General features: G+C 44.2%; 2 protein-coding genes across 2 annotated transcripts; both read right to left on the reverse strand.

Annotated features, from left to right (window-relative positions):
• Positions 1–7728: 7728 nt before the first annotated feature.
• On the reverse strand, positions 7729–15534 carry npas4l (neuronal PAS domain protein 4 like). Its single transcript, XM_061040663.1, has 8 exons — positions 14024–15534; positions 12591–12739; positions 12153–12252; positions 11766–12036; positions 11555–11664; positions 10655–10790; positions 9339–10537; positions 7729–9232 (listed from the first exon to the last, which is right to left on the reverse strand). The coding sequence occupies exons 1-8, from the start codon at positions 14199–14201 to the stop codon at positions 9204–9206; spliced, it is 2172 nt and encodes a 723-aa protein (XP_060896646.1). The 5' UTR covers positions 14202–15534; the 3' UTR covers positions 7729–9203.
• Positions 15535–21311: 5777 nt separating this feature from the next.
• Positions 21312–60723, reverse strand: klhdc3 (kelch domain containing 3). The gene is made up of 11 exons (XM_061040674.1): positions 60614–60723; positions 55683–55924; positions 52935–53111; positions 52604–52719; positions 52447–52518; positions 49960–50173; positions 48629–48715; positions 47189–47297; positions 31337–31410; positions 29090–29168; positions 21312–26418 (listed from the first exon to the last, which is right to left on the reverse strand). Exons 2-11 carry the CDS (start codon positions 55834–55836, stop codon positions 26352–26354), a joined length of 1149 nt encoding a protein of 382 aa, XP_060896657.1. The 5' UTR covers positions 55837–55924; positions 60614–60723; the 3' UTR covers positions 21312–26351.
• Positions 60724–60948: the final 225 nt, after the last annotated feature.

A 60948-nucleotide genomic window follows, 5' to 3' on the forward strand; every position in this document is an offset into this window, starting at 1 on the left:
AGTGTCACCAACAGACTTAATGAGCTAATGTTAGCTTAGAGAGTCTGCTGCAGAGTCATCCCTGTGTTCTCATGCTCTTATATTCACTAATGAATCAATGTTTCAACCCGAAGATTTAGCCCCCGGAGCTTCTTATCAGGAGACTAGCAGCTAGAAGGTTCCTGCAGCACGTTGTTGTCTGAAGCCACTTTCACACATGCACTCCTCAAAACTCCTTGAATATATCAGGACAGCCTGCCCCTGATATCTTCCTGAGTTTACACACGTCCCTCACAGAGTGAAGTTTCCCTGTAAATAGCTCGGAAACCCCAACGGACTGGGGGTCGCCACAGATTAGATTGAGATGTTTTTCAATTTGGATCTTGACACAAACAGTCACGCATGACTCTGTGGGGGTTTTTGCACTGCAAGTAGACTATGAGACATTTTGCCTTAGTCATAGTTCAGGAAACATGGATTTGAAGACGGGTGGGAGTGCAGGGTCAGTGTATCACATCAGGTATCACTGTCACTGCCACCGGAGGATTCTGTTCATCTTTATTGTTCTGCACTTCACTGAGCTCTGGCAACGTGGAATATGTCTGCCCAACCCTGGTGACTTTTTTAAATATTATTTCTAAATCATTTTCTCTCAGAAATCTCTTCAGAGGGCTGCATGGCGGTGCAGTGGTTAGCGCTGTCCCCTCACAGTGAGGAGGTTCCTGGTTTGAATCCCTGGTTTGAATCCCACAGGAGTCTCTCTGTGTGGAGTCTACATGTTCTCCCCGTGCATGTGTGGGTTCTCTGCGGGTGCTCCGGCTTCCTCCCACAGGGAGCAAGACATGCTCAAAATTTCTAAATAATCGGGAGGATATCAAGCTTTGTAAATAATAATAATATAACAGAGTATGGTCTTTCTGTAAAGTGTAACATTTGTTATGAATTGTCATTCAGACAAAAAAACTCTGCAGTGTGGAAACAAAAACGCTCGCTACAGCCGATGAAATCTGCCGCTGACAGACGTGTATCTGCGTTCGTCTTCGACTTTAAGCTTTTATCATTTCAAACACAATAAAACATTTTAAGTAGTTAATCTCTTATTGTTGTTTAAATATATGAACATTATGCATGAGACAGCTTCAGCTGACGGCAGCTCCAGCTGCTTAAAGAGCGGCTCATTACACTGATTCGCACATTCAACGCTTTAATGAGGTGTTACATACATTAATTAGTCATGTCTAAATCTTTGTATTTGATTCTTCTTATTGATGAACTCATTCCCTTATATTAAAGTCATGACTGCATCTTTTTTAATTGATCGGTTTTAATTATATTGAAGCCTTTAAGTCTGATCAGATCTTTATGTTGTCCTCTGGGATTCTGCAGCAGCACAGAGATAAACATGTTTACGAGGCAGACCTGTATATATAAATATGTTCTGTATATTTAAATGTATATTCACATGAGGGAGGCCTGCAGCAATCACTGACATTTACATCAATAACTCTAAACACCAGCTTCACTGCAGCGGCAACAGAAACACTTACAGATCAGAGAGACGCTGCTGTGCGCTGCCGTGTGTTGGATTCCTGCAAAGATGAACGATTTTTTGGAGCGCTGCAGCTGGAGTTTAGGGAGGGGAGACACACATTGTTCTTACAGAGATAAAAGCAGGGCCCAGGTATTAAACAATAATCAGATCCTATGAAAGAGACGAGATGAAGTTACTTTGAAACAAGCAGGTAGAAGCGATGTGGGAAAGGCCGAGCTGCAGAGCAAAGTTAAAAACAATGAGACAATAATGAGCCCTGGGCGAGTCGGACATGCAAAGAAGTTCATGAGAGTCGAGAGCGACGCCATGGGCTGTTTGTGAGACATGTAGCTTCATTTTCAAACACAGCAGAGACTTGATGATCTTAATAGTATTGACTGCGGTCAGTGGAGATCCTGAAGTCTGTTGGGGTCCTAGGTCCCAAAAGTCATCAGGGGCCCCTCCTCTCAGCGTTGATCACATTATGTCTGACAGTGTCCCGATGCTTCCTCATCTTCCACTTCCTCCCCTTCTGTTTTCACTCCCAGACGAGACGTAGGGCAGCGAGAGGGAGTGCTGTCAGATGGGGGCTCCTGAGGGAGGTTTCCTACTGTCATTGCAACATTTTAACATTTTGAGCCACTGCTGTGGTTTAAAGTCTGTCAGCCCCTCGAGGGCCCCTACCAGCCAGGGGCCCCGAGCAGTCACCTGCTTTGCCTATTGACAAACAGCGCCTCTAAAAACACAGCATTGCTACCTTCAACAGACCCAGGATCTGTGCGTGCATGCTCTAGATAGTGACAGCACTGATACTACCTTTCCCCACCACATGGCCCCTTCTGTTGAAACAGAGAGTATTACATTGGAGCTGATAAATATTGAGTATTGCAAAAATGCGTCCGGTGGTATTTCTTGCTGCAATACCAGAAATGTTGTAAATGCAGGAAATATGGTGGTCTGCATCCTTTACGCTGTGAGATTACATTTTTGAGGAGGTGCAAGTCAAATTACTCACTACTGGACTTCTGCACAGGTACAGAGCTACACAAACGGCGTATGCTACAGTGTGGATGAAATGCAGAGGTATAATTCAGGTTTTTGGTATTAGAAGCGTCCTGTACTCAGAGGACAACGTTCAAGAGATCTGAACAAAGGTTTAAACACATCAAAATCTGTTTCTGATGCTGTGCTGAATTACTTCCTGCCATGTTTTGGCAGGATGGAGCCTCTAATGTAAAATCTTCAATGGGCAGATGATTCTTTTCATTCAACAACGGATCAAATTTTAATCAAATCTCTCCATGGTGTGATCTCTCTGCTTCCCCTTTAGCAGCAAACTCCTCCCTGAGAGAAAATAAGTCAAACATTCATGTGCATGTAGGCTGCGTTGTTTGTATTCCCCTCCCCGGTTGGCCTGCCTTTCTCCGGTGGATATCAACAGGATGTGTTGACTCAGATCCACAGCTGAATCTAAGCTCTGGTTTCAGGCTCAGTAACAGGACGAGCAGCAGGAGCCTGGAGGAGCAGGCTGCAGTCTATTTTGGGTCTTTTTGTTTAACCCAATTACGGCGTGGTGTTGTGCTGACTGAAGCAGCAGCAGTCAGGTGAGGAGGGTCCGTTGAAAAGTGGGACAGCAGCGTTACAGAGATGGAAAAGTGAGGCACTGAAAACAATAAGAGGCTGCTATTCACTGACACAAGGAGAAAAATGATTTACACACAGAGTGCAGGATGAAAAGGCAGAGTCAGGTTAACACGCTCAGGTCTCCTTCATGACAGCGAGCGACGCCTCTCTGTGACCTTGGCGTCTATCATCTGTGTTACCGTTTCAATCTGCCAAAAACAGACGCCTCGGCTGGACGGCTTTCCACATCTGCCTCAAAATAAATGTAAACCCTGAGATAAGGCCGGCTGCAGAGACAATAAAAGCACAAAGCCGGTAAATAAACGAAGGCACAGCAGAGCCACCTGAGGCCCCGTCGCCGGAAATCAGCCAGCTTCAATCTACAGAGTTTTTTCTCTGCAGGTAAATGAGGTAATCATCTGTGAGCGTCCACAGAGAGAGGTGGGAGATAAAGAGCCGGCTGCTTGTGGGAGGCTCGGCTTTGAAAAAGAATCCATCCATGAGCCGCTGAGTTTAACGGCACTGATGCTCTTCTTCTCCCTCGGCATCCGCCCTCCAGACATCCACCTGAGACACTCTGCAGAGCTGCTGATGGAGGAGACATGACAGTCTGTTCTCTGTCTCTCTTTTGTCAGTCTGACTCTGTGCGATCATCTTCAGTATCTCTGCTTCTCTCACATCTCAGATAAAAATCATCTACATGCTTTTCTTCATCACTTCTCCCGCTGAACATCACACCGCTCCTGTGGGAGACTGAGCCTGATCATTTAATCTCCGTGATCTTAATTTAATCTCAGAGAGGCAGGAGAGCCGGCGTGTAATGAAGTGACACATTAACCCAACTTACAGCGACTCAATGAGTGTGCATGAGTGTTCAGGTTTATATACGTCTCTGGAAGGATCCTCCTTTTATTCAAACCTCCTTGAAATTAAAAGTATTTATTGTTTTGTTTTCAGCATCGTCCTTCCTCACAGCCACTGATCAACATCTTCCACCAACACAAGTCATGATGTCACATTATTTGGACTGATTCCTACATGACAAACGAGACGTTGGCACAGTGATCCTCAACTCTTAGAAACCGCAAGGGATCGTGCATGCTCCCTGAGATGGTTTAATAATAATAACAAGTTTATAGAAAATGTTAAAATAGGTCTAATAAACCTCAATTAAAAGGAAATATTCCCTGTTTTCTAAAAGTTTTTTGTTTGGCACAGGACCGTGGATAGAGCCAGACACCAGAGAGAGAGAGAGAGAGAGAGAGAGAGAGAGAGAGAGAGAGAGCGGCCGCCCGCTCGGAGGACTATAGCCTCCGTTCATGGGACATGTGCACCAACCACTAGCCTCCCTACGCCCTCAATTGTACTTTTTTTAATGTCACGGCTAACTTCTTGATGTAAAGGCCGAATTATAAAAAAGAATTTAAAAAGTTATAAACTCTCTGTGCAATGCATCAGTTTCATGCTCTGTTTTGGATTCATGTTAAAATTGCATTACTGCTTAAAAAAATATTAGAACTGTCAAAAACTGCAAGCAGAGCACATTTGATTTTCATATTTTTAAAGCTGCACAGGCCAGGTGTCGTAATAAATAACAGATGGAGATCAAGAACATGGATTATTAGGAGAAACGTTGCAGCAGTAAAACCTGAAAAGAAAAAAAACTGAAGGGAACAACAAACCAAAACAGAGCTCCCAGAACCAAGATCTGTACCAGGAAGACCATGTTTACTACTCGTTTGAATCCCTCTCGAGGGCTTTGAGCTGGGGAGGGTTCAAATGAAACATTTCGGTCTAATAAAGTTCTCTGACCTCGTCAAGACTTTCTCCATGCAGCTTGGAAGTTGGTGAAGTTATGCTAGAAAGCCTCTGCTCTGCTTCTTTTGTGAGGTTTAAAGAAGATCACTTTCTCAGTCAGCTGTGTTCTCTGTGTAATCTTCTTGGATTTTTTTTCTCCAGTGTGGACTTTATTCAGTTGAGTGGAGTCACAGAAAGTTCAAAGAAGGAATTGTCTCCTGCGGTAAAAAGAATGACGCGGGAGTGTTGGACGAAGCAGCAGAGTCCTCTACACGACGCTATAATGAGAATATCTGTCTTCATATCAATGCTGTGTAGTTGAAGAGAATCTCAATGTGAACTAAAGAGTGGAGAAGAACATACTGGAGAACAGGAAACATAATGCAGCAGGTTCATTAGAGCACAGAGATGTAGAGGTGGCGTGCAGACAGTCTATGGTCGTGCAGCGATCACAGGGAATAAACGTCACCACCCCCTCCCACTCCTCCAGGTGAATTCTCCTGATTATATCCTGCTGTGTTCTCACATCAGATCACTCTGACTTTCTACAGAATAAATACGAGGAGGCTGGAGGAGAAACTCCGGGTGAAGAGAGAAACATTCAGCGGTTTGTGTTCACACATGATGCTCCTCCTGGATATATCAGAAGTTTTTCAGGAGTTTTCTGCAGGTGTGAATGCAGTACTGTTTAAGTTTGATATTTGCGTTCAATATTTTTATTTCAATGCAAATATGAAGTATTTCAGTATCAAATACTGTCACCTTCAGTAACTTTAAGTTGTAATGCTCGTGTTGAACCCTGCTCAGGCTGTTTTGTTTAGCCAACAGTGTCCTGAAAGCGGTTCACATTATGAGGGATGTTTCAGTTCCCATGTTGTTGTTTTACAGGCTGTTATTGTCGCCCCTAAATATTTTGCTCCAGATAAGGCTGACTGGCCTGACAAATGATTTGAAAGTGGAAACATCATTCAAACAAAGAAGCTTCATGCCTGATCCTGTGATAGTAATGTAACAGAAAAGAGACAAACTGTAGTAATTGCATGATTCTTTAGAGACATGGGATCTTTCAGAGCGTCCTCAGTGTGAGTCTGGGAGGATTTCTCCTCGGTGTGGACGAATGCGCCGGTGTCACGGGGCCTCTGGGAAATCATTAATGTTCCAGGTGACGCTGAGCGCTGCAGGCGGCAGATGTGGGGACTTGTTAGGAACTTTATCTGCCATTGTACCCTTCAACAGACTTCACTCTTAATTAGGTCTCCATGGATACGATGAGGCATCTGGACTCTTTGCTGATGAATGAACTGAATCATGTCCTTTTGTGCACCAGTGTCTCACACACACACACACACACACACACGCACACACACACACACACACAGAAACACGCCTCTTTATCTCCACCTTGTTTAAGTAGTCTCACACTAATGGCATGCAGATATCTGTGTCACTCGCAGCCTGTTGGAGCTATAACTCCATCTAGTGGTCGTTTTTATACTGCATGAGAAAAAACCCCATGCTTCTGCATTGCACACACTGCAGCAGCATGACTGTCGAGCTCCCCTGTGAGCTTTTTGTTCCACATTCATGCTGCACACAACACAAGTCCTTTCTGCCTCGGCTCATCCATCACTCCACCTCTTTGTCTAACTGCTCTCCTCCGTGCATGGACTCTGCATCTTCCTGCAGACGTGTCATTGATTGCTCAGTGTACAGTTTATAAGCTCTCGTTGGTCCGACCGGCCACAAGATGTAAAAATCAATGGAGCCGTGAGGAGCTCAGTGGACGATGAGCTGGGGGAGTTTATCCAACCACAATCTGATCAGATACGGAGAGACTGCACATAAAAAATACTCAGTGGAGCCATTAGTTATAAATGTTAAATGTTCTCATAAAAGGAGATTTTAAAGCTGCATTAATCAATGTTTTTATATAAATAATGGCTCACTTTATGAGGTGCAAAATGTTTCTCATGGTGAAAAAGGAGGAGAGTTGACTCCGCTCTGCACTTTCTTCAGCTCTTGTTGGTTTTAAAAATAACTGCTTTCAGATCTTTTTTGGCTGCTGTGCTCGGGTAAGGAACACCACAGTGTTTGGCAATTTCTCTCAACTCAATTTTTCGGTAGTTTTGGAACTGGGTCAGCGCGGGATTAGACTCAATCTCATCCACATTCAAAGTTGCGAAACTCATCGAGAAACAGTGCTGCGAGGCCCGAAGCTGGCGGCACTGAGTCTGTTTGGTGAGGCTTCTGCTACGACAATTTACACACCTGTACCAGTTACCTGATGTTGGATGGAGCACACAGAACCCAGAGGAAAATATGAGCCAAACTTCAAGATACAACTTGAGCAAAACTTTACCTTCTGCAGGAGTTTTACAGACTGACTTGCAAAAATCAGTACCCCCCTTTAGGGAAATATACCCCCCCCCCCAAGTGATAACCCTGATTATAAGTAAGGCAAGATAAAGATAAAGGAAGGACTGACTAATCCTGAACATGGATATCACCGTCTGAATCAAGGAAGTCATTTAAACATTTTACAAAACATCAGGAAATCTGATGGGAACTCCACACAGAAAGGACCGGTCTGATGGGGATCGGACCAGGATCCTTCTAACCACAGCACCACCATGTAGCCTTCAGATCCTCCCTGATGGTGTTGAATGCTTTTGACATGCTATTGATGTATTTAAAGGGTCCTAATAAGTCAGCTGATCTCAGTATTTACCCTGAAGGGAAGATGTGTGGAGGGCGATCCGCTGCATTTCCTGACACTTCATCAAACAGACTCCATGTGCTTTAAAAAAATCAGTTTTATTCACATTTTAAAGCTGATTGAAGGTGAAACATAAAAAAAACATTTACAGTTCCAGTACCATGAGAGACAAACACAAACATGAGGAATGATTGAAAACACAATTTCAGGACATTTTAAAGACTATTAAGTGAGTCGTCTAAAAATAAATACAATAAGAATCACACTGGAATGAAGTTCAGACGTGGAATGTGTTTTAGTGAACCACTGAGGTAGATGTCGAGGTTACAATCATTATTATCTCCCTGTGTGGTGTTAGCTTCATCGACACATTTAGAAAAAACAAAATAAAAGGATCAAATGAATCCTGCAGACTGATAAAAGTCTTACCGACATGTTTTAAAGGCACAAAAACAAGTAAGAAGGAATGATTTATGTCTTAAAGGAGCAGTATGTAACTCTGACCCCTAGTGTTTAAAATGGGTACTGCAGCCCAACTCAACACATTATAGAGATCTGTCTCCCCCCCTCCTCTCTAGAGTCGATGCTCACACAGGTTGTCATGTGGTGGACACTGAAGCTTCAGTGTTTATCCAGCTCTGCATCGGTCTGTAAACCTTTCTGTGTTCTAACCTCTCTCCATTTTTCAAAAACATCTCCAATATTGATCCTAGTTTGAGCACGTTTCTGCTCGTGGAGCTTATTAGAAACATGCAGAGGCTTTTTAGGTCGGGTACAATCACTTCTATCTGAACCACTTCTCTTGCCCGCTTCCATCGCTGCAACACCTGTTGACCTGATAACTGCTCTCATATCTGGCAAACTGAGGGGCGTCCAAAACGGCCGTGTGGGGGTGTCTTAAAACCGCCTACCTTCTCTGGTCCAAACAAATCCAGAGCATTCAGGAGCAGAATCTAAAGTTAGAAGGAGGACATACTGGATGCTGCATTGTTGTCAGAGAAGCCAGCACTTCAACATAGCATGTTTCCTTAATGTCTGATCATATAGTAAGGTCACTTTATCATTATAGTAAATATCTTACACATTGCTCCTTGAAAGCATCTTCAGGTCGCTCTGTTTTCAGACAGTTTCACTTTAAACAACACAACTTTTCATTTCAACAATCCTTTGGGCAGTGACATTGATAAAGTGCTCAGAAGTGAACTGTGGTCATTTAGTATCAAAGAAAAATAAACTCCTATTCCAGCGGTGGCACACAGTTTTTAAAAAAAGTACCCTTTTCATAAAAAAATAAGACATCAGCACAAACTAAAAGCAGCTGACAGCAGTTTGGAGAGATGGAGACAAAGCTGCAGCCTGAAGCAGAAGAAGAAGAAGAAGAGAACATAATCTACTTTCGATTCTTTTCTACCCTCTGAGAGAACTCTTTAGGGGAAACATTGAGTCAGTATAAATGTCCTTTAAATGTCTTTTCTCTTCTTCTTTAAATCCAGTGAAGGCAGATTTTCTCTGACAATATGTCATACAAGAGGAGGTACAGTAAGTCACAGACTTATTTCAGTACAGGTTTTCTTCAGCGAGGGCGTCTGAAAGAAGACAGAGAATACGATCAGTGACACGTAGCTTCAGATTATTAGTAACCTACAGAGGATCACGATGAGGTCAGAGGAGGTTTTTCTCCAGGAGGATTACCTTGCTGAAGGACTCTCTGCATGTAGTGGTTGAGTTGATGCAACTCAGTGTTTGCGTCATGGCGTCCCAGCTGCAAACTGAAGGGATCCATGAACGTCTCAGCAGGCAGCAGCTCCTCTCGGAGGGTCGGGGGGACATCGAGGAGCTGCTCCTCCAGCTGATTGGACTCTCTCCTGCTGCACAACAGACCCGGCTGGTAGCTGGGGGAAATGAAACCTGGGTTGGCCATGTTCAGGTCTTTGAGGATGCTTTCGAACAAGCAATCGTCGAGGACCTGCTCGTGCTTCAGAGGAAGGGGAGCGGCGGGAGGAGGTGGAGGAGGAGGCCAGTCGCAGGCGGTTGTAGGTTTGGCCGTGTTTTGAAGCGGGTTCAGCGAGTGAGACGCTGCAAAGCTGCTCGCCAGAGAGGAGATCTGCTGGGCCAGGATGCTGATCTCCACCTGCTCCCTCTCACTGAAGTCACACTCTGAAGAGGAGGGAGACTGGTTGGGGGTGAGAAGACTGGAGTGTAACGGCAGCACAGGTCGGGGAACATGCTGCATGTGCACGTGGCTGCCCCCTTGTGGCTGCTGGAGGAGGTCCTCTTGATGCAGAGCACAGTCCACTGAGCTCTCACACATGTCAGACAGAGACAGGCAGTCTGGGACTAAGCGAACATCTGATGCACAAGTTTGGAAATCAAATGTCGGCGATGATGAGGAGGAGAGAGGAGCGAGGGCGACGAAGGCTGCCTGCTCGAAGGTTTGTTCAGCGGCTGAAGGCGGGGGGGCCGAGGGTGAGTGGTGACAGGTGAACGCTGCCGCCTCTGGGAAGGAGCACTCAGGGGAGGACAGCAGCTGATCTGTGTACCCGTGCACGTCCATCAGGAGGTCACGGCTGAGCTCCTCCTGCTGCAGAGAGGAGCAGGAGGAGGAGGCGGGGCTGTAGGGAGGGGTGAAGAGTGCGAGGCTGTCACCTGAGAGAGCAGGTGAGCTGTCGCCTTGGGAGGAGGCGCACGCCACAAAGTAAACGTCTCTGTCCGACTCCCTTGCGGCTCTGGCACTTTGCTCCTCACTTTGGCTGTCAGACGTCCTCCGCCTTTTAAAACATTTAGCGCTGCTGTGACTCTGAGGTGCGTGTTGAGCTGCAAAGTGGCAGGACACGGATGGTTTGAAGGCTTCGCTGCTTATCTTCTTCTGCAGAAATCTGGCCTCTGTTTCACTGCAAAAAAAAACAAACAAACAAAAAAAAACAAAGTTAGTGTTTGCAACTTGGAGAAGTTTTCTTACGCTGTCATCTCCGCTCTCCTGGAAAAGTTAGGTTTTTTTTTTTTTGTACCTGATCATGAAGTTTGTGCAGCTCATGCCCTGAAACTCGGAGAGCTTGTTAGCCTGAATGTAGATCCAGGTCCATGACAGATCTTTGCACTGCAGCCTGAGCACCATCTCTACCTGGAAGCCTTCGTCTGCATGCACTGGACGGGACAGAGGAAGAAACACTCAGGGTTATTTTAATGCATACGCAAATAATGACAAGAAAGACATCAGGCCTGTGTCTCTGCATGCAGAGGTGACAAGAGTTCATACTCAAGTAGAAGTACAGATACTGTACAGTGTGAGAGTCTAAGTCTCAGGTAAAAGTTGAGGTATGTCTTTGTCTGCTGCTGTAAAAGTTTTGATCAGGGTCGGCTCTGAAATGTCCTCAGTGTCTAAATAAAGAGTTTCTCTGAAGGACATTTCTACCTGTTTGATTGAAAAGCTAACTGATGCTCAGCTCATATTTGAGAAACCGAAATCATTGAAACTTCAAATCAAAGATCAACAGAGTGAAAATAATCGATGTTTCTTCGTCATGGGGATGGAGAATGTCTCTTTACTCTGCGTCTCTCTTCTTGTCTGTTTCATCTTCCTACATATTTCATGTCATTATTTAAATCCTGCGTCTGTCCTATATGATTTTCCCTGACAGACACCAGACAGTGATCTTTTCTTATGTGTTATTGTTCATCCATCGAGGCTGAAATCAGTCTGGGTGTTATGGAGGCCGCATGCAAAGATGCTTTAAAGCTGAAGTAAGGAGCCTGTTTAATAAACATAAGGTGAAGAGGGTTCAGAGATTTTGTTTTGGGTGTGTTACGTGGGTGGTAAAAATTGGTGTTTTGTTCATTCCCATTCCCACCTAAACAAACTGAGCTGATGTGTGAGTGTTGGGTTCTCCTGCAGGTCATGGCACACTTACTCAGACTTCTGTGAGACTCTGCACTCAGCGACAGATCTTCAGGGTGGACCAGGCTGTACCACGAGCGGCCGCACAGATCTTCAGACGAATACCCCAAAACATACCAAACACTGGAAAAAAAAGGGAGACATGGAAATGTTTGTCAGCAAACAGAAGAAAGGACATTTTATTGGCAGCTGTTTAAAAGAGGGGGTGGGGCTTGTGGGTTTACCTGTCTGACAGCTGGGTGAAGGTCATGTCTGCTCTGTGGACGCTGCTGAAGCAGAGAGAGAAGCTGGAGTCTGAGCTCTGCAGGCGGTTCAGCGTGGGGGTGCACAGGGCCACAAACAGAGGCTGTGTGGAGGGCGGGGGGGCCGCTGAGGAGGGGGACGGGCGAGGGTGAGGAAAAGAGCGGAATCTTCCTCTGACCAGCACGGAGCAGCAGCCGCCGCGCTGCAGCTTGAAGGCTTTGGAGGTTTGCATACGACACACAAAGCTCCTCTCTGAGGGGAAACGACGGGCATGTTTACATCTCACACACTCAGAATGAAAGGATTTAAACGTGTTTTAAAATGTTGCATAACGACGTTTAAGAGAGAGAAGAATCCTTTAAACCGACCTGGTGATGAGTTGTTTTCAACGTCCAGATTTGATCGGACAATATCGACATCGTCGTGTTCCACCATGTCGTAGAAAGTGTCTCCTTGAAGCACATCGAGCTGCAGAGAGAAACCGTTCCACTGTTAGATTCAAGCTGAACGTGCAGTAAACTGCTCATATGTACATTTATCTTGTGATTTATTTCAGTTTTTATCTCTTTAAATTCATCAAGAATAACAATAAAATATTTTCTTCCTCTTTCTTAATATGAGCATCATCAATCTGATCTCATTTATAATCCTGATTTATCTTCATATTTATCACATTCAAACGTTCAGTATCCTGAGCGTGCTCTGAAAGCTGGAGCGGGGGCGACCTTTGACCTCACACAGCTCAGACGTGGACAGTGACGCCCACAGACACTCAGATTAATGTGATATAATGTAAACATGCTCACCATGGAAAAGCCCAGATATTCAGACACGTTTTCGGACACGTAGACCAGCCTGCCCTGCGCCGTGGTGACCAGGATGAAGCCGTGCAGCGCCGGGAGAAAGGCCTCGTACGGAGGAGAGCGGTCTGATGGGTCAGCAGCAGCAGAGAGTCCTGAGAGAGGAGCAAACAGAGAGGTCAGAGGAGGAGAGGAAACCAGGTGGAGACTAAAGTTTAAGAGTCACAAACGATGTGAACTCCTGCAGCAGCAGCAGCTTTAAGGTCTTGTTCTCTTCTCCTCTCAAGATGTGGATCCTTCAGTCCAGCAATACGAGCTGTTTGTTTGAGTGTTTAATTAGTGCGACAAGAGTCCTACTGTGGAGGTAGACACATTCCCCAAGGGAACAATAACATTTAGCGTATCGTATGAAGTCCTGTCGTATCGTTATCTTTGCACCTTAATTCATTTTAGGGCTCCTAAATCTGCGCCATCAGAACTGTACTCACATTTGCTTTAAAATGAAAAGTTACAGTTTGATCTTGATGCTCTCTGGTGGATTATTTTATGGGGACAAAACTCTGAATTTGTCAGTAGAAGTCAAACTTAAACATCCCTGCCCTCGCTTTTCTTTGATTAACTCTTAAATGATTCCAACAAATTCTCAAACGTATTCACAACTCATAGACAGACAAGTATCCTCAGAGGATTTACCGCCTAAAAGAAAATCAATAAATAACAACCCCAGCGTATTAACGATCCTGACATCCATCCAAGTGTTACAAAATAAATAGAAAACCTCCTCTCCCCGTCCAAATACCTGCAGGAAACTTCTGCTTTTACACTGATTTATATTTGTGCTTTGTTTCCACTTCAAATCCTGAAATACTCTCATGATGTGTTAATTATGAAACTGTAAACTATCCTGACCAGGAGAAGGAGCGTTAGGACGCTAAACATGACAACATATTTCACCTCTTGAACTCGTCGTACTCCGTGAACATGCCGTAGAAACGATCCCCAGGAGATGCATCAACCATCGATATCCATTATTATCATTATTCATCATTTTAAAGACGTACTTTAAGAAGTCAGCTGGTTAACCCCGGCCTGCACTCAGGACTCTCGCTCAGCTCAAACCAAAGCTGACGGTCTGATTGCATCTTTATAACAACAATACAAAAAACAATAACTCCATTTAAATAGAAACAGCTGATTACAAAGTGCAAAGCAAAGGCTCGTCTCTTTCTGCAGGAACATCAGGTGTTTGTTAGAGTATCACCTGAGAACAAGTCAGCACTTTAAAGTATGCATGTGGACTCTTCTGTGAAACAGTTTGTATCACATCAAACAGACTAGATGTTTCTCTTTGGTAGTCAGATAAACTTCTTCTTCTTAGTCAGCAGATTTCAACTTTCTGAGTAACTTTCCCGCCTCTGATCCGAGGCATGCAGACTCACCGGGCAGGAACACAGACTTCCTGATGAAGGTGCAGATGGCGGCCATGGAGTGCAGGTAGGACAGTCGCTCCTGGTCGTCCTGGCCGATGGGCAGCAGAGTGCGCATGATCCTGATCTCGTGGTTGATGTGGTCCCGCCGGGCTTTGGAGGCCCCTTTGGTGGATCTGTGAGACACCATGGTCACGGAGGTCAAGAGGGTTGAGTGAAATCTGAGGGAACTTCCTAGTTCTTCCTACTGCCGAGGTTCAAAAGATCTGCCTGCAGTCATCCTCTCCAAGTGTTAGAAAAAGAAACACAGAAAAAGGAGATTGGTTGGAGCTTCTTTCTCGGGCTGCAGCAGAGTTTGAATATCAAAGGTTCCTATGGAAACTGCTGATATGAGCGTGAGTGTGTGTGTGTGTGAGCAGCAGAGATGAGGCTCTCTCTCAGCAGACTGTGTGTGTGTGATCAGTATCTGTCCTGGTTTTTATAGCTGTCAGAGCTTCAGCGTGGGCGGCTCACTCAGAGGGAGGCCGGCCTTCTGCTGCTGCCTCATTACCTTATAAAGTGGGAGTCCTCTGAGCGGGCCGCTCACGTCACCACACACACCACAGAAGGAGAGATTTACCCGTTTGCATCCCTGCAGCTCATCAATAAAGACCCGTTCATATTTTTATAATTACAGACTAAAATAGACTCCCAGCAGTTATATGAGTAGAGTATTTATATTGTTTCTGCTGACCTGGTTTGTTGAAAATTAATTTTTAAAGACGTGTAGTCACCTGAAAACTCTTCTAATTATTCTCTGTGATGCTGCTCTTTGATTTAAAGTTATTTTTATATTTTCTTTGTTTTTTCACCATTTTCTGTGTTATTTTATGTTTGAATTTTGCCGAAAACTGTGCATGGTTCTACTGTGTGTGTGTGTGTGTGTGTGTGTGTGTGTGTGTGTGTGTGTGTGTGTGTGTGTGTGTGTGTTCAAATGTTTACTTGCTGCTGTTTTCTTTTGTGCTGACTAAAGAAAACACTCTGAAGAAAAACTTTACTGAGAAAAACATTTTTTTTGGCAGGCTGATTTTGCACCAGAGCAGCTCAATGGATCAATGCAGCCGCAGCATGCATGTAAACCGGATAATTATATTTATAAATATATATCTCACACACACACACACACACACACACACACACACACACACACACACACACACACACACACACACACACACACACACACACACAAACACACACACACACACACACACACACACACACACACACACACACACACACACACAAACACACACACACACACACACACACACTCTCTCTCTCTCTCTCTCACACACACACACACACACACTCTCTCACACACACACACACACACTCTCTCTCTCTCTCACACACACACACACACACACACACACACACACACACATACACACACACACACACACACACACACACAAAGTTGTAACTTTGCTGCAGACTGGAGAAAAGTGGATTAAAGGCTCCCTGTAGAGCAGCACCGCAGGCAGCAGCAGCAGAGCAGCTCGGTCCACATTTTTTCAAAACAGTCATGTGTTGATTCAGCCACTAGAGGACGTGGAGCAGAGAGGAGGAGGAGGAGGAGGAGGAGGAGGAGGAAGAAGACAGGAGGAGGAAGAAGAGGAGGAGGAGGAGGAGGAGCAGAGAGGTGGAAGAGGAGGAGCAGAGAGGTGGAAGAGGAGGAGGACGAGGAGGAGCAGAGAGGAGGAAGAAGAGGAGGAGGAGCAGAGAGGAGGAGGAGGAGGAGGAGGAAGAGGAGGAGGAGGAGCAGAGAGGAGGAGGAGGAGGAGGAGCAGAGAGGAGGAGGAGGAGGAGGAGTAGTCACTGACCTGAACCTTCTGCAGGAGGAGCTGCAGGGTTTTCCCGGCCAGAGGTTGAGGAGGTGCACGGAGTCGCTTACAAAACCTTCATTGTGACCCTGATGGTTGAACATTCAGAGTCAGGACGGATGAATTACATCTCAATAATGAATCCAATCTGAAGAAAACATGAACAAGTTAAAAGTTATAGGCCTTGTGAGGAGAAACTTTCTGCATGTTATCTAGGTCGTTCAAATATTCAACACACTGATACTCCAATCTGTGAGTTTTAAAATGATATAATCTCTGTGATTTAAATGATCAATAGAGTAAAGAAAGAACAGAAACTCTAATAAACTTCATCTTTATCTAACAACACCTGCATGTTTTTCAAGTAGGAGCAACTTGGGGTTAACTGTCTTGCCCAAGGACACATTGGACATGTGACTGCAGGAGCTGGGGATCGAACCCCGACATTCCGGATGAGAGACGGCGGACTCTACCACTGAGCCACAGCCGCCTGTCCACATCACTGAACACAGACTTTAAACTGATTGTTGGACAAATAGGTAAAGGGACTTTGATGTCTTACCTGTGCACGCTGCAGTCTGATGATAAGTGTCTGTTTGTTTCTTCCTTTGAAAGTCTAAACCTGTGGCGCCAGTGACCTAGTGGTTAGTGTGCACACCCCATGAACAGAAGCTAGAGTCCTAAAGAGCGGGTGGTCCGGGTTTGAATCCAGCCAGTGGCTCCTTTCCCACCAGTCATTCCCCACTCTCTCTCTCTGACTCTATCCATCCTGTCTCTAAATAAAGACAGAAAAAATATTTTTAAAAAGCCTAAAGCAGGACCCCTCATGTCGCACTCAGCTGGTGGGGGGGATTAGAAACCCCTCCATGGGGATGATGATGTTGATCGTTGTGACGTGGTGATAATAAAAACAGATGGATCCGGGTAAAATTGAGTGAGGGGATCTAAAAATAAGACGCAGGAAGTGATTCAGGGATCCAAAGAGGCAGATTGTGACGTTATTACATCATGAAGAGGAAATGTGATGTTTCACCTGCGCACATCAGACAGTTTTAAGGTGACATGACGATATCACACACGTTTCTGTTTGTTCATTTTGACTGTTTATGATTAAAACTGTGAACCATTCTTCCACATCCTGCAGAGAAAAATGTGTTTCATGAAGCTTTATGTCGTTTTTATTCCCATGTTCTGTCGAGCTGAAAAAGACAAAATATTGATCAGCTGTTTTCTTTAGGAGTTTAAAACTTGTCATAACTTTACATAAAACAGCTTGAGATGAATACTGACGTAAACAAAGTAACCTTCAGGAAGAAGACAGATTATTTCTGATCAGTAAGTTTTTAACCTGTGTGTGGCTGTAACGGGTTGAGATTTACAGTACGTGGACCAGACGTGCCTTTACATTTCTCATTTGTTTGTTTGATTAGAGAATGAGACTCTGACATGTACAGGAGAAGGAAACAGAAAATCACTGAGACCTGAGAGGTGTCACAGATCCTCACAGTTCAGTCTCCTCTCTCTCCTTCTCTCAGTGCGAGCTCAGAGCAGCTCCATGTCTCCTTGTTTAATCTGTGAACAGACCTCGCAGGCTCTCGGCCGTGGCAGGGTTTCTACAAAGAGATTTCAGCGAGTCTGTTAGTCGCTCCATTAAGACGCTGCTGGAGGAGAATGAAGCTGCAGGTCTGCAAACGTGACGCACTGAGGCTGAGATCACAGCATCACAAAGTGTGACTCACGCTCGATTTAAAGAGTTTTACTAAAGGATGACTCGAGTCCTCATGAAGATACTTTTAGGACTTTAAGGGGACAGGGTCCAGGGTCTGCAGTGGGGTAGTTTGAGGTATTAATAGTGACTAGAGTGATTAATAGTTAATAGTCACCTGCTGTAGATGGAGGTCAGCACGTCTCTTTGTAATAATAATGATAATATTAGTGTTGTTGTAGTCAAGACCACACTAATCGAGCTAAGAGAGACCTGAGACCAGAGTGCTCCGAGACTGAGACGAGACCAAGACCAGGACCAAGGCAGGGCTAGACTGAGACGAGACTTTAATGATTGAGACCGAGTCAAGACCAAGACATACCCGAGACCAGAGTCCTCCGAGACTGAGACAAGACCAAGACATTTAGGGATCGAGACCGAGGCCGAGGCCGAGGCAAAACCAAGATCAAGAAAAATCATCCTCTTGTGTTTAGGGGGCGTGTCATTCACTTAGACCGCAACACCGGGAAGGTTGTGGTCGTAACCGGGGGATAAAAATCAAACTACAAATGAACTGAAGTTGTTAGTTCTTTTAGAAAGAGGAGGTGGTCTTGGCCGGTCTTGATTTAAAATCCGGAGTCCGCCCAGTCTGAGACCGAGACAAGACCGAGATTCAGATTCAGAGATGAGGCCGAGACCTTCAAGAAGTGGTCTTGAGACCAAGACGGGTTCAAGTACTACAACAAGAAATAAAACATTGAATTTGTTTAGCGACTTCCAAGGGACCCAAAGACGCTTCACACAAACAATAAACAAAAACTAAAGGATGGGAGCCTCTATGAAATCTTCTTCTCTGATGATAAATACCTCGTACACTCAAAATAAAAAATATTTTGATCTATCATTGAATGTCTGCATGGAGACTTATGAAGAGAGGGCTTTTTTCTGTTTCACTTATTTTTGCACACGTTTAAATTAACCACCTCCAGCTTCAGTCCTCTGAGGGCGCGTTGCTCTTTAATGCATCGTCTTCTTCTTAAATCCCCCTCTGAGTGGTCTGAACGACGCCGGGAGCAGAGAACTAGAACTTGAGTGAGGGAATCTCACCGGGACGGGGACGGGGGGGACAAGACAAAACAAATCACTCCGAACAAATCCTCAGTCTGATTGTGAAGGGCCGCAGGGACGGTCTGGGTCCTGGAGGGAAATTAGAGAGTCATTTAGCTGAGTGTCTCCTCGCATTAACGCCTGCGTCGCTGGCCCTGCAGGCTCCGGGGCCAGACAGAGGGACCCAGCACAGCCACGCTTCCTGTGTGCGGCAGGGGGGCCAGGCGGGACAGGGTGTCTCTGCTCCCTCGCTTTAAGCTGACCCCACGTCTGTGGCCTGCACTTAACACTGCAGATAACAGCGGCTTTATAGCAGGCGGCTGCTGACAGACAGGAACAAACTGCTGCAGCTCAGCATCAGACTGGAGCTGAGGTTCAGGGTGAGACACTTTCTACTGAGGGGTAGAAAGCAGCCGCACGCGTCCCATTAGAGGAGACTGACAGGCAGTGTGTGTGTGTGTGTGGGAGGGGGGGGTTGGGTGGCACCGTGGCTTCAGAGCACCCACAGAAGAAGATGAGAGGGCCGTTAGAGGAGCAGATTCAGCTCTGTGAGTTTCTGCAGGAAGCAGAGCTGCAGAGTTCAAAGACTGCCGAGCGATTAACGACACGTACAGACGCTCTGGGAGAAGTATTGAAGGGTTAACGTTTCCCGTTTCAGAGGCTGACATGCACAAATGACTATAAGAATGTGTTATTACACCCAAAACTGAGATATTAGACGATAGGTGCAGGCAATGCAAACACATTTAGCTATATGCACGCTGAAGTCAGGGTCAGTAATTCGTCAACAGACTTCTCACAAACTCATCTACAACTCCGATATCAGATGTTTGAACGGGCGACTTGTTTAGGACGGTTGTAGAAGCAGCATGTAGACTGGATCTGAGGTTCAGGGTGAGACACTTTCTCATGACGGGACAGCGAGGACGAGTAGACCGGCCGGCTGCTGCAGATTCAGCTCTGTGTGTGTGTGTGTGTGTGTGTGTTTCTGCAGGAAGCAGAGCTGCAGAGCTGCAGAGTTCAAAGACCTGCGAGCGGCTAACGACACGTACAGAAGCTCCAGGAGGAGAGCGCAGAGATAAGGAGGAGGAAATCAGAAAGCACCTGGCGTTTTATGATTATTGAATCTTGAAGTTAGAAAGAGCTGCAGCTTTAACAACACCGTTAACTATCATGGTCAGGATTCATTAGTTAGTGCAGCGTTTTATTTTTATTTTTTAGGATTAGTTTTTGGGCCTTGTGCTTTTCTAGTAAATCTACAGAGAGACAGGAAGTGTTGGAGAGAGAGTGAGGCATGATATGCACCATGAAGCGTCCTGATCAGGGCCCACAGAACCTGCACGTTTGATTTGAACGTGTAAAAGGTCACGGCAGCAAACACAAAGCGCCTACACCGTCTTCTCAGTTGACAGCCAGCTGATGACATCGATCGACCTCCATGATTATTTTTCTGTTGAAGTCTCGTTTGATCGCTCGAGTTTCTGTGAGATCGTTCCTGCTAACAGCCGGTGTGTGGTCTCGTGGTCTGAGTCGTCTAGCGTGTGCGTTCAGAGGATTATACCGTTAAGAATCAGTTGAAACTGTCCTCATCTCTGTGGTCGCCCACATTTAAAAAAAAAAAAAAAAAAAAACAGTTTAGAAAAGAAAACAGTGTAGTGCAGTGGTTCCCAACCTTTTTTGCTCGTGACCCCACTCTGATGATAGATTTTCTCCTGAGTTGAAAGTAAACATTGATCTTAGACACATTCAGGCTGTTTGGTATTTATTATCGTGACAGAGGAAGAAAGGCTGAAAGGACGATTCTGCACAGACAGAGACTCTGCAGGTTCTGGTTTTGGCCCACAGCAGCCTGTGTTCAACATATTTAAATATACAATATATTTTTTATTGATCAATTAATTCAAATTCCATGCGACCCAACATGGGGTCGGGTAGACCTGATCAGGTGTGTAGCCAGCCATGAACACTCCCAGGTCCCTGAGCCAGCAGTTTGACCCCCCGTGGTGCAGAATGGCAATGGCGTAACACCAATGTTTGTGCATTTGTAACAGAGCTGAATCAGAAAGCAAATAACAAAAAACACTGACTGACAGACTGATGAAAGAAATCATCGTTACGCTCAATCGGTTCTGAAAAAGTCTGTAAAACCATTTCACATCTGCACTCCTGAAAATATCTAGATAATCAGATATCCTCCTGACTTGGCTGTTCACATATGCACTCTCCCTGTCAGACTGGAGGGGGTGGGGGTCTCCTGAGTTAAGGTCAATGCTACATGTAGTTGAACAGAATCTGAATGTGAACTAAAGAGTGGTGAAGAACATACTGGAGAACAGGAAACATAATGCAGCAGGTTCATTAGAGCACAGAGATGGTAGAGGTGGCGTGCAGACAGTCTATGGTCGTGCAGCGATCACAGGGAATAAACATCACCACCCCCTCCCACTCGCTCCAGGTGAATTCTCCTGATTATATCCTGCTGCGTTCTCACATCAGATCACTCTGACTTTCTGCAGAATAAATACGAGGAGGCTGGAGGAGAAACTCCGGGTGAAGAGAGAAACATCATGAAAGTGTTTAAGCTCTATAAATGAAGAAGATGAATGAAGTACACACACACACATTTCTTCCAATTGTCTCAGATTTATTATTGATACAGTTATAAAGCATATTGCACAGGAAGTCCTGACCAACCTCGCCATAAACAGAGTCCCCTCTGAAGAACGTGTCGAATATAAAACAAAATAAAAACAGTAAGTTTTAAGTGATTCCAAACACACTCCATACTTTGTTCTGTTTTGCGTTTTTAACAAGCATTCTTTGTTGTCTCTGAATTATTCAACCATCTACACAAAGCCCTAAAGATAAAATACACTGTTGGCATGAAATCAGTCCGCTGACGCGCTCCGGCGTGGCATTAGTCACGGCTCGCTCGGAGAAGCTGGCTCACGATTTAACGATGCTCTGCTCGCGACACAAACTTTTTTTTTTTAAACGCCGTTTCTGAAGACGAAGATGAAAGAGGAGCTTCAGAAACAGCGTTCAAAACAGAGAGCAGAAACCTTTTCTTTCTCCTGCAGGTGAGCGAGCGAGCTTCACCGAGGGACTTCAGTTGATGCGGGATTTGATTTACTTCATGTCGCCTTCCTGAAGAGTTATCGTCTGAAAATACCACCACCCGAAAAATCCTCACACGCAGCGAGAAAAGGACCAAACGCCCGCAAACACAAACGATTTCCACCCCACACGTCAGAAAGAAAAGAACAAATGTCATCAGCGTGTTTGTTCACCTGTACCTTTAAACATCGTGAACACACTGTTAGCTTCCCTGCTGTTTCACTGAATGAGCTGTTGTCACGGTAACAGGGAGTCCAGTGTGATATGTTCGTGTGTGTGTGTGTGTGTGTGTGTGTTTGTGTGTGCAGGGAAATGGGTGTAAGAGTCTCATTGGCACCACTGGTCTCTTAATAAAATCCAAACTCAGTTTTTGGAGGAGAAGGTCTCAAACTGGAGCTGAACTGAGGCAAAAAAGCAGCGTGGTGTCTCCTCGCTTTAAGGCCGGGCCGCCTCCACCGGCTCCTCTCGTGCAGATATCTGCTGACGTCAGATTGTTTTACACTCCTTCTACATGAAACACACACACTTGTAAACATTAAGGATGTAGGTCAGAGCTTTATGACCCTGATGCTTGGGACCCAGAGCCCCGCAGAGATCCATCTTTACCGTCTGATCCGGGACCGACTGAACGCTGGTCCACAGATCAGGACTGAAACTCATCGATGGGACTCCCAGGCGTGACGCTCTGCACGTCCAAAAATAAAAATAAAAAAAGGCAGTGTAAAGAAAACTTCTCTGCCTCAATATGCTCTTCTTCACTGAGTGGAAACGGTTTGAAGAAATGCTGGGGGACATTTTCTTCTTTCTGTTTAAGACCGAATGATGCATCGGTGATATTCTGTATTTATAACGTCAACAAATCTCCTAAAAAACTGCAGAACCAGAAAATGAACCAGTCCAACAAGGAGGAGTGATCCTGATCCAGATGTTCTGACTGCAGGTTGTTTCCTTCACATACCGAATACCGAGTACACCTCGACTACTAATGCAAATTAAAGACTAAGTAATAATGAAGAAAAAAACCTCTGATCGCTCTGACTGACACTGCACGCTCCTCTAGACCCTACATGTTCTTTATTAACGTCACACATTCATTTACTGAAGGGTTTAGAGGTCGATACCGGCTGCTGAGTTTCAAACAGGACAACACCGAGCAGCTAGAGAGGCACCTGTGGGGGAAATCATGGCCGATTCTGATGTTTGTATTGTGACTTCTTTCGGTGTCAGACTCCCACAATGCAACATTTTCTCTCATTGACAATGAGAACAAGTCACAGTTTGTCCAACAGGTGATTTCTTCTTCTCTGAATCAGCAGTAAGGTGAACTACACGCCCACATTAAATTTATTTGCCACGACAAACATCGTCTACTGCCACATTATTTGCTGATGTGTCGATGTCTGTCAACAGGGTCGATGTCAGACGATACAGATGTTGAACTGCTGCAGCGCTGCATCCCTACCAACAACTGAAAAGCCTGAAATTCCTTCTACAACTTGAGACTGTTGTCATAAACGATTAAGCACATAAAGGAGCTGCAGCTTCATGTTCAGCACTCAGCAGAGACGGGAAAATAGTCCCCTCAAACTGCTCTCTTTACTTCTGTTCTCGTAGCATCCTTTTGTGTTGGAGCCGTTAAGAGGACGTGAATGAACCTGACGTCGCTACTGAGACATGCACACTGTGAGGGAGGTGTCGAGAAGCCGACTCGCACTCTGCAGCTTTTTCCTCCTTTTATGAGATTGTTGACTTCATCAAAAATACTAAATATCAGCCATGTCTTCGTTAAGCTAAAGTGGATGGAGGTAAAACATTCAAAAACACACCACCACAGCCTCCACTCGTGTTTTGAATTTTGTTCTAAAAATGTGTTCATCAAATAAAAACACGACCTGAATAAAGATGTCTTGTGTCATTTCCTCGAGCTGTGTGTTGAGTGTGTCATCGTAAACAGCCCTTGTGTGTTTCTAACATCTGCTCAGGTGCAGCGCGGCTCCCAGTCGAACACAAACACTCGGCTGGTTAGTCGGCGCCGTGTGAACAAGCAGCTCACGCTGTGCGATTGTCTATAAGAGGAGGAATTACATTATGCATATCAGTGATCTCTACAACAACAGGTTGACGAGCAGGCAGGATCACGTGCTTACACACATACACAGTATATATCTGCATCATGATTCCTCTCTACGTTTGGCACTGGAAAACAAACTGCAGGGTGTGGGGGGGGGGGGGGGGGGGTGAGTCGACAGTTCCTGGAAGAGAAACAAAAGACCACAACAAATACAAAAAGAGAGCGAAGGCTTCTGATTCTGGGGGACAGAAGGTGACTGATGAATTCGAAGTTAAGGGAGGTAGATGGACTGGATTACTTCACAAGGCAGACGGGCAGCGTCGCATCAGTCACCTCATGATGAACTTCAGCCGGACTCAAGACGACAGGAGGTTTGAAAACAACTGATTCAGAAAGCAGGTTGTATCGAAAGGAGGAACTAATAATCTCACACCTCAAGATAATATTTAGATTGTCGTTTGAGTCAGATAAACTTTGTACCTCCTCGTGCAAACTGGGGATCCATCTGCTATCATCTGATGGGTCAGCTGGGAGGAACGGGAAACTTTTGGGGCTTCTGGTGTGACCGAGTTAGCAATAAAGGCCTTTAAGTAAAGACTTTTTTCCCCTTTGAGAATAGAGAAGTCTAAGAGCGTATTGTTGGCTGCGTTTGCATGCAGGTGTCTCTTTAGAGATAATTTGATGAAGGGATGTGTGCGTTAAGTTGACTAAACCGTTTAACATGTTCACCCTCTCTAGTCAGCACCAGAGTTACTAGGTGGTTAAATTCATTCTTTGTAATTTGGGCTTCATTGGCGGTCAAATGTTACGCTCAAACTGCAAAGCTGCCACCTGCCTGTAGCCAGAGCTGCAGCTTCGGTTAATGGGTCTGCTCTTCTGGCTCTACTACCCCGATGTAAACAAGCACGTGAACAGATAGCACCTGGTAGGAGCACCACAGTTTGGCAGTGTTTGATCTAGAAAAGGGAGATAAAAATATATGTAGGCTGAGTCAGGCTCAACAGGCAAATATCGACCGGAGCAACGAGTAACCAAATTCAGCTCAGGCACGTGGACGTTAACCTGCAGGGAGGACCCAAGACTGGCGGTGCTAGTGCTGCTAACGTTAGCAATAATCTGCAAACCAAATTATAGTTGACAGTTTTGAATAAATTGAGCTCAGCTTTGACTGTTTTCAGAGCGTTTGCTGATCTTTAGACTGTTTCATTAGACGGACGAGGCAATTAGTCGTCAGGGGAACGTCCCTCGTTAAGACGACGATACTACTCAGGTTTAGGGTTAACCACCCAGAAGCTAGAACTCTGATGACAGATCGTTGCAGATTCTGCAGTTTTCTGTCGAGTCTGTGGATAGATTACTATTAGATTACTACTTTTTTTATTTTCACCTTTATTTAACCAGGCAGGTCCTTAAATGTGAATGCTAATGATCCCAGCTGATCTCAGAGGGTAGGAGATGTTACAAGTTTGCCTTAAAACCTGCAGCAATGATTCTCTGAAACTCAAGTAGAAGGTTAAATAAAGTCGGAATGGGAGGCAGATTGTTTACTCGTCAAATAGAAGTGGAGGTGAGATTGTACCTGCTAGCTTCTAGTCAACAGCAGCATGCTAGTTAAGGTTAGCATCTCCATCTCCTTCGCTACTTTCCTGCTTGGAATGAACCAAAGTAATCATCCAGATTTGAACATGGAACATGTCTGATAACTTTGAGCCAATGAGGATCATCAGCGAACAGCTGGATCGACCGAGACCCCAAAACCAAATTGGATTAAATTGCCCTGATCCTCCTGAAGTCTGAGCCCGGCCTTCCAGACACTTTGCAGCAGCGGGACGTTAGCAGGGTTATGATGAAGAATGAAACAAGGTAAGCGATGAAAGCCAAACAGAACCTTTCACGAGCATGGCACCCCTAAAACTCTCTAACCCAGAACTCCTTCTGTTGAGTCCAGCGTGAGCTCTGCCCACTTCCCAAATTGCAAAAGAAACATCGTCCTCATCTGATGGACACGTTTGTGTTTTATGTTTATGTTAAACAAACTCATGAGCATCTCAGTCTCCAGAAGATTCACATTTGTCCTCTCCGGGGGAGATCCGCTGAGTGTGACATCGCGATGACATCATCAACAAAGAGGTCAGCTCTCGAAACCTTTGGCTGAAGTCCGTGTCTCTTCCTGTGCTTAAGATTAGAAGTCTATGATTATCATAGGCTGATTGGATTTCTAGAGAGGCTAGAAAGAAGACAACAAAAAGGTGTCAACGATTTCGGTCTCGCACGACCAGTGTCTCAAGGGTTAAAACATCCCAGAGGGCTCGCGGTGTCCCAGAAGTCCCTGCGCAGGATTATTTTGGTCAGAATGAACTTGAAGAATGTGGAAAATAAATCCCAAAACAGATCCAAACTCTGTGAAAACCGTCGTCTGGAGCTCAGTTATTAAGAGAGAGATTAAAATGTCCTGAAACAGAGCGAGGAGCAGCGTCAGCCGTGAGAGGAGAAGATCGGCCTGCTGATGTTGCTGTTTGTTGTCATGGCAGCCAGCTCCCACCTGGAGGGAAGAACAGAAAGAATCTGAGACAAGAACCTGGGACACCTTCACGTATCTACTCTGGACCGAAAAGCAGAATTATAAACAATAACTCGCTTTGAGCGTAAGCTGAAATCTGAAACGTCGTCCTGCTCGCGTTCTGGAGGAACATCTCTCACACCTGATCTCAAATCCTTAATACGCCCCTGGTGGCGCTTTTTGGCACTACTGGAGAAAACGATGCACACCTTGACTAAAGCGCTGCTCACTAAAGGTCCTTTACCTTTGTCCTGACCAGGTGTGAGGTATTGTTAACGATGGAGAGCTGTTGACCTCACCTCCCCGTGCTCGATGTTTAAATCAACATTACTTCCTGTTAACAGCTCTGCTTCTCTGTCGCTGGCTGCAACAACAAATCCATAAAGCTGAGGGGAGCCTCCCTCTCTCTTCTGTTTATAACCGTCCATCTTTAAATCTAAATTAAATGTTCTCTCATGTTTTATGTTCCCCTCTCTCTGACTTGTCTACATATTGTTTTACTTTTCTTTGTATTTTACTCCTGTGATGACATAATAAATGAAATCATTATAACATTTCATGTTCTTATTTGTCTAAAATATATTTTTGAGTTTAAAAAAAACTCATTGTCCTGAAGTAACAGAACCAGGAAGTGGAAATCAAATTGTGTGAATTGAGAAGTCACATCGACTCGATGCTCTACCACACAAAACGGCTACAACTCGCTCTGTGCCGATGCAACACTGGCATTCTCCTCCACGCTCACTGGCGACCAGGCCTCCTACAATTGTCCTTCCTGGAGGACGGATTCAGACTGCACTGGGAACTGTGGATGTTGTCCACTGGATTATTGGATGATTGTGGATGACAGAGGTTTGATTTAACTCAAAGGTGTGCAGTGATGTGATTGTGATTCAGAGGCCGGTTCTATTATCTCTGTGACATTCACTCCCCCCCTCCCCTGAATGAAGGACTACGATGTGGAGGACGCTGAGGGCTCGCTGTAACACGAGAACCAGGAGCAGGGACTGACCACAGAGCTGACCTGCTGACAGGGCAGAGGTTGAGCTGCAGATTGTTATCTCTGGCTCTGGTTTCACACTCACTCCCTCTCAACTCATCTGTTGGGGTTTTTGTTGTCGTTGTGCGAGCGGCGTGTGTGTTTGGAGCTGGAGATGGCGGCGAGGGGCAGAGGGAGTTAACGTGAGTGTTGTGACCTCAGCCAAAACCTCCGGAGGGCGAAGTGTGGAGCGTGCAGGTAGCAGCGAGAGAAATGAGACGCTGAGAGGAGTAATTAGGATCCAGTTACAGAAAAAGAAATCACTTTAGTTCAGAAGCAGCCGTCTAATGAGCCTCGCCATGAGACACGTTTATCATGAGAGAAACGGTGGCATGAAAACAAGAGTCAAAACATCAAATCATACGAAGGACAATACGTCGCTCCTGATGCTGAGACGAGTAAACAGACTTTAATAAATGTGAACCTGCTCTTTGAAAACATCGTGTGATCATTTCCTCCAAAAAGCAGAATGTTGACGGAGTTTGTCTAAGAGTAAAGGACGGACACTTCACGTATTCTGATGATCGATGTTTTGAGCTCCAGCATGAAAACAAAAACAATCACCTTTTTACGAGACTGAGTTTGAACTTTGTTTTTCTTATAAAACATTTACCTGCAGCTCTGTGAGGCACCTTTAATGCACATTAACTGATTTAGGCCCCATAGCCCTTTTTTTCAGACGCTTTTATCTAGAGTAAGTACAACACTAATCCATTCATACACCGCCGGGCACATCGGACATGTTGCTCAGCTGGGGATCAAACCCTCAACCTTCCGGTTGAGAGACGAACACTCTACCAACTGAGCCACGGCCGCCCAGCTGTGCTCTGGGCTGTTTGGATGAAGCGTTGTGCGCTGAACATAAAATCGCTCCACATGCATCCTGTCTCTATGACAACAGTGACTTAAAAACGGTCTCTGTGTGACTGACACTGCTCCGTCAGTGTTTTATATTTGAGATTGTTTTCTTTCTTCACCAAGAGCATCAAGCGGAGGATATTTGTCCTCTGACTTTGTCTGAACACGCGGTGAGGAGGATGTCACGACCCGTAGGAGACAAAAATATATCTTATATCTTACATTTTGAAAAGAGGGCCGTTGACTTCAACAGCACATTTCTAAAAAAGTGTAAAGATTTTCAACTTGAACGATCGGAGCGTCCATACAAAAAGTAAAAGACGCTAGGTGCTGTGATTTTTCTTCTGATGTAAATCTGCTGCTGCAAACGCTCTCTCCTCATTGAAAACAGTTTAAGGAAAAAAACGCTGGCGCTCAGAAAAAAACACTAGGTGGACACGGGGCCTTACAGCCTGAAATGGACTTCATCTGTTTCACTGTGATTATCTGTTTTCTTTGTAAAGACTGAAAAGTAACGTCACATCACTGAGTAATGGATGAGAAATAATGAGCCCTCATTTTCCTCTTTGAAAAATAGCCTCATTAGTTTTGAGAGAGAGAGAGAGAGAGAGAGAGAGAGAGAGCAAGAGAGGGAGAGAGGGAGAGAAAGAGAGCGAGGGAGAGAGGTGGTGACAGTAACACAAACATCTTGAACAACAATAAGTCAACTCAACGAGCCGACAGCTCGGGTGAATGAGAGGCGGTCGCTGCTCTGACCTGATGTCGTGCGGGAGTCCTGATTGCTCCAGACTGAACTGAATAACAGCTATTTTGCATAACGTCTTCAAATTAGGGCCTGAAAGAGAAGAGAGAGAGAGTAATGAGTCACAGACGGATCATAGACAACAATCACATGGAGGAGAATAAGAAACATGTCAGCTGAGAGAAATCAAGGTGGACACAGGAAGGTCAGAGAGGAGACTCTGTGGTTAACCCTGAACCGGTCTCGCCTCAGGTCTCACCACTAACTCCTTCAAGAAAAATCACGACGTGACCTTCTGATATTTTTCATCCATTCAGATTTATTTAATGAAAGATTGTGCAGTCTGGACCTCAGATGGGCAAACATGTAAAAAAAACACTTTTTTGACTTCCTAACACATTCACGACCCACTGAAACGGCTCCAGGACCCTCTTCTGGGTCCTGACCCCCCAGTTGAGAAACACTGCTATACAGATCCAGAAACGTGTCCTATATTTCCCTTACACCACAAGGAGGAAATGTCATTTTAATCCTCACGAGCGAGGATTGGATTGGAACTGAATCTCTCACTCTCGCTATTTTCAGACTGCTTTCTCACTGACTGTCGTCGCTAAGCTAAGCCGTAGTCACATCTTTGTACGTTCATATTGATTCAAAGACATTGTAAAATCGGTGTCCCAGTCTGTCAATTCACATCGTGCATCGGAGTTGTGGAAGCACGGCACAGCGGGAGCTCCACACACACACAAACACAGTGAGACATGCACACACACAGAGCACTGCGCTCCCACGCTGTCTCCCCCGATCCCGTCTCTCCTCTGCAACGCCTCTGTTACTACCTCTGAAACCGGTTCAGAGGGGGGGGTCACTTCGTCCCCACAGTACACCTCCATTACATTCAGACTGAAGGAGAAACATCACAGGGACTTTAATATCACGGCTCTGACTCTGAATAAGCTCTCTAAAAGCCCCCTGTTAATTATCATAAAAACGATCTACTGCTGGTTCTGACGTTTTGGTCATTTCTCTTTTATTTTGAAAGCCTGGTGTTCTCCAGTGGTCGACCTGTTCTGTCAGAGTCTGGAGACAAACAGAGAAATGTGTGTTCTTTGTTTTAAATTTCACTTTCTGGCATCATTTTTTTTTTTTTTACTTATATCTTGTGTAAAAAAAATCTCCACATCATTCTCTACCAAATTTAAGATGTTGACACTTTCGGGTTATTTTGGAGGCGCTGGTAGTCTAGTGGTTAGTATAATCTGGCACTACTACCACCCGACGTCCCCCGACGTCACCAACGCCCAGCCACGACCATCAGACTGTGTCATCCCCACAACCACCGCCGTCCTCATTCAAGCACGACCTGCTCCGACCTCCACCTCAGCAGCAAGGAAGTGAGGACAACAGGAACGAGAGGAACACAAAGGAGAAATCCGTCCTGCATATTATCCCGTTTTTCTTTTGTAACATAAAATTAAAAGATGGATTTCTGCATCAACAGTTTAAAACTCTTCCGGTGTCTAAAGAGTTAAATCCTCTCATAATAATCATTATATCTAATTTTGTTTACAAACATCCTCTCCTTCACTTTCTCCGTCACGGCTTCTCCACCATATGTTCAGAGAGACCCACGCGAGCGGCACGTGGAGGCGTTTGAGGCGGGGGAAGCCACGGGTACTGGCAGTCCCAAACGGCCGCTGTGTCGCTGTGTCAGTCCACCTACACAAACCCTGACTGTGACCTGACCGCATAGCAGGAAGAGGCTATATTTGGTCGTCCACGAGACGGAAGGGCCCGACGTGACGGCTCGAGGACGACACGAGGCCAGGTGAGAAAATAACGGAGTGGTGGAATGAGGGCGCTGCTTTGAACTGGGACTCAAATGCTGAACTCAAAGCGATAATCGCCCACTCTCTCTTACAAACATTTCCTGTCTCTCTTTATCCGTCTATCAAATAAAATAGTCAAAAATAGATTTAAAAGAAAGGAATTGTCATAACTTTATTTATTTAGCATTTGAAGTCTTTACCATTAATCTCTTACTGGAGCAGCTCACCTGACAAAGGTGAAGACCGAAGTACATGGTGACTTCATATAAATAAAGGTGAGACCTTCTTAAAAACATCCTGCTCCAAACTCCGTCTTTCTCCAACGAGCTGCTGTGCTGACTGAAATCTACTGCAGCCAATAAACCAACTGTTAATAAAAAAGATGCCTTCAAGCTCTCAGAATAAAACACAGGAAATGAAAGAGATACTCACTGAAGTCTAAGATATACAGGTCTGAGTGGTCCATGAGGTTGAATTCATCACCCATTCCTTGCTCGGGACACGGGCTGTGAAGAGAACAGAAACAGTTAAGATCAGACCCGGTTATTCCTGGAGCTGTGTGAGTGCAGGCCAGCGGGGAACGGGCTTAAGCGCAGTACGACTTTGCTGAGTGTGAGTGCTCCCTTAGTCATCATCCTTGTCTCTCTGTACCTGCACCCTGAAGCCCAGAGTTCATACGCAGACCAAAGGGGGTGCACAGGGTCTGTTGTAATCTTGTTGGCTACATTCAGGGTGTACCGGTCTGTCAGGTAAGAAACGCTGCACATTTGCTTCCCGGTTATCTCGCTGCCTAGTTCAAGGGCCTCGTCCAGTTTGTTCTTATTTTGTACGGACGATGCTCCTCCCCCCACACTGAATACTAAAGGTCAACAGACTTTCAATGAAACCCGCTGTCAGATCCTCAAACAATAGAGGCTCTGTTGAGCTTTTGCAAATCTTGTGTTAGTGTTAGCAATCCATGTCGGGTTGGAAAGGGGGATTGTGTTTACACCGCTTAGGCACACAAAAATGAGCACACGAAGTCAACCACATAGACCTAACTTTACGTATTTTATTATTTTCCACACATTACTGTAACTGTTGTTGTTTATAAGTTTCCTATTTTCTTGCTTATTTGGTATTTTGCCTGCCTGTCTCAGTTTATCATGAAGTAAAAAATGACATGCTTCAAATGACACACTGTCTTCCTCCACTGTCTTCTTCCTTTAGTCATTGAGGTTCTTAATGAAGGAGCCACAGACTGTTTTAAAAAGGAGCAGCTCTGCTAACACAGTGCTCTGCTCTCTTATCATGAGCTGGCATGATTTAAGCCCACAGGATGTACAGCGGTGCAGTGAGACAGCAGGCTGGCCCGCACTGATAGTCTCACAGACCTCTGCAGTCTGAGATATCACTGAACATCTGTTTCCTGCTTCGGCTTTACACACACGCACGCACGCACACACACACACGCACACACACACACACGCACACCTGTGGCACACCTGGTGCACTGCAGCTTAGAAAGCTTAGCTGTATCACATCTCTTGTCAGTCATCTTCTTTGCATCAATAATTAAAATGCAAAACAAGGATGCTGATTAATAACACAGCTGATAGTAATAGGCTGCAGCCTAAGGGACCTGAGCAAGACTTTAAGAGGCATTTAATCCCAAAAGCAAGTCAGTAAATTCTTCTAAATGCACATCATTGCTTTACATCCCTAACAAAGGAGCACCAAGAGACGTGTCCAGATTAGAGGATAAAAATGCACTCTACAGTTTAACACGACCCCGGGGACAGTTTCAGCCAGACAGGTGCATTTACGGGCCAGTTTATCGTCTATAAATATCCATCAGGGAGAGTTACTGAGGGGCTTTGTACCACGGTTGAGTCCTTAAGAATAGCTTCACAAATGTTTTTCTCAAATGCATGAACTGTCCCGTGACTGGCGTGTGTCCACCGACCGCCACTTCTAAAGCATCCTCGAGGCGATGAAGCAGAAACCACTTGTTTGAAGAGCTCTCAATGACATTTATTTTATTTTCCTTTTCTTGTCTCTCTCTCTCCCCATTTTTCATCCTTCCACCAAACGACTCTCTCTCTCTCCGTCACTGTCCCTCCACCCATCAATCTCTATCCCTCTTTCCCGCTGTCTCCTCCATCGCGTCTCCCTTTGCTGCGTGTTCAGGATGTTGTAAGGGTTTTACGTTGCTAATCTTCCCTAAACAAACAAGGCGCTGGCTTAAAGCGGCCAGCAGAGGTGCAGAGCACGAGCGCAGTCGTCCCAGGGGGCCAGCTGGGGAAGTCATTACGCCCCCTCCTCCCCCTCCAGGAGGTGATGGACCGGGGGCTTTAACTTTATCAGAATACCCTCAATCACCCTCCCCCCCTCATTATTAGACCATCTACTCGTGGACCTGCAGCTCAGGGCTTGAGGTAACATTTCTGAAGTGATAAAAGTTTCGTTTTCAATCCTGGCTCATTTCAAAATAAAGAGGAAGAACACAAGAATCAGGATACTGATGGAAGACATTAATGGAAAGAGACGACCAGCTTTGTAAAAATTAAACATAAGAAATCACTAAAACCTCAAATCTAGAAACACCGGTCAGAGACTTTATTTATGTACATTTTCTCTCATGATTTTGTTTGCTCGCTTTTATTTATGAAGCACGTTGTGACTGAGTGTTTTAAAAGTGCGCCCACGTCATGAGTAGAGAGAGTTTGCAGCGGCAGGCAGACACCTGGAGACAAAGCGCAGCGCCCAGCATCTTTTTCCACCCCGAGCGCTCCGGCTTTCTTATGCGGCTACTCAGATCGCTCAAGTAGAAAATCTTTCAACTTCTCGGCAAGGTGCTGTTGACATCACCGGCGCTCTTTTCCAAATGCATGATATAGCCCCGTAATTGGTCTCCTACAGATCGTGCCTTGTACCCACATCCACCTGGCTGCGTTTCTGATAAGAAAAAAAACATTTCATAAAATGTAACAGAGCTGTGTCGGTCATACAGTCGGCATTGCCAACAGACTGTTGTCATAGAGACAGGACGGACGTGCAGCGATTTTCTTCTCAGCGCACAAATGCTTCATGCCAACACTCCCGAGTGTACAGCCAGCGCTTTGACAAAATGCCAGGTGGACACAGGGCCATACTGATGCTCATTACATAAAGACAAAAATTCCAAAGTTACATTCAAAACTTTTGGTTTAAGGTGGTGGAATTAGACAACAGAAAAGAAGTAATGACAAGCATCATGTGTATCTGAAGAGCGCGCCGCAGTAGCTGTCGACTACTGTGCACGCTCTGGAGGAGAGGAGGGAAAGTCCTCGTGACGACGACGCGTGAAAGAGTGAAGATAAGAGCAGAACAGGAGCAACAAGAGAGAAGAAGATCTGTCTCCTCGCTGAGGTATTTTTCTAGGACGAGTCTTTCTCGCATGCTCATGGATAAAGTCGGGCTGGGTGTGAATTTTAGCAGAACATTACGGAGAAGTAATGATTTAATGATCGCCACAAAGAGCGAGAGAATGAGGGGCATCGTAGAGGCAGGAGAAGGTCAAAAAAATAAAAGGTGTTAGGAGGTGTGGTGAGATAGACCGGCAGTAGTTGGAAGTGGAAAAGTCACAGTGAGCAACTTTATGTGGCGTCCTGGTGTTTGATGGCTCACTTTGTTACTCGATCAGGGAAGTATCAGAATGTGTGAAAGTGGTTCCTCCCCCTGCAGCAGCACTGGTTCCCAGTCTGATGAGGCCTGAGTGATGCCGCTCCCCCACTAAAACAACACTGGTTGCTATTTCAAACAACACTCAATGAGGGCGTCTAATCACCCAATTGCCGGTCCTTTGTAGCAATGCACTGCCTGCCCCACCTCATAATCTTACAGGTCTCTGAACGGCATAGTCCTAAAACTTACTGCCACAACATCAGAGTCTGTAAATACTCTAACGTCTCGAGAAAACAGACACAACAATGCAAATGAAGTGTGAGTGTTTGCACAAACATCATCAGTAACACCTCTGCTTTCTAAACACAATCAATAAATCTGGACCCGTCGTAGGCGTGTTTTCAGAGGCTTCATTGGCCATATCCTCATTCTTAGAGTGATTCAATCTGCATCCTTTTTCCTTTCTCCACTTCCTATTGAACTCTGGTCCTTTAGACTCATGCAGCTCACAGGAACTCATCGTACACTACAACTTCCTGCAGAGCTCCTTATCAGGACGGCCAGACGTGACTCCAGGTAGTTCAGAAACACTGAACACACATATCACGCTTTTGTATTAAGTGTGGTCTTCTGTTAGGAACGTTTATACACTGCATATGCAAACATGACAAGATATGAAGCTTTGGGGTGAGGGGACACTTATTACTGACAGAATTAAGTCTGTGAAATTACTATATTAAGATCTTTATTTCCTATAGATATGATAAGAGGCTAAGGGCACACTCACTAGGTTATTTGTAACTTGCTTCAGCCCTAAAGTTCAGTTCGTTTCACCAGTTTGAGCGCTCTGATCCATGCACTTCCTTGGCCCTGGCACGCTTCCAATATGAAAGCACAGGTACACAACGTGGACAGCCTTCATTATGGAGAAATCCCGGAGTGTTCTGTCTGTATCTGATTAACATGACTCAAAATAAGACACAAAGTCAGTAAAGTAGCCGTCATGTTCTCTGTGTTGCACCCTAAATGACTATGTACAAAACATTGTGAAAACTATTTACATTTTCTGGTGCAACTCGGGAATAAATTCTACAACGTACAATGTACAACATATACTGTATTTATATTCATTATTATCTTTGTTTTTACCTTTTGTTATGAGGATATAAGTGTGGGGCGTGTTTACAGGAAGGTTGTAAGCCTATATAAGTGAAAACTAGAAATTTAATGTTTTTAAAAAAAAAAAAGTTCAAATGAATAAAAATGTGCTCAGAGTGATGTGAACAAACATGAACCGTTTGTAGACCGTTTCGAAAACTGAAATGCAACACAGTCCCCTGCAGACGGACAACGAGCCCCTCCCCCGTCAGGAGGCTTGAGCGGTAAGCATTAATAAACACAAACAGGCCGCAACCACAATCATTCTGTAATTTAAGGAATTATTTTCCTAATATTTTAACCGTCACTTTAAAGCCAAAAAAATGAGTAAGAGCTTGCAGCCGCTCTGGAGCTAAACCTTCTTGTTTATCACAGATCGATGGATTCCCGTCCATTTCTTCCACCTTAATCTCTGCTGCCTCACCTCGTCTTACCGAGCTATCTGTGCCCCCTCCCGGGCAGTGGCTGGACGGTGGATTAAAACCTGTACCTGCCCAGACCTAAGCCCCATGCAGAGGGTGAGACACAAACTACAGCTGGCTCCCAGAGAGAGACGCCTGGCTTCAGATTAGAGCGCAGAAAAGACAGCCGCTTACAGCATCTCAAATTGCAAACCCACCCCACCCCCGGACAGATGTAGTTGGACTTGGTGCTGATGTTGGAGGGAAAAGCTGACCCTGCTAATCTCCAGAAAATACAAATGTCGTCCATTTTATCAGGACAGGTTGTTATCAGCCGAGCTGTCTGTAAAAAGTTCAGGAGGAGACGTTAAATAAAGTGCCAGAGGACCTTGAACACAGCTGGTGAATACTCTACAGGGCAGGACAGATGCTCCTCTGGAGCTGGGGGATTCATTTAGGAAGAATAAGTGACTTCCTTTATAGCTTCAGTCCGAGGACTAGAGTCAGGGTCAGGCAGCCAACAGGAGACACTAAAAATAGGACGAGGGGCAACAGAGCATACTTCCTATACGTTAATAACACCGGCTACTTTTTGAAGGATGATTTAATTTCTCTTCTAGTGCTGCAGTACTCAGAATCAGTCTTAGTCTCAAGAGAACACTTTGTGAAGGTCTCAGTCTAGGAATCAAAAGCAATTTTTAGCTGTGACGCACGTAAATGGGAAGTTACTTTCTAGTTGAGTGATCATCCTGTCTTCATTACACTGTACATCTTTTCAACAAGTGGTTGACAACTGCATTTGAAGAATCAACGCAAGAAATGTGTAAATTTGTCTTTACCTACTGTATCTCTGCAGAGATATCAGTATCAGATATTTTTAACTCCCCAATATCGGCCCAAAAAAAATCCATATCAGCCGGGCCCTAATTCCCCCCCCCCCCCCACTTATCTTTCCCCGTATGCACATGCAGCCCTGCTCCACAGGCACTCCTGGCTACACACTCAGGCGTTTTTGGCGCTGCGTCCTGTGTGATCGGGCCCAAAGAGCTTAAATTAAATGTCTTAATGCATGTTTGACATGTTTTAGGAAAGACATCTTGAGAAATAGGAACGTTAAAGGTGCACTATGGAGTTTTAGTAGAGAAATGTGAAAGTTGGAGAAATGTACAGATTCTGTGGTATATGTTCATAACTCTATACATAAACTGTCCTCAGAGGAAAATGTTGTCTCTGTAACACTGAAGATAAAAGGCTCCGCATTAGTTATGTTAGGGGGCCCGCAACTCTCCTGGTTCCAGGGAGCCATTTTTTCCTTTGAGTAAAGTTTGTGTATTTAGTTCAGAAAATAAAGCAAAGCATTTTTTCACTTCAACTTCCAAATTTCACCACCAAATCTACATAGTGCACCTTTAAGAGGTGTTTCAAGACGTGTGCCACAGGATTTAGGAAGAACGTTATCGCTCAGAGTATGTCCTCTCTTTTTAGAAAGACAATCCAACAGTGCACACTGGAACATGTGTTTCAGAGAAGTCCATTTCACTGGCGAGCGCTGTTGTTAAAACAGGTCGTATCTTCTCTTGACTCAGACATATTTGTGACTTTGTCTCTACATCGTGCATGAAGGTTGTTCTCTCAAAGGGACAAGCGATGCTTAGTGGTGACGAGTCATGAATCAAAGTGAAACTACTTCTGTTTAGACATGTGAATCTTTGAGGCGGACGGCATCACAAAGCAAGATGTGTGCAGCTTGTTTATTTGAGCTGCTGTGCAACACTCCACCCTGTGACACCTTCATGTATACAGCCTGTTAGCGGGTTAAACAGGGTTAAGATGCAGATGAAATACTATCGCGCTCTTGTCTTTGAAGAGTAAATCACAGTGTTGCTGTGCTGCCCCGGGGTCCTGTCCTGCCACGTGCGGGGTGCCCCGTATCCTGCCGGGGTCACCTCCACTGTTTGACAGGTTTTATCTCAGGCGTGCCGACCATGCACACACACGCACACACACAATTAATAAAGGAAACTTCTGCAGCCTAGCCTTTGACACCAAAGGCCAAAACTCAGCGTGTGTGTGGCATCAACATGTATGTCGTGTTGATAGGTGTGTTTCCATGGAGCCATGTTTCACAGGGGCGAGCCATTAGAGGACGCAGGAGGAGCAGCCGGAGGGAGATTTAAATGAACAGAAATCTAAACAGAAAAGAGGAGCTTTTGTAAAATAAGAGTTTAAAAATTTGCTTTGCATGCGTCCCATGTTGTGTTTAGTCTAACAATCGAACACTCAGGTTCAACAGTGATAACAAAGCTCCCTTTAAGCAGCTGGACAATCATAACAGCAGACCTATCAGCCGGTGATAAGGTGCAAAAATGGCCCTGTAGGTGATATCGAGGCTCCAGGCTTTTGACCTTCCTGATCTACCAAACAAAATCACGTGACTCTGCAGAAGCTCCTGGGCTCAACTAACAATCTCTGTTTGGAAATGACCAGGCAAATTCCTCACAGATTAAATAACACGCTGAGATTCTGATGGATTACAACCAGAGGTGTGGGGCTGGGATGTTTTGGCTACCAGTGAGATTACCTGCTGGGGAGTCTCTACAACTTCCACACAAACATTCAAACTGAACAAGAGACGGAGAAAACTCTGCTCCAAATTTAACACCTTATTTAAAATAAACTGAAGCTGAAACAAACAATATCTGCTCTAATAGTGAAAGAGAGAAAAGAAAAAGAAATAAAATTTAAAAAAAACCTCCAGGGAACCAAATTATTACCTTTTGGACATTTTAAAAATCAAGCTTACAGTGTTCCAATCTTTATTTGCAAATACTTGAAGGAGCAGTATGTAACTCTGACCCCTAGTGTTTAAAATGGGTACTGCAGTCCAAATTCTAAACATTGTAGAGAGCTGTCTCCCCCCGCCCCCTCCTCTCTAGAGTCGATGCTCACACAGGTTGCCATGTGGTGAACACTGAAGCGTCAGTGTTTAGCCAGCTCTGCATCGGTCTGTAAACCTTTCTGTGTTCTAACCTCTCTCCATTTTTCAAAAGCATCTCCAATATTGATCCTAGTTTGAGCACGTTTCTGCTCGTGGAGCTTATTAGAAACATGCAGAGGCTTTTTAGGTCGGGTACAATCACTTCTATCTGAACCACTTCTCTTACCCGCTTCCATCGCTGCAACACCTGTTGGTTTGACCTGATAACTGCTCTCATATCTGGCAAACCGAGGGGCGTCCAAAACGGCCGTGTGGGGGTGCCTTAAAAGTGCCTACCTTCTCTGGTCCAAACAAATCCAGATCATTCAGGAGCAGAATCTAAAGTTAGAAGGAGGACACTGTCTGCTGCATTGTTGTCAGAGAAGCCAGCACTTCAACATAGCATGTTTCTTTAATGTCTGATCATATAGTAAGTTCACTTTATCATCTCACTCACTACACATCTCACTGATTGGACCTTCAATTTAATTTTTCTTTCACCTATATCAAAATATTTCCCCTATATGAAGCTTTCAGTTCCCTTCTTGGAATCTAATGTCTTATATCTCTTTGCTCCTGTCTTGTCTTTGCTTTTGACTCAATATTTCAATGTCTTGAGAATAAAAATATGTCTATTGATTTAAACTGGTTTGTTTAGGGGTCTTGTGTTAGGACTGGCGTCAGCATTCTTCCCCATCTTTGCTAAATCTTCCAAACTTCTGCCAAGTGGATCACATGCGTTAAATCTGGCAGAGCAAAGCAAGCATGTGCAGCTCCTGACGTCAGCTCAACAAGAGGAGCGGTGACTCATTAAGTCATGACTATACGTGCACACACACCAACACAGGAAAAAAAAGAGCAAATGGAGTTGGGTCTGAGTGTCCTTCTGGCTGCTGCACTGGGCAGGGACGAGTAGGAAATCCGACAGCGGCTTTAACAATTTAATTAATATCCTCAACCAGGGGAAGTGACTCATGGGAAATTGGATATTTTAGGAAATTGGATATAGTAGAGTTTCTCTTTCTGAAAAGATGCAGAAAACACAATGCCCTGAATGGACGTGTTGGAGGAGCAGTCTACAAGTCACTAAAAACAAAACTTAAACCTTCATTCATAAAAACATTCAACTGAGGAGTCGCAGCTCAAGTCAGTTTAAAAATGACCTTGTTGTGATCCTTTCATTAACCTGTTGTAAATGTTCAGAGAGATTCCAAAATGGTGAATTGATTGACAGTGATAGGTGTCACGACAAGCTTGATGACATTTCTCTGCCAGAATTGAATACCAAGCAGATGTTCTTGGCCGACACAATTTTATTAGTTTCTCTTAATCTTGTTGTTTTGCGTCTTCCTCTACCCTTCTTTCTTGCCCGACCGTTTGTGAGGAGGCTGTTAATCTGTTCAAGGTTTCTGCTTGTTAAATGACGCTTTTCTTTTGAACGATGGATTAAGTCTGTAAATAAAAAAACAGAGACAAAACCTCTTTAGACAACTCTTAGCCTGCAGTCTATAAAAATGTGGTGCACATGATTTAACAGAAATCTTTTTGCATACTCGCATGACAACATCTTTCAAAGTCCTGCAGAAACTCTACAGCTCAAAAAACAAGATATATTTTGTTTTCTTGCTATAGAGTGACGATTAAACACAAAGAGTCGATTTAAATCAGGCATTGTTACGATCGTCAGATGAGAATAAACACACGTCAGGGTAAAAATATATTCCCTGCATGAATACACATCGTCAGGTCCATGAAGCTGAAGCGCCAACCCTAGATTCCCCCTTCAGATTCCAAGCTGTCTGCTCCCAGCATGCCAATCTGTCATGTCCTTGTTCACATCCTGCCCCTCATAGGATGCCCTGTTCCCGAGCTTAAAAAGCTTCTTAAATTAGCCAAACCTAGGCTTGTCGTACGCATTTACACACAGAGTGTAAGGGTGCCAACGATGACTACAGCTACAGCTAGCTACACTATGTGCAACTCAAATTCAGAAGAGTGCATCAACTCAGAAAGCTTCAAAAAACACACACACAGGGTGTCCTAGGGTCTGCTGTTTGTTGCTGGTGAGCGTAGGTGAAGGTCAGTGCAGGTGGAGTCAGTCATGCGCGGCCCGTCCTTCGTGGGGCAGCGAGCAGGTCTCAGTAAATGAGTGTAGCAGAGACTCTGAGCCGGGTGGATCAAATTGCACTCTGTGAGAAAGGACGCTCCCCGAGGTCATAAATCAGAGACAAGGCAGAATTTCGCGCCTCTCTGCAGCTCAGCAGGCCTGTTTACACTGACGTAAGTGGCACTCAACAGTCACTGCCACTACTGCCCAGCCCGCCGTTTACACACACACACACACACACACACACACAACATAGTCCGACACTGAAAAATAAGAAAGAGTCTCTAACATGCTGAAGATGTTTGTTTTATAAATGTGTTAACACTCTGTCCAGTCCAGAGCGCAGCCTCGCAGACTTAAAGGTTTTTATTGTCCTCCAGTAGAGTCGTAAATTATTCTTGAACAAATTCCTGCAGCTAAAATAAATATCATAAACTAGCAACAAGTATGAACAGAGGGGTTCTGTTTCGGATCAATACGAGAGGACAACTTGCAAAGAAAACAACACGCCGTCCATAAATCTGAACACAATTTCCTCGGCACACAAGACAAAATGAGGAGCCCCTAAAAAAACACAAACAAAGCGTCCAAGAAAATAATTCACGATGGCGTGTGAGCATTTATCAACGCTTGAAGACGGACACCAATAAGTTTGTAGCCCTGTTAGCTGCCCTCGTGTTGTCAGGTCAAGTGAAAATAAACACGAGTGACGGCCTTTAAAATAATTGTTCACACCAGATTATAGAAAGTGTCTTTGCTCAGTCCAACATCATGACAGAACTTTAGCTCCAAACACCTTAATAGAAAAACTTCCTCATTAAAGAGGAGAGAAAGCAAACAACCGAGTGTGGTAAGTCTGCCCAAGAGTTTGTTTGTGTGTCTTAGCATGTGTGTGTGTGTGAGCACGTGCTTATGGGAGTTCCTGTGTGTAAGAGGCTTAAGAGTGCTCGTGTAAACAACAAACGTGCAACGCTGGTGGAGAGAATGTGTGTGGCCGACGTGCTCAGAGATCGTTAAGGATCATGCTCTCCTTTGTACAGTAACAGGAAACAACTTCTTTGCAGAGTTAGGACGACTAGACGATCGCCGAACTGCAAAATCAGCAGGCTGCTCTGGGTGATCGAGTCAAGTAAAAACCAGGCTAGATGCGCTGAGCAGATCTGTGATGTGTAGAGGCCAGTTTAGAAAGACCACCAACAATAACCTGGACATTAATGAACTTAATGAAATAACTATAAGGGGCGTTCACATTTGCAGGAAACTCCTGAAAAACTCCTGATATCTCCAGGAGGAGCTTCATGTGTGAAAGCAAACAGTCACTTTATTCACTCTGAGTTTCTCCTGCCAGACCACTTGTATTTTCTCCACAGCAGGTTAGAGTGAGCTGATGTGAGAACGCAGCAGTATATAATCAGGAGAATTTACCTTGAGCCAATAGGAGGGAGAGTGACATTTATATCCTGTGACTGGAGTCAGTGCATTGACTGTAAGCAGGCGACCACTTCGATCGATGCAAGTAATAAAACGGCTTACTGAGACCTGCTCATGTTTTTTTCGTCAGTATGTTTTTCTCCGCTCTTTAGTTCAGATTGTGATTCTGTTGAACTACACGTAGCATCAATATAAAGGCAAATATTCTCATTATAGCGTCGTATAGAGGACTCAGTTGCTCCATCCTGGTGTGTTCATGACTAAGTGTAAACTTGGAATAATGCAGACAAGTCGAATTGTCTGCAGCTTCCTGTAGAAGATAAAAACCTAAATCTGCCCTGCAGCCTTTAAACAGGATGTGCGAGACACTTTGTGGTGTTTGATTTCTTCCTCGGCTCCCTACGGCTCCCTCCAGCTCGCTCCATCACCTCAGCCGCCTCTGTGACCCTCCCCTCCAACACCCGGCCCTATCTGCTGCTCACAACAGGAAATCATGACTCCTTAAAACCATCCTGGACTAATCCTGGCGAGAAACCAAACAATGCATAACCGACTTGAAACATAAGCATTTTCTGAAGCTCTTCATCCATCATAAACTTTATTTCTTCTTCCACAGGTTCATATCAGGAGCTCGCTTCTCTGACTTTAGACACATTAACATTCTTTTACTTTTGTATGAAAGTCATGCTTTAGACGGCAAAATCTCAAATCCAAGCAGGCAAATTTCACCCGACAAGTCCAGATAAACGTCTTATTTCGAGATATGAAACATCCAAAAAATAAAAAGCCTGAATTGTTTATAATTAGTAGAAATATCTGCCGATATCTAGCCTCAACAATGTTACAACACATCGATACGATGCTCTGTGATTGGTCCGCTGGGTAGTATTGTCCTGCATTAACAACATTTCCGGTATCGCCGATACTTTCAAAATTCTGCAGAAGGAAGAACGCTACAAGCCAGCATCATCGATTGCTGCTCAGTACTTATCAGCTCAGACTCCTACATTCTGTTTCAGTCGCCATGGTTTCCAATGGTTCACAAACTACCAGAGAATGTGGCGCATCCAGAAAACTGATATAAGAAACATAATCAGTACATCAAAAAACACACTCACACTCAGTCGTGTGTGTGGGTGCTGAATCCTCAACAAATCGTATCAAGAATACTCCAGGAGAGAACTCCAAAAACTCCTCCTTTTATTGCAGCTCAGTCCGTCTTCACTGAGGTAAAGAAATACAGGTATCTCAAATCTCACCACTACTTGTCCTGGCTGTGTCAAACACACACGCTACATATTCTTCAGACAAAACAGGAAAACAGACTTTTACATCACTAAACTTCTTTCCTCATTATCAACACATATTTCCTTCGTTCCTTATTTCAGATCAAGCATGTTTGAGTGAATTAAATAAAATATTCAGGTCACATAATCAGGAATATTTTAAGTGACAACGATGACAGTTTCAGAAACTGTACACACGATCCAAGATGCTGACATGGACGTATCATATATGCACAGAGGAGTTTTCAAGAACTTCCTTCCGGTCAATTACAGTAAAGCCAAAAGGAAAAAGCTTCAGGTGATTTTTAATGATGCATCTTTAATCACACTCAGGGTACCAAGGTGGAGGAGTGAAAGCAATGTGTCATGTGCTGGTGAGGAGATTAGTGTCTGAAACTGAGACAGAAAGTGAAGCATTACGACACATTTTGGAGTTTAATAATAATGATTTAAGAAGCACTAATGGAGCTGCTGTGTGCTGGGTGAAATTAGGAGCACGTTGTGTATTAGGGTGTGTTGCTCCCTGTGATGTTGTGACCGCTGGAGCAGTGAAAATGAATCCAGCAGCAGCAGAGAGAGGTCTTCAGCAGACGTAGTGGAGCTGAGAGGACTCTTATCCACAGCCTCCCGATCCCCACTATCAGGTGATCACAGTGGGGTTCGCCTGATAGGGGGATAGGGGGTTCGCCTGATAGCACCCAGCCTTGTTGATAACAGTAACCCAGCTCCCGGACCACTCTGGACCATGCTTAGGTCGTTAGCTACCTCATTAGTCCTCTGGCTACTGGCCTATCACCGGCCCGTCACCAGCCAAGAGGCACCTTACCAGCTACGATCCCCCCGCCATCACTACTGTCTGCAGCCAACAGGAGACTCATCACAGGCTGCGGTCTGCACGAGCCAGAGACTCCAACTGGCAAATTATAACGAGAGGAAAGTTATCTTCCCAACAAACTGATCAAAAAACAATGAAAGCTGTTTGAGCCTCATAAAGATGATGTCAAACTATTTAAAGGACCAAGAGAGGAAGAGTTCAACCCCTCAATTCCACCTGAAGCATGTTCGGTCCATCTGATTACTTTAGTCAATGTGTGTGCGTCCACTGGCTCCGCTGCGCTCTAAGCGTCTCAGTCCGGAGTCCTTCGCAGTAGATACGCAAGGAATTCTTATCTGCAGGATGCCGGAGCACGGAGCATCAATTTACCACAGAGCACATCTGGTTAATTTTTTAAATAAAACACTCCGTTTTGACGATTCAGAACAATGACCTCATGTGTTTGTTGATGTGTTTATACCACATACTTTGGACTATCTTGCACTGTCCCCGAGTGTAATCTATAAATACCGGCTGTTTGGCTGTGCTGCTTCTAGCTGCGCAGCCAGTGGGTGTTGACGTACGAGGGTGCATGGAGCAGTGCAGACATGCTATGCACACGTATCTGGTGGAAGTTCTGGGTAAGTGTTTCTTTCACATCTCCAGAAAACTTTTGCTTATATGATTGTTTGTTTATGTTGCAAACCAAAATTTCATCCAGGAGGAAAGACGTGCCATGGGGAAAGTTTCTTTCTATGTAAAATGTACAGTGAGGTGTTAATCGAGCAGTTCCTTATTCTCATCATGGGGTAGTCCTGTGAGTGCATCCACACATCTGACTTTAGGATATTTTTGATATTCTCTGTAACAGAACCAAAAGGCTGAGAACAGGCAGCACTAAATTAAGAATACAAAGCCACATCCAGCGCTTAATTCTGTAGGAAGACAAAGTCTCAGCTGGCACACGGTGACACAGTATGATGTCAGCTTACACTCCTCTGAGGGAAACAAAATTAACCACTGAGAACCATTCAACATGAGGATCTGTGGCTGCTAATCCAAATCATAACCCCCCCCTCTAAAATGATCTCAGAAGAATAATCTGTTTTTTAGGCTACATGTGTTAAACTGAGTGTTTGCATGGTGTTATGACTGTGAGTCACAAGTGTGTATTGTATTGTGTGTTTATTTGTATTTGTGCCGTTTCCTTATTTGTGTCTGTTTGTTTTTTTCTGCTACGCTGCAGGTACCCGCCATTTATTGGACCAAGGCTGAAAGGAGCTGCGGAAGCTGCAACACCGGCCACCTCCTTCACTGATAACGAGACCACCGTGTAGAAAGAGATTGTGTTCATTGTCAGACTGACTGTTAATATTGTATTATTCATTTCTTTGAGCAGTCAGTTTAGGTTGTAGAGGAGAGAAGCCTTTTCTTATGATTCAACCTGTTTCCTGTTTTTCAGTTAGAGAGGTCTATAATGTAGAGGAGCAGTATGTAACTCTGACCCCTAGTGTTTAAAATGGGTACTGCAGTCCAGATTCATAACATTGCAGAGAGCTGTCTCCCCCCCCCCCCCCCCTCTCCTCTCTAGAATCAATGCTCATGCAGGTTACCATGTGGTGGACACTGAAGCTTCAGTGTTTATCCAGCTCTGCATCGGTCTGTAGACCTTTCTGTGTTCTAACCTCTCTCCATTTTTCAAAAGCATCTCCAATATTGATCCTAGTTTGAGCACGTTTCTGCTCGTGGAACTTATTAGAAACATGCAGAGGCTTTTTAGGTCGGGTACAATCACTTCTATCTGAACCACTTCTCTTGCCCGCTTCCATCGCTGCAACACCTGTTGGTTAGACCTGATAACTGCTCTCATATCTGGCAAACCGAGGGGCGTCCAAAACGGCCGTGTGGGGGTGCCTTAAAAGCGCCTACCTTCTCTGGTCCAAACAAACCCAGAGCATTCAGGAGCAGAATCTAAAGTTAGAAGGAGGACATACTGGCTGCTGCATTGTTGTCAGAGAAGCCAGCACTTCAACATAGCATGTTTCTTTAATGTCTGATCATATAGTAAGGTCACTTTATCATCTCACTAACTACACATCTCACTGAATGGACCTCTTAGTGTTGTGTTCTACAAATTTTTTTATTTTTTGGGAGTTAGGAAGAAGAATGTAGCTTTTACTCTACGTCTGGTTTCCCCTAGGCTGGGCGTTAAATTGTAGATCATATACAAGTACATGTACGATTGGACGTGCAATGACCGTACTGCCGATCTGTTATAAGGGTGAAAATAAGATGAGAATACTTTTTGGGAAAGCAGTGGGCACCAACTTGACTGTTTAGCAGCTACATTTGCAGCTCTATCGATTCTTTTTGTTGTAAAACATAAAAAACAAGAAATAGAACATTTTATCGGCTCTACAGCGGAGAGAAACACGACAGTACAAGCGTTAAATTTAACGTCTTACCTAGTTCCTCCAAAGAGGATGATTCTATCTCCAACCATACAACAGCACTGCCGTCTCCGAGGACACGGACCTTTCCCCTTTGGTTCTACTTTATTCCAGGAGAAGGCTTCTGTGAAGTGAACACAAGAACACAACGAGGTTGAGATGATGGAACAAGAAGATAGAATAAGACATGAACGCTGCAGGTTTCATCCTCTCTTTAACAGCTTACCTTTAGAACAACAACCTGTTTGGACTACAGGTATTCAAACACTGACTTAAAGTTGTGTAAACCTTCAGTTTATTCAGCCTCATGCTTTATTTAACCACAAACAAAAGGCCCGGGACGCACAAAGACAAAACTCAACCTTCATTTGAACACAAAACGTCTCATGTCAGGAATAGAAATAAATCTCTGCCGCTCTGCTGAAGAGCACAAAGAGTGACGATGTTGAAGCTCTCTCAGCTGTTCCATATAAGGATGAAATGTGTCGTCTCACACGCTCTCAGTCGACAGCATCATTGCGCCTCTATGGCAACAGGCCCTTCAGGCTTTGTTGGATTAATAAGGGCTGTGATTAAGGTGCTGCCTGCCCTCTAGTGGACAACAAAGCTCAGGTTCAAATGGTTAAAATCAGACATCAGGTTCTCGAGGTTAAAACTCTGCAGCTGGAAAAGTGAGGATCCAAAGTGCTATTTTGTCTGCTGTAATATAACACAGAACTTTACTAATCCTGAATGAATTTCTTGATCCAGATTTCTCCAAAATAAAAATATAAAGTGACACACATGAGCATCAAATGTTCTTAAAATTTGGGGACCTTATGGAATGACTTTGTTTAAATGCTCAGCCGGGGACTCTCCTCCTGCTGCAGGCCGCTCTCTTTTTGTTTCTGCATTCATATGCTCCTCTGATGGTCCCAGTGTCCGAGTTGGGAAGGCGATCTTCCGACTTCAGTGTGTTCATGTTCAGTTCAGAAAGTCAGACTGTTGTAATGGATGCTAGGAAGACGATGTGTGTAAGTTCTCTGTTACGAGTTATATTTAAGCAAAAAGTTGATGCTTCATACGTGAATTTATCAAAAGTATCTATCTTTTTTGTTTGTTGTTGTTTTGATTGACAGCCCCCTGGTGGTGGTAATTACATACTTTAAGAAAAGCACTTAAACTGACCTGAGAATCAATTTGCCAACATTTATATGAGCAGATTAAAGCTGCAGATACTGAATACTGTCTGTGTGTGTTTGTGGCACAAAGTCTGAGAGTCTGTTTTTCTCACTGGGTACAGAAGACCGTCTGAATGACTAAGCACACGAGCGAGCAGGTAAGTGGGTCAACATGAGTAAACACAGCCAGCGCCGCTTTCTGTCAGCAGGTAAGATCAAAAACAAAACGTGTACGCCTGCAAAGATATGTCGTCACCTCACAGTTAAAGTATCATAACGATTATTCACGTTTTACCTGGGTTGAACTTCCACAGGTCGTTGAAGTGCATGTCCAGACGGGCATTATATCCTCCAAATATGTACAGCTCCCCATTGTAGGAAACTAAACACAGAATGGAAACAAAAGTAAGTGTTTTTACGGTCCATCGTGCAGATTCATGAATGCTGCAGCACAGAAAATTAAACATCATAAACCACTTAAATTAGCCAGATTTGGCAGAAAATGAAATCTTGCTCACATTAAATGTAAAATGAAAAATACTGTTTATACTTCCACAAAACAAACAATTAAAACAAACGAAGCTTGAGAATGAAACAGAGACGATGTCCCTCTGGAAATAAGCTGCAATCTGCAAACAACTTAATCCTCTAAGTAAACATTTTTGGAAACGAGTTTGTAATTTTACTCTTTTAAAAAATCTTATTTTCGAGGCGCTGGTAGTCTAGTGGTTAGTATAATCTGGCACTACTACCATCTGATGTCACTGACGCCCAGCCACCACCTTTAGACTGAGTCATCCCCACAACCACCTCCATCCTCATTCATGCACGGCCTGCTCCGACCTCAACCTCAGCGGTGAGGAAGTGTTGACAACAGGAACGCGAGGAATAAAAAGGAGAAATCCTTCCTGCATATTATCCCATATGCTCTTTTGTAAAGCGTCTCGAGATAACACTTGTGATGAATTGGCGCTACACAAATAATGATGGCTTGATTGTCTGCGCGTGCCATGTACGGAGGCTATAGTCCTCAAAGCGAGCAGCCCGGGTTCTAGTCCGACCTGTGGCTGCTTTCCTCTATGTCATATATCTCTCTCTCTCTCTCTCTTTCTCCTTTGGTTTCTCAAGCTGCTGTCCTAACCTTTAAGAAAGGCATAAAAAGCCTCCCAAAAATAAAGAAATGAAATTAAATATTTTTATTTTGCACCATTCATCTCGAGTGAACAAACCAGTTAGTGTCATAGCAAGAGCCTGATGATTCACCTCAGGCTCTTACCCCAAAAGATTGTTCAGAGATGTCTTGTGCACATTATTCTTACTCGTTGTTTATTCTCCTTACAGCTCAATTGTTAAAAAATTTGCATATGGGGGCACAGGTAGCCTAGTGGTTAGTGTGCATGCCCCATGTACCAAAGCTATAGTCCTCTTAGCTCTCTCTCTCTCTCTGAAAATCAATGTGCATCGATCTTAAGCTGCATCTTCATCAAAAGTACAGGTTGAATGATCTTATTCAAGAATATTTCAGATGATTTAGTCAAACTATTCACCCAGAGCAAAAAGGTAGCCTAAAGTTGTGCTGATGACATCATCGTTCATAACATCTGATCGCTTGTGTTTGTGTCTTACAGGCTGAATGGCTCCTGCGTCCCTCGGGCAGCGGCTGTGCTGACGGCGTGCTCAGCCAGCAGTTGGTCTCCGTGTCGAACACTTTGATCTTGTTGCAGTAGATCTCGTTATTGGAGTGGAAGGGGCCGAAGCGGTCTGCTCGCCCTCCAAACACAAACATCTTCGTCCCGATGATGGTGGCCGAGTGGAAGTCTCTCCAGCGTGCAGGATTACCCTGGAAGAAGACCAGTCGATGATGGTTTTTTTCACCCAGCAGAGGGATGTTGCTTCCTCCCATCATCAAGTAGATTTCACAGAGAGAAAGGAGGTCTAACTCCTCAGCATCTCTGAAATCTCAATGTGACCAATTTAACTTGATCTTGATGCAGGAAAAGATGAGACTTCAATACCAGCAACTTTATGTAAACAGTGCCATCTAGTGGACTAAGTCATCCACTGCAATGGTGCTCTGAAGTAGAACCATGTAAGGCCTCTGAAACATCATGTACTGTACAATGAACAGACTTATGAGGGAACAATCAGATTTAAAAGCAGGGTTGGTAATTCCCTCCAGATCCACTTTTTCAGATTTGGGTTGAAATTGTCTTTAGGTCCTGACAGAATTAATAACTCATGTTCTCTGAAAAAGGAACGAAGAAAATCCATCATCTGTAGCAGTTGTAAGCTGTAAAAACTTTGACCAATGTCTGCTACGAGGTACCAATCTGATGAACCAATCAGGCGCCTCCCTGTCTCCCTGCTCGCTCTCCACCTCTTGCATGCTCTAGTCCACACTCAAAGCACGTCACCGATGACAGAGTTTATACTGTGAGTTTACTTACCGCTGAATGAGACATGAGACGACGTAGTTTCTACACAATGTAAGAGATCAAAATCATGCTAGTTTTGGAAAATTACCAACCCTGCCTTTAAATTAAGCTGCCTGTTGTAGAAATGAAGACCTGAAGATGAACCTCTGAATATGTCTGTAGATCACCTGTGCTCTTTTAAAGTTCGACTTGATCATAAAACTTGAGAGCATGTACTTTGAAAAGTAAAAGTAGAGCAGGTGGTTTTTGTTATCATGAAGGATTACCAGTCAGAGAATGTATGAAACAAATGTATTGTTCAGTCACATGCTCGACTAAATCTATAAGCGTCACACTGTAATCCCTTGGACGACGAATTGTTCGAGTCCAGAAGTAAAACCAGGTAGTGTAAACTTAGCACCCCTTTCCCCCGCCCCCCTTGTCGCCCGAGGGAGAGAGACTGCTGCCTCTGTCGAAAATATACTTAACAAGAATTTATCACATGAGCAGGTTGGCTTCATTCAAACACACATGGCATCTCCCAAAACGGGGAGGGTATATAATCCTCAGTGAGGCTGTTTGTATTTGGCGACCTCCCAGCGAGCTGCATTACATTGCTCTGCTTTCTGTATCCAGCCAACACGACCAACCCGGTGCTTAGGAAGCAGCTCAGCCAACCAGAGCAAAGACTGACGGGTTGTTGATTTCAAACATTGTAACCGAGCTTGTTGCCAGTATGGTTTTTACAATACAAGAATTTCAAACTTCAATATTATTCTAGTAAAACGTTAAGGATATCAACACATGTTTTCATACCAAAGTCACAGGCTCCTAATATTTGGTTATTTCTTGATTTTAGTGACCAAGACATGCAGGTAAACTTCTGATCCCTGTCTTGTTTGCATAAATACATTGGCAACATTTCAGTATTGAAACTCTATCTCTTTCTCTCACAGTGATTTGGGTTGAAAATATGGCAGATCTGAATTTCTTTTTAAGTTTTGGTACTTTTTGATACGATTATTTTTCATTAAAGGTCACATATGATGCTAAAACCACTTCCCCATGTTCCTCTAACTCTAATATGTGTCTCTAGTCTGTCTACAAACCCCCCAATGATGAGAAAAGTCCATCCACTCTGTCTTCTGCCTGCTCCACTTTTCAGAAAATGTGTGCTCAAACAGGCCGTTTGGAGATTTTCCCTTCATGACATCACAAAGGGCAGTAACCCCTCCCCCAGGTGGGTGGCACTCCCACAGCTAGGTGTTTGTTCTGCCCTCTGAGTCTGCCGTCTCACTGTAAACAATAGAACATGGAGCGAGATGCCCTCCATCTTGCTCCACACAAGCCCTTTTCTCATTATAGCATCCTATGTGACGAAGCAACCTTTGTTGCTCGTCCACCACTTCAACATCGTTCTATTTGACGTCGTCTTGCCTCAGGAGACCCCCGCCCCCCCTCCCGTCTGACTGGGATAGTCTCCCGCTTTGAGATGCGAATGTGAGCAACAAGATCAGGAGAATATCCGGAGCAGTCCTACTGAAATTATCTAGATATTTTCAGGAGTATATATGTGAAAACAGCTTGAGTTTCTTTGTCAGAGTTCTTTGTGTCCATCTTTATTTAAACATTTATATTAAATGCGTTATGAGGATTCTTTGTACAGGATGAACTAAAAACAGCTGCTGGTTAAACTCACCCTGGCATTAATTAATGACCAAACCATGGTGTTGGTGTCCAGCTTGTGGATGTCGTTGGAGAAGCAGTCGGCCTACAAAACAGCAGAGGAGATTAATTAAATTACGTTCCAATGTTTCAGTGAGCTGGCCTCGAAGTGTTGAGTGATAAAAACTCACCAGCTGCTCGTATCCTCCAAATATATACATCGCTTTCCCCAGGATGCAGGCAGAGTGTCCGTCCCTCGCACCCGGAAGTGTCCCCGAAATCTTCGGTGTGAACCATCTGTGGGTGTCTGTGAAGCAGGAAGGTTTATATTAACTCTTGAGCGCCCGAACCTGTCGGTGTCGACCTCACACTCGAGTCATGTGCAGAAAACCATCTCACATAAAATCAGGTGTTAAGACTCCCTGACAGACAAACTAATGTATCCTCCAGGTGCATCTCAAACTAAATAGACTGAAACTATGACGTTAAGGTTAGCGTGAGTTAGATGCAGTTTTTACTTACTGATATCAAAGGCGTAGAGCACATTGCAGGCCCCTTCTGTGTCGTTACGACCACCCCAGAGGTAGATTATATCATCCAGCAGCACAGCTGTGTGGCCGTAACGCATATACGGCACTTCACGGGCACGTTCATGTACCCCTATCCTCACTGGAGGCAACTTCATCCAGCGCAAAGACACTGAAACACAATCCAATTGAGAACGTTTTGTTATTGTTATTTTTAAAAGATTTATTTTTGGGCTTTTTGTTGCCTTTGTAGAGGGACAGGACAGTGAATAGAGGGTGAAATCAGAGAGAGAGAGGGGATTATTTACAGTGATGGTAACGACATGCATCAAAGGAGCCACGGGTCAGATTCCGACCCGGACTGCCCGCTTTAGGACTGAAGCCTCTGTACATGGGGCGCACAAACTAACCACTCGGCCACCAGCGGCCAGTGAAGAAATGTACTTTTGATCATATAGAAGGATCGGTTCCATCTCGTCTGAACGTCATCACAGAGACGATTTGTGGACACTTCTTACAGTTCAGTTTGAATGTTTGAATCAAAGCCAGAGTGCCCAACGATCTTTGTTGATCTGTGACATGGATCAGCGCCATCATACCGATATGTACATTACGTCAATATCGGACCTGATACCGATATTAGATCGGATCCATCCCATCTCTAATTTTAACTTCACTTTTCAAGAGGCAAGTTCAAGATAGGTTTGAAAAAATCTGTCCCGACAACTGGGCCTAGTGTGTGTGCGCCCTTAAGAGTAACATTTACAATACATTCATTTTAGAGTGAAAATAAAGATAAGTAGTGACATCAGACTAAGCTCCTAAAGCAGCCTGGCACACCTGCAGTTTGTTTAATCTCCTTTATAGTTCAACAAGCTCTAACATGTCAAAGACCATCAAGATGGAATCCAACTTTCTGGTTTTCTAAGGTCACGTTTTACTCAATGAAGCTCAAATGAGCTCCCTGCTCTCGTGCACGAGCTGCAGATTAACCTTTAACGGGATTATTTTATCAGCATGGACGATTATAAAACAGGATTATGGATTATTTGCACGAAGTAAACACTGCTCATTCAGTGCCCGGTTTAATTTCTGTTGGTTAAAGTCTGTTGTTTCCTCTTTTGCGAAACTAGAAATACTTCATGAGAGATTTTGTATATTAATGGGAATATATTCCTGTTTAAAATAACGGCTGAATAAAACATAAATAAACTAATTATGAAGGCTGAAAATGAGTGTGTACGTTACATTTACTTTCAGTGTTTCCCCTACCATTATATTAGGACAGCCCCCCCGCCCTCCTTGAAGGTCAAGTAAAAAAAAAAAAAAAAATTAGAACACGACAACTGTCATTAAAAGTAACGCATGAACATCAATATTCCTTCAAGTGTTTGCGTCGGCGTGTGTCCCCCCCACCCCCCCAAAGCTGTAAACCTAGTGGAAACACTGATTTTAGTAGGTTATTGGATACATGTTTTTACTAACACCTGTTTAATTTTATGTCTGCTCAATGCTGCTTTATGTGTAGCCTGTCTGCCTCATTACTGTTGTGATATTTCTATTTGTAGCTTTTAGCATTGTCTGAATCTGTTTTTTTAGGGAGCCTTTTATAAAATCTGGCCAGTGACAACAGAGGTAAATTAGCCTTTTGGCTATCTCTGGCATATTTACAGAAATGTTAATTAATATGCAATATCCCTGTAAAAAATAATAAAAAAATAAAAAATCTAATCAAATCGTAAAGAAGTTAAGTGTTTCAGAATGTAGAAGAGTAAAGAAAAAGCAGAAAATCTGAGAAAAGAATCAAAGGAGGGCGCACTCAAACTAGGCAATCTGTACCGTCCCGAAGCACGCTTCACCCCTAAAGTCCAGTTCATTGGACTGGTGTGAGTGCTCCGATCCATAATCAAGAACGGTACCCTTCTTTGACCCTATCATGTAGGAGCAAATGTGCTTCAGCACAGTTCGGGACAACTGGGGCGAGTGTGAGTGCACCCTAAGAGACAGCAGACTGAGCTATAAAATAAGACATCAAAGAGAGGAAGCACAAAGAAAGTGATAAAGTCAGTGAAACAATGGTTAGAGGTGTTTATGTATTTCCATCACAATCAGTCAGAGAGGCAGCTTTATCAAGGTTTGGATACCAAAGATCTCCTCATGGTTAAGAAACAGCAGGCAGGCTCGAGATACTTTAGGAAGTTATAAAACCATAAAGCAGGTGGCTGCCAACACGGAGGAAAAACAATCATTTAAATAGGTTACAGTTTTATAAAAGTTACAGCAGAGAATGTAAAGAAGACAGCTGTGTTTGTGACAGAGAGAAAATATCACAAACCACCAACAGAAAGTCGAAGCCAGCTGTGATGAGAAACTGTTAAAGTGAAGGTGCAACAACCTCTCAAATAACCGTTCACCTCATCCCTCCTTCATTTGAAAAGCAAATTTATGAATTCTTTACAACATCAAAGTTTAGAACCACTTTACATAAATACATAAACCACAGCTGCAGCCCTGATGTAAATTTGAGACCTTTCACAGTCAAGTCAGAGTCCTCCTGAGACCTGAACTTTATCTTAGTGTATTTTTTTATTTACTGTGGCTGTTTTCAGGTCATAAAAAATGCAAAGTCCTGATCAACCTGGTGCCCATAACAGTTGCAAGCAATATTAGAAAGAGCTGAAAACAGTAGAATTTCTTGTGCAAAAACAAAATCTTTCCACACTTAGATATATCAAGCACCCACCTGTGTTGAAGACATGCACATCAATCTGTCGCAGCGTCTCGTAGTCCTCCCCGGAGCAGTAGCCCCCAAAGGAGTACACCTTGTGTCCCACCGCCACAGCAGCATGGTTGACTCTCCGCGGCCCTCCTTCTAGGTGCACCGACCAGCGCAACATTCCACGCGCAAGCACCTCTGCGACCTCCAGTCCTTAGACCATCACTTTGTTGCCCGCTTGGATCCCATCAAGCCAACACCATCGAAACCTGCGATGAACAATGAGAGGAGAAACACTCTGCTTAGGGGAGGCAGTGGGGCAAACTAGGAGGGGCAATCGAGGAACACACAAAGGGGAACTATTTGTCCTCTCAGGGTAAGAGTTACTCTGCTGCTGCTGCTGACAGGCTCAAAAGCCCCGGCCTTATCTGCACCAGGAGTATTTTAAGGAGTGATTAGACCTACTACACCTACCACTCCCCTTTCTTTCTGTTCACTCTCCTCTCTGTACTCTATAAATATAGAATCATATAAATAAATCTGCAGTCTTTTGGGACACAAACTGTCAATAAAAAAAATACACTGTATCACTTGAACTACAGTAAACTTGGTTAAGGTAAGTGTTATAAAGCCCAGTCTATTGAAAAGAGAGCTGAGAGCAAGCGGCAACCTCAAGTGTTGATAGATGAATCCAATGCTGAAGTGTGAAATCCTGCAGTTCCTCGAGTGTCCACTAGAGGCTGGCTGCAGATGCACAGGAAGTCACATGAACCCTTTTCACACATACGGAAATCTCCTGAAAAACTCCGGAGATTTCCAGGAGGAGCTATATGTGTGAACGCAACAGCCAAATTTTTTACTCCGATATTACCCGGAGTTTATCCTGCCAGACCCCTAGTATTTTTTCCGCAGATAATCCGGAGGAGCTGATGTGAGAATGCAGCAGGATATTCTCCGGAGAATTCAATTTCAGCCAATGAAAAGAGAATGACGTTTATATACAGTGACCGGCTAAAGTGTCTGCCCGCAACCTCTACGATCTCCGTGCACATAATTAAATGTCTTCATTATGTTTTCTGTTCGTCAGTATGTTGTTCTCCACTCTTTTGTTGATGTTGTCATTCCATTGGATTACACACAGCATTGATATAAAGACAAATATTGTCATTATAACGTCATGTAGCGGACTCTGTTGCTACGGCCGCTACTTCCGCGTTGTTTCTTTTTTTTTAGTTTAATCGTTTATTTGAATCAGGGACAGTGTACAAAAAAAAACATTAGTCTCAGAAGAGAAGAGATGCTTTGTACCAGCTAATTTCTAGCTAGCTAATTTCCAGCTAGCTAATTTCCATCTGTTGTCCGTGACGTATTTACGTCACGTCTTGCGTCGGGACATGTCCCTCTGACAGGGAAAGTCCCCCGCTGTCAGGAGCATATGTGAACGACTACTCTCTGGAGAAGTCCTCCTGTAAATATCTAGATATTATCCAGAGTGCATATGTGAAAACGGCTATACACACCCATTCTAAAAAGCCTGTTTTTACAGCAGAGATTAACATGTTTACAGCCTGGTTCAAAAAACCAAACAGGTCTGATTAGTTCATGTCTTGATCGACACACACACGGAGGGGGGGTGAATGTTTTGATGACTCATCTGTTTTGATTTGATGAAGGATAAGAGTTATTCACAATAAGGCACATAGCTGACCTGATTGACAGGCGGGTGTTGCGCAGCTCTCAGCCTGTCGTTAGGTCACCTCACAAAATAATAGTCCTATTCAGACTACCGTTTCAAGCCGCGATATTCATGCCCCTGTGACGTTTCGCCCTCAATCAGAATGTTGCTGAGATGTAATGGGGGGAAGAAGTGACCCTGTACCCTCTTTGGAGGAAGCGACAGAGGCGGGACGGTATCAGCTGCGCCAGAGGGGAAGCACAGCGCAGTGTGTGTGTGCATGTCTGACTAATGTGTGTGCTGTGCTTCTGCAAAGTCACAATGTGAATAAACAGACTGGGACACCGATATGAATGTACAAAGACATGTCAAGGCAGGTTTTAGTTTGATAGTTATAATGGTTTAAGGAAAATCATTTGGAGACTTATGTCGCCCACATAGGACAAACATGAATTGCTGCGTCTCAGGAGGTTAACCTATATTTGAAGTTGAGTTAGCATTTTTTGATTGATGTGCAAATTCAAAAAACATTTGATGGAAATGATGCACACCAAAGGACCTCCTCTGTGAAAAGCTCTGCAACTCTTAGCTGAACGGCAGCTTGAACTTTAACATCATTTCAGCAGCTGGTGTGGTGGAAACTTCACGTCAAAAAAAGAATTCAGTCTGAATCTCAAAACCGTCTCAGAGGAAGGTCGGAGGAAAAGCGTCAGGAATTCTCTTTGTGTGCTGCTCGAAGCATAACTAGTCTACATCATGAAAACATACCTTGAAAAGAAAAGTATGATGTCGAGCTAGAGCATCAGGAAACACAACAGATAGGGCTTTCTGTCAGAACACTTTCTGAAGCTTATGTGAGCCCTCTGTGTCCCTGTATTTATCGCCAATACATTCACAACAACTGCTTCCAGCTTCATAAGAAAAGGTAAATATGAAAAACAGCTGGTTAAGATTTACTTCACAGATGCAGAAAAAGTCTGCAACTTTAAAAAAAAACAACAAGTTAAGCTAACCCTACACACCCCTGCTTATTCTGTCTCAATGACTCACGGTCTCACTGACCTCCAACCTTCGTTTCGCTCTTATAAATAAACCCCCAGAAGACCACTTCACATAGACCTTTCTATTTCAAGCCCAAGCATTTCTTAAGCAACAGGCCAATGTGAGTCTAACTTCTTCAGAATCCTGATAGCTGTTTTGTTGTGCAAAAAGAGAAAAACAACATTAACCGTGAGTGACCTGAACTCTAACACAGCGCAGGCTGTGCTCATTCAACAGGTATGTAAAGCTGTCTCGGAGCATATCAGCAACAACAGTCATGTATCTATAAAGGTTGTCAACACGTTTGATACTTGACTAAAAATGGTTCAAGCTCCATGTTATTAATGCCCAAGTCTTTAATGGTAGCTTTTCCCCCAAGCAAAAGCTGCTCCATCTTCCATTCTGGGCCTCCGTACATGTGTGACTGTGTCTGCAGAGACCCTGTCCTCTGACTGGATTTTCACGTTTTGGTTTATTCTGGTTGACTCGGGGCGTTTCTGGGCGGGGAGCTGGTGTGTTTCCTCCAGCCAATGACAGCGCAGCAGGTGAGTTTAGGAGTGGAAACAATAGACTGGATGCGATTCACTATTCATTTTAATAATTTGAAGGGTCGCCATATTTCATTACTTTTATCTTCAGAGCCTCAGTGTGCTTCTCATTTCTTCACACTTCAGGTGAATCAGAAACCCTCTTATCCAATAACGACTGAGAACAATTTCTAAGTTGAAAGCTGCTGGAAAGTGCAGTAACATCTCTCTGACGTTCAGCTCTTTATTTAAACATTTCCATTACATTGTTAAAGCTGCCATGTAAGGTCAAGACTTAGGTAGTCATAGTACACTTTCATATGATACTTGAAATGAAAATTCTATTATTTATATACCAGGGATGCACCGATGACTCAGTTTCAGTTCACCATTATTTGCTGAGCCAAATCAATCTAATGCTGACATCTCTTACGCCTAACTACTGATTCAAAGAGTTTACTTTTTATTGGGCAGATGAAGTGACCTGTTGGACAAACGCTGACTTGTTTTCATTGTCAAGCATGAGAGAAAATGTTGCATAGTGGGAGACTGACACTCAACAGCCAACATCGAAAGTGGTAATCAGCTAAAGTGTTATTTAAAACATCTGTATCGGTGTCGACCCTGATTTTCCCAAGCGGCGCATGTCTAATTCATACCTGGATCGACAACAAAAACAGATGTTTTATGCATCCGATATTGGGTGATTTCTTGTTTCAATTATCAAAAATGGCGGGCAAACATTGCATGCTGTCATTTTCAATGCAAAAATGTTGCCAACGTATTTGTGCAATTTAGACAGTGTGCAGGTGTTTGTGATGGATGGATTAATTCCTCTCAGACGCACCTGTATCATGAAATAGATGTAGTTATTCAAAGACCTCTCTGTGTAATAAATCATTCAAATAATGGAGTTTGTATAGATTTAAAGAGTGGTTCCGATATTTTTTCAAGTATAGACATTTGTTTTTACAACTAAGATCCCACCTGTGATAAAGTGGCTCCACAAAGTTGAAATACTGGAACAACTTGAATTAATTAATGCCTTATTTGTGCAACAGTACACACGTTTCTGGTAGCTTCATCTCTCAGTTAATCACACCACAACTTTCTCAGTCCTCACACAGAGTATTTGATCCTCTCTGTGTGGTAACATCCGTGGGGGGGGTTTGAAGTGGATCTGAGCATCTTCTACATCTTTACAGGAGGATGTTGTTTATGACAGATGACTGTCACAGTCTGATACTCCTTTAACATAGAGGAACATCCCTGTAAATGACTCCACAGGTCTCTGTTATGACCCCACATATTGTTGATTAATGAAGCTAATCTGAACGTGGTGACATTAAGCTGCAGCATTACTTCACTCCAGTCAACGCCTCAGACAGCAGCTAGCCGATGTTAGCTCTCCAAACAGGAATAACACACTCCTGACAGGACCTGTACACAGTGCCAGCTTCAACAACAACCGTATAACACTAAAACGTTATGAATGTGTCTGCCTGATAAACAACTGAGCAGGAGGAGGAGCTGCTGCTAGCTGTGCTAAAGCTAACATGTAGGCTACCTGACTTAGCTGTTAGCACGCTAACGTAAACTAAACAGAAAACAGGCGGATAAGCTAACAGCTAACAGCTAACAACACTCTGACAGAGCTCCGGGCTGTGCTCCTATCACACATTCATACAAACACAGGAATAATAAACTGTAGCTACCTTCAGGTCCGCTCGGTTGTAGTTCTGTGGTTCAGGCAGCGCTTCCACCGGGAGCCTCCACCGACTCCCTCGTGACGTGCCGGGAGGAGAAGCGTCAGCGCCCCCTGTCGGCTGAGTTCACCGTGGAGAAAACACAGAGTCATGTTCACACAACCAAGTATGAGCCAAAGTGTTTTATAAACTGTGGTAATGCATGTGTACATTTATTCTAGATAACATTATTTGTCATTTTAACTTTCTTCTGGAAAATGTTTTTGGCCGTTTGAATTACGAAGTACGGAAGAGGATTAGGGACAGACTAATGAAATACATAATGAGGGGAGGAAGATTGTTTT

The sequence above is a fragment of the Labrus mixtus genome, chromosome 6 (genome assembly GCF_963584025.1).
Source record: "Labrus mixtus chromosome 6, fLabMix1.1, whole genome shotgun sequence".
Taxonomy (NCBI): domain Eukaryota; kingdom Metazoa; phylum Chordata; class Actinopteri; order Labriformes; family Labridae; genus Labrus; species Labrus mixtus.

Excerpts from the sequence above, each read along its gene's own strand:
- npas4l (XM_061040663.1), bottom strand. The coding sequence starts at position 14,201 with ATGGTGTCTCACAGATCCACCAAAGGGGCCTCCAAAGCCCGGCGGGAC. Across the intron at positions 12,253-12,590 it reads AATATCTGGGCTTTTCCATG|CTCGATGTGCTTCAAGGAGA; the intron begins GTGAGCATGTTT and ends TTCTCTCTGCAG. Across the intron at positions 11,665-11,765 it reads TTCACCCAGCTGTCAGACAG|TGTTTGGTATGTTTTGGGGT; the intron begins GTAAACCCACAA and ends TTTTTTTTCCAG.
- klhdc3 (XM_061040674.1), bottom strand. The coding sequence starts at position 55,836 with ATGTTGCGCTGGTCGGTGCACCTAGAAGGAGGGCCGCGGAGAGTCAAC. Across the intron at positions 53,112-55,682 it reads TGTGCATGTCTTCAACACAG|TGTCTTTGCGCTGGATGAAG; the intron begins GTGGGTGCTTGA and ends ATTGTGTTTCAG. Across the intron at positions 50,174-52,446 it reads GGTCATTAATTAATGCCAGG|GGTAATCCTGCACGCTGGAG; the intron begins GTGAGTTTAACC and ends GTCTTCTTCCAG.